This window comes from Marmota marmota, unplaced genomic scaffold, assembly GCF_001458135.2.
Source record: "Marmota marmota marmota unplaced genomic scaffold, marMar, whole genome shotgun sequence".
Lineage (NCBI taxonomy): Eukaryota > Metazoa > Chordata > Mammalia > Rodentia > Sciuridae > Marmota > Marmota marmota.
In genome coordinates, this window is record NW_026000005.1 from 45,990,509 (window position 1) to 46,061,834 (window position 71,326).

At 48.6% G+C, this 71,326-nt stretch overlaps 1 protein-coding gene and 1 long non-coding RNA gene across 4 annotated transcripts in view; both read right to left on the reverse strand.

Annotated features, from left to right (window-relative positions):
• Positions 1-16,050: 16,050 nt before the first annotated feature.
• Gpr55 (G protein-coupled receptor 55) lies at positions 16,051-39,434 on the reverse strand. 2 transcript variants are annotated; one of them, XM_015481531.2, is made up of 2 exons: positions 38,765-39,434; positions 16,051-19,745 (listed from the first exon to the last, which is right to left on the reverse strand). In XM_015481531.2, exons 1-2 carry the CDS (start codon positions 39,075-39,077, stop codon positions 18,778-18,780), a joined length of 1,281 nt encoding a protein of 426 aa, XP_015337017.2. In that variant the 5' UTR covers positions 39,078-39,434; the 3' UTR covers positions 16,051-18,777. The 2 variants fall into 2 exon arrangements, with proteins under 2 accessions (XP_015337017.2, XP_048664684.1); XM_048808727.1 differs by lacking the exon at positions 38,765-39,434 and adding an exon at positions 36,739-36,995.
• A 24,100-nt stretch (positions 39,435-63,534) lies between these two features.
• The window catches only part of LOC125618287, a 10,602-nt gene continuing 2,810 nt past the window's right edge, over positions 63,535-71,326 (reverse strand). For both annotated transcript variants that reach the window (XR_007349527.1, XR_007349528.1), the window contains exon 3: positions 63,535-64,357. This is a non-coding gene — a long non-coding RNA (uncharacterized LOC125618287). The remainder of the gene's footprint in view (positions 64,358-71,326) is intronic.

Below are 71,326 nucleotides of genomic sequence, written 5' to 3' on the forward strand. Positions count from 1 at the left end.
TGACCTTGACAGTGTCCCCATCTGTCTGCTAAAGACTTGACCACAGCTGGGGCTGGGGCTCAGTGGCAGAGCACTAGCCCAGCCTGTGTGAGGCACCGGGTTCAATTCTCAGCACCACATATAAATAAATAAATTAAATAAAGTCCATTGACAACTAAAAAAGTATTAAAAAAAAAAAAGACTTGACCACAGCCCTCAAGGCCAAGAGATGGATTGGAGCTCCTTGGACTGCACAGCCTCGAGGTTCCTGATGAGAGAGGAGGGCCGGGGACCCACCAAGCCCAGCAAGCCCAGCAGCCACCTGCACAGAGCAGGCTCAAGATCAAACGCTTCCTCTCTCAGGCTGGGGCTGGGGCTGGGGCTGGGGGGCTGGGGCTGGGGGGCCCCTGGCTGGTTCCTTTGTGTTGTTCTGCCCCCCATCTGTTTGCCAACCTCCAAGTGCTTTGATAAAATTTGGATCCTAGTTGTTAGCCTTTGAGTCCCACCCCTGCCACACCCAGATCTGCTGTTCCAGAACTTCTCTGCTACAGGCAAGAAAACCTGGTCCTGGAGTTTACTACTCCTGTTCAGCTTAATTAAATATTTGCTGAGCAACTTTTATAAGACCTTTCCAGATTCCACAGAGCAGGGGCTAAGGATGATCCGTTGATTCTCCCTAAAGACAGCTGACCCAATGACGGCTCCCCCACCCCACCCCCCGTTACACCTGGCCACCTGACAGTCTGTGCAGAGGCCAGTCAGCCTTGGTCCCAGTTGCAGTTAGAAGCAGAGGCCAGGTGTCCTGAGGAGGACAGTGACCTGTGTCTCAAGTTCCCTCTATCAGACACTTATTATGAATTACTTTGGACCCTTATTCTTGGGCCTTTGGGGGCACCTCTTACCATAGAGAGAGGACCCTGCTGAGGCCACCAACTCTGGGTAGACTCAGACCAGCCTCCCCTAGGCACACCCAGCAATAGCACCTGGCCCTCGGTGCAGGCATACACCTCTGCCTTGGGGCTTCCCTGGACGTTTGCACCTGAGATGCTGCACCCAACCACACACGGCCAGCAAGTCTGGGGAGCGGGCCCCCTAGGGGGGAACCAAAGCAAGATGGGAGACATGGGCAGATTTTTCTCCCTGTCTCCCCTGAAGAACTGTGCCAAGAAACATTTATACACCTTCTCAGAGGATGGTCCTGAGACTGAGCAACCAGTAATATTTGATTCCAAGCTGTGGCCAGCTCCATAACACACTCCCCTCCCCTCGCCCCTGCTTTGTCACCTCTCCTAACAAAGGAAGGGCAGGGGGCCTTTGCTTCACACTCTACTTTCTGAGGAACACAAACTAAGCCACCTTGAGTTCCTTCTGGATCTCCTCTCCCAGTGCGTAGTATCCTCTGGGTGCCACAATCAGCACCCCTTGGCCTCTCTGAGATGGACACAGGACCCAGGTTGCCCAGTCAAGCCTTATCTCCTGGCCACAGAACTTAGTTCAGAAATGACCTTGTGACCAATCTGAATGTCCCCTGGGGATTAACCTGTGGACACCGGGGCCTTGTGTACCAACAGTGTCACTGCCTACCTTCCTCTCTGCCTGCCATGGATATGTCCTCATCCAGCCAAGACCCAGTTGGACCCCAGCTCCCAAGGACACCTTTCTTTGTCATCCTGGTCCCACGAGATCTCAGCTGCTTCACTCATAACATCCAGGATCCCCAGCTGGACCCCTGCTGCTGCCAGCACTGCCTCGCTCTCCTACAATGTCTCCGTCATTCAGCCTGTTGTGTGTGTGTGTTTCCACTGGGCATACAGTTGTGCCTGGTAACCATGTGGGTTAATTGGCCAGATGGGGCAGGCAGGCGCTTCTGTATACAGAGGCCAGGGTCCAACATAAGGCGGCCACATGTTCCTTGTTTTCCTGGGGCTCTCCTGAGAAACCTCACCGTCCTGGACGGAGCAGGACAGTCGGCCACCTTGTTCAACAGGCAGAGCACGAGGAGGGTGCTGTGTGGGGAAGCTCCCTTCCATTGTGAGGGGCACGGACTCATCACAATGATGATGAGGTTCAGTCCAGACCCCATCCACTCCTCCACTTAACACTATTTAATGAGCTCCTACTATGTGTCAGCTCTGCAAAGTGTCTGGACCCCGGGGATGAATATGACCTAGTCTCATGCTCTAGAGCTTGCAGTTCAGAGCAGCGATGGATCAGGGAAATATCTTGAAAAGGGCCAGATCATAAATAGTTGAGGCTTTGCAAACCATAGACTATTATCACTACCCAACTCCACTGCGGCCTCCCGAAAGGAGCCATGACAGCATGAACGGGCGTGACTATGAGCCAGTAAGGCCTCCGGAGCAGCAGGCCCAAAGTAGAGGTGGAGACAGACACACTAAGCTTCAGATCATACATCAGGCTCCCGCTGATGGCAGTGGCTCTCCATGGCTCTGTAGACGACTGGGTGGTGTTTCACGAGGACCCGTTTCCCCTACATATGGCTGGCAGTTGACTGGACCCACAGTGAGCACCTGGCCCACACATAGGCAGCCCATGCTCAGGCTGCCGGCCACCAACATAGGTGGACAGGCCACCAGAGATGGTGGCAGTTAGGTGGAACAGGAGTGGCAGGAGGTAGAAACTGAAAGGTCAAAGGGTAGAGTAGAGCCAAGAGTCTTCCAGGGCCCTCCAACCCTGCACACCCTGAGTATGCTACAGGCCCCGTGAGGCCCAGCCTGGCTCTGAGTCTGGCTGTGGGCTCATCCTGGGGTCGCGGGCAGCCTTGCCATGTCGCTGCATGTCTTCTTTATTTCTAAGTAAGTTCTGCCCTCCGTATCCACAAGTTCCAGATCTGAGGATTCATCTGACCAGGGGCAGAAAACATTTAAGAAAAAAAAATATCCACTGAGCATATGTGGACATTTTCTCATCATTATTCTCTAAATAATACAGCATACAGCTGTTCACCTAGCACTGACATTGCATCGTGTATTATAAGGGATCTAGAGATGATTTAAAATCCACAGGGGGGATGGGGGTCCCGAAAATGATTCCGAGGGGCGACTTACATCCTTACACTACTAAAACAGCATTTTCCCCCGTTCTTGTTTAATTCAGTGATTTTTTGTAAACTTGAAAGTTTTGCAATCATCTTCATCACCAGTCTCTGTAATAAACCTGCTTTTCCTGAAGGGCCCTTGGTAAGTTTTCTGCCACCAAAAGACTCTCAGTCACTCCCATACCCTGTGAGAAGCCAGATGCTATGGGAACACAAAGGAGGGACCCTAAATGGGGCTTGGGGAAGGCTTCCCATGAGACCAGAGAATAAGACAAATGGGAACACCTTGAAGATGTGGGAGAGGGGGATTCCTTGACCTTTAAATGGCTGCTGCCAGATGTCACCTCGGGCCAGTGTCCCCTGTAGCAGACACAGTGTGGCAGTACCACTATATCCCACTCTGCCCATCAGCACCAGCAACACAGGTCTTCCCTCCAGAGCCTTGTGAGGCCGCGTTGGCAGCACCCCAGTGTCTGTGGCCAGGCCTGTGAGACCAGCCACAAGGACTCCCAAGTCCCCCCAGCAGGAAGGGGGAGAATCTGCACTTGTCCCCTGGGGCAGTCAGTGGCTGGCTTTGCGGCCTGCGCCACTCCAGTTTTCAGTCAAGAAAAGTCCTAAGACAGGGATTCTAAGGAATTGAGTGAGAGTGTCACCAAGGGCTGACAAGTCTCCTTGTGGGAGAGGTCTGGCCATACAACTGCCTTCTCCCTCTGCTTTGATTTCCTGCTAAGAGAGAATCTCTAAGTCTCTCCACACCACACCCCAGAGCCCCTGTGCTCCCCTCTCCCCATAGCTGGCCCTTCTCCTTCTGGCGCAGGAAACCTCATTTCGGTAACAGTAGGCTTCTTTGTTGCCTGCAAGAGAAACCAGCTCGAGCTAATCCAAGTAAATAAGGGGCTCCTTGCCGGGACCTGAGCAGCTTGCAAAGGAGTTGCTGGGCAACCGCTGCCTGGAGGTGACTCCGCCAGCCACGGGCCTCTCCTCTTCCATCCTGGCAGCCAGAACCTCACAGCAGAGTTTGGTGCCAGGGTCCCTAGACTTGAGCCTTGGAGCATTCAGTGTCAGGGATCAGTGACATTGGCCTTGACCCTGCCTCCGGAAGATGCCACCCCTATCTACCTCCATATCCCATTAAAAGAATCTGGATTCACTCCACTGGTCCAGACCTGAGTATTTCCAGGAACCAGGGCACATAGCAAATATTCCCAATTATAGGATGTCTCCACTTGGCCATTAAGAGGGTGCAAAAAAATTTTTTTTTCCCAAATGAGATGATCCAACTTGAATGTACACATGATTAGAAGTGTGCGTGTGCAATTGCTAAAATGTCTCATGGGGGAGTTAATATATCGCATTTTAAAGGCCTATTTTAACTTCACAGAAGGTAACTCATATTTAAATCTGGAAATGCTACTCCTTTCCACTTTCACATTTCATGGGACATTTTAATCTCAAACTGTCCCCTGTGACTTGGGTGTATGTCTCCTCATCACCCTGATACACAGTTTGAGTCACCAGCAACTTCCAGAGCAATCACATCCCTCCCAGCTCAGCTGCAGAGACTCAGCACTTTCTGAATCACTCTTACTGCAGAGGCTCCCTGCACATGGTCAGGAAGGAGAGGTTCAGGGGAAGGCCCCTACACCCTGCTGTCACAGCAAGTGCTGATGACAATTGCATCCTGTTGTAAAGCAAGCCTGGGGCCCAGGTATGACTGCAGCTGTCAATCACCAGGTATCCATCACTCTGCTCTGCAGCCAGCCTGTGCCAGGCACTAGGGTGGGGCGGAGAGGAATGTAAGCACTCTCTGGGACGGAGGATTAACACCACCCCACCGCCCTGTAGAGCAGGAGGGAAACCAAATGAGTGCCACAGACGCCAGAGAACCTCCACCAGGAGCAAAGGGCAGGGGAGACCAGCAGTTGGGTTGTGCTGGCCTCTATTGGGGTGCAAAGGAGTCACCCCTGATGGCTTAGGGCCTTTGAAGAGCCCCAAGAGGGTCTTGGAGTGAAGAGGGTGAGCCAGGGCACAGAGACCAAGTGGAGGTCAGGATGTTGTCATGCAAGGAGTGGGTGCATAGCGCACAGGGGGCAACCTCAAGTGTCTCCTGCACTCTCATCCCATGATCCATGCCGAAGACCTCTGTGACCAAATGTGGAGGGGACATGGGGGCAGGGGTTACCCACCAGCAAGCAAGCATGCCGCAGCCATGGACACCAGCTGGTTGTCCTCTGATCCATGTCAGCTCTGACACTCTGTACCTGGAGGTAGCTTCAGACCCCACAGCTCAGTCCCCAAGACGGCCCCCCACTTTAGATGCCAGTCACCGGCCCCAGCTTGTCTTCCCCGCGCCTCTGACCAGCAGCTGTAAATCAGGATTCCCAGGATCCCTCCTCAGGCTGGATTAATTTGGCTTTGCGGCCTGCGCCACTCCCCCGAGTCATAGGACTCGGGGAAGCACTTTGGTCAAGTTTACTGCTTATTCTAAGGGATATTACAAAGGGCACCAAAGAACACCCGCTGAAGAGGGGCACAGGGTAAGGTACCAGGGAAGGGGCACAGGGCACATGGGCTCTCGGGTGAGCCACCCCCAGGAGATAGTCCTCCATGTGTTGGACTATCTGGAAGCTCCCAAACTGACCTTTCAGGGTTTTGTGGAGGCTTCAGTACAAGGTGTGGCTGATTAAGTCACTGGCCACTGATGATGGACTCGACCTTCAGCCTCTCCCCTCCATGGAAGCGGGGGTGGGGTGGGGGGAGTCCCAAGTCCCAACTCTAGTTCTGTCTTCTTGGTTTTTCCAGGGATTAGCCCTCCTGCAGCTACCCAGTCGCCAGTCATCTCATTAGCATGCGAAAGACTCATCATCTGGAGAGTCCTTGGATTTTAGGAGGTGTACACCAGGAATTAGGAGGAAGGCCAACTCTATATTTTACACTATCACATTTAGGAATCAGAAAACTGGTGCTGGTCACACCTCCTCGGGCCTCAGTTTCCACATCTGTACTAGAGCTCGCTTCAAACCCAAGGTCTTGTTACATACCATTTCCAGCCCCAACTTTGGCTTATAGGGTCACCCTTTGTTTACTCTCCAAACACAAGGGCTTGTGGTCTCATCCCATGTTCAGCAAGAACTCTAGCATCCCCATGACAGTCCTGCCTCTCTACATCTGCTCCCTGTAGGGCAAAGGCAAATTTCCCCTCTGCCCTGCAAAGGTTTGCTGGGATAAGCCAATAAAGACATTAAGTAGAATAAAAGGCATACACATTTATTAACTTGCACAAGGGGAAAAACACAGTGGTTAGTAATGAGCGGTGACATGCAAATTAGTAACGTGGCAGGGTTGGGGTGGGGGAGGTGGTTCTTTGAATTCCTTTAACAACAATCAAGTACTGCTGGGATCCCAACAGGTGTCCTAACCCGAGAATAAACAGGTGGGAACAAAGGAGCCAATTAATATTGTCAAAAAGGAAAGACCAACAGGGCTAACTCCTGGCAGGGTCCACTGAGGTCATTGTAAAGTTAAAATTTATGGCCATCGGTTTCCCAGTGTATTTCAGAAGGGACATTTCATGGAGAGCGCAGGAGCAGTAAGATGAAGTCTGCCAGGTCCTTGACCCCAGCACCTGCACTAACACAGGAGTGACGGTAGATAAAGTCCCCCTGAATAGGATGGTCCTCATGTCACTTCCAGAGAGGACCACCAGGCTCAAAAGCTACCCACTCGGCCCAACATGAAGGAGGAACCAAGTATCTGATTGGCAAACCCTGCAGAAGGCGGCCCCAGCTCTCCAGCCAACATCAAACTGGGTACATTTGGAAGCAGCACCCTTTCCTCTGTGTTCTCTGCTGAGAGACGACCCACCCTCAGGAATGCTTTATGCTTGAACTGAACTTTACTTTCACTTATAATAAAATTCTCTTGCTTGACTTTTTGTGTCTGACTTTAAGTTTTCTTTCGTCAGGATGCAAGAACCAAGGTTTGGAGCTTCAGCTCCCCGCTGTCCTGTGACAAGGGCCCAGGGAATCACACAGTGTGTTCACCCAGCAGCTCAGCCTCCTTCAGAAACACACACCCCGTTTCTACAGGGCAGGGCAATGGCGATACGGATACTTTTGAGGGGAATCATGAACATTTAGGGGAGCCCCCGGGACTGGGGAGCATACAGTGACAAGGTCTGTTGGTCCTACAGAATGGAGAGTGATTTGTAAATGATTCTCTCTGAGTCCTAAACAGAGGACAGTGGTGTGGGACGGAAGTCTAAACAGGTGTGTTTCTCTTCCTGTGATGTGAGTTTCGTTAATGGAAACTCAGGGAAGGGACCAGAATGACTCATTTATTTCTTTTTTGAGCATCCTCACTTCAGGCAGATGAGTAAACTTTTCGGAAAGCCTGTCCCTGGGAGGGACAGGGAGGTCAGAAGGACCTGGATTCTGAGGTGTGTCTCAGGCCTCTCAGCATGTCACAGTGCCAGGTTTGGGGGTATCCTTTTCCAAGCCCCAGTACCCACAGGGAACATCCTCAATTCCTTTTTCAAATGAAGAACAACTGACCAGAACTTGCGGGAGACTTTCCTAAGGCAGGGGTGAGGAGATGGGTTAGGATGTGCCTGGCCCCTTGGTCCAGGGTTGCTCATTTCGGATGCAGCCTGGCTGGCAAGGGCACAGCACTTCCACCTGGTGCTGCCATTTCAGAGGCTCTGGGAATTTTACGACAACTGCTTCCCTCCTGGTTCCTTTGAAGGACAGCTGTGCTTCTGATTTAAAGGTAAAAGGGCCTGGGAAGAACCGCTGTGGCCAATTTGCACTAGGAGTGACCCACTGTTAAGAGTAGGTGACAAACAACAGGAAGAGACAGAAGGTTTGAGGTGGAAACTGGATTCACAACTGTGCCAAAGGTGGCTCTGCAGGGAGTGGTGGGTCTTGGAGGTGCTTTATGGGTGACAGTTAGAGACCCCCCTAGAACTTGCCTAGAAGGTCAGGGAAGGTCACCCACTGAGAGTGGGAGAAGACAGTAGTAATAAATACCGTGTGGAACGATGGCTGGAAATGTGACCGGCTGACCTTTGGTTTCTCCTGATTCCCTCCTTCGGGTCCTGCTGGCCTGCTGTGTCCCTGCTTTTGTCACCTGCTCTTAGGAGTAGGTCACCCTGGTGTTACATCTTGTGCACAGCTGTTCTCCCTAAAACTTACCACATTTCTTTCCGAGCCTCACTTCGTTGCTCCAGCCCTATGTGTCCAAGGAGGGATCCCCTGAGTCCCAAGAGCCCCAAGGGATGGTGGCCAGCCTTGCTTCCTGACCCCGGAAGAACCAGGGTTCCTTCACCCACCACACCGCCCCCCGCCCTGGCTGCTGCTTCTCCATGCTGTCACAAGGTGTCACTGTTGAAGTTTGGTCTCCCGCAGGAGGCTGCTGCTGCCCCCAGAGGCTGGGATGGCCTTGGGGGTCTGGGTTCAGGTTGACAGCTCTTTTTAGTTCACATTTCCCAAAGCATGGCCCCTGGCAGGTGGCTGGGCGTGAGGAGGTGTCTAGAAGCAGCCATATTCCACGCTGGCCTCAGCGCTCCCCACTCTGAGCTGAGAACAGGACGCCAGCCTGGATCTCCCTGTGACCACCCCCATCCCAGGTGATTTACCTCAGGGGTCTCGTTGTCCTTTCCTGCCACTGCTTCTGGAATAGTCCTGGCACAACTGGACGGTAACCCTGCCTTGGCATCTTAGGGGTTGGGGTTGGGATCTGGATGGTTTTGCTTTCAGAGAGTCCCAGGGATCTTTACCCCACAGTGTGGCATCCCAGCAGGTACTGGCCAGGCCCACAAACAAAAGTGCTGGGTCAGCCCAAACCCCAAGGAAAAGCCAATAGTCCCCCCACTTGTATGACCAAGAGGGCCCACAAATGATCCTCCTCCAGAGGTAGAAGGCCTGTCCCTGGGTTTCCCCTTATCTCTGTCCAACCAGGGATTATTTGTCTGTTTTGTTATGTCCTGCAGGGCGGGGAGGCACTACAGGGCCTGTGCATGCCAGGCAGCTGCTCCCCCGCTGAGCTGCACCCCCAGCCCTGAGCCTGGAACTCTTATCCCGGGGAGTGAAGTTGAGGCGACACGAAGCCATTGGAAAGAAAACTTCACTGTCACAGTCAGAGACAAGCAGGGGCTCCACTCTGCAGGAAGGCCTCATGCCACCGCACTAAGACGGTTCCTGGGAGGGTCGCCAATAGACACCACAGGTATTTCATATCACACTAGAGCTGCTGCAGATATTTCAAAATATCATCACTGATGATCACCGGTTCAGGATTATGGTAGTTATGACACCTGTCACTAGACCTTATCATCCAGTGCTTAATGAAGAAGCCTGAATTCCTATCCTGATGATTTATTTCAGTGCATTTCATTTCCCGTCTATTCCTTTGCATTTTACTTTATGCATATAAAACCATCATGCTGGGGAGGTCCACAGGCTTCAGCAGACTGCAGAAGGAACCCACGGCACAAATTGTTAAGCAACTGGCCTCTTCTTTGGTTTTGTTCTTGTTTTAAGTAGCTCTCCCCATTTCTAACATTTCTTTCTGAGCCCTTACCATGCGCCAGGCACTTTCTATGGGTATCACATTTGTAAGTAGCACTGTTATTTCTGTTTAAAGCTGAAGTACTGTGCAGAGAATGGTGTCACTTGGCTGTGATCACATGGGGTCAGAGCTGGAGCCAGGGTTGATCTTGTGACCCATTGCCTGAGATTTCACCATCCTCAGGCAGGCTGTCTCCAGGGCCCCAAGGAACTCCACTTAAATGTGGCACACCCACTCACCCCAGGGCCCTGGCCCCCTCAGGCCTGGGAAAGAGGTGGTCTTGGGGAGGCTAGCACTGATTCCACCAGGGGCGGCCTTGGCCGAGACAATGTGCCCTCTGCTGCCCTGATTTCTCAGGTACCGAGCAAGTTCATTCCCCAGGTTCACGCTGGCCCTGCCTCTACAAGGTCTGGACAACATGCCCAGAGGAGGGTGTCACAGCCTGTGGGGGTAGGGACAGAGCCCTTCCCTGTCAGCCACACGTTGGGGGCTGGCATCCTTCTTCATCTCCCTTCCCCAGGTGCTTCCTCTGGAAGCCTGACCCAGATGGCCCCAGACCCTAGAATCCAGTTTCTGCACCGGCACTGTAAGCTTCACATCATTTTCTAGCACCTTCCGGGTCACGGAGCCCTCTGCCATCCTTCTCGCTCCTTCCAGCTCTCTTGCCATCTCTGGTCGCCGTATCTCTCCTCTCCTCCTGAAATCATTCCTCTCTCTCTCTCTCTCTCTCTCTCTCTCTCTCTCTCTCTCTGCATTCCTTTCCCTAACCTCCCCGTCTCTAGTTCTTCCCATTACCACCCCCACCCAGGACTTCCCCAAACAATTTCCTTTTTTTTTTTCTTTTAGAGTTGTAGATGGACAGCATGACTTTATTTGTTTAGTTTTTTATGCGGTGCTAAGGATCAAACCCAGGCCTCACACATGGCAGGCAAGCGCTCTGCCACTGAGCCACAGCTCCAGCCCTGATTTCCTTTCTTAAGGAAGAAGTGTTTGGTGAGCAAACATTCCCAATCTCACTGACCACTCATTACTGAATTGGTTCCAAATACCCCAGCTGAGAGAGGAGGGAAGCCCTGGGTCCCTGGAGTCAGACATCCCTCACTCATCTCTCTGGTGCCTGGACCTTCTTGACTGGGGCTTCGTATACCCAGCCACCAGGCCACAGAGCACCAGCTGGGCGCTGAGAAAGCCCACAGCCAGCCCACCCCATCGGCTAGGCACAGCCTTCTTCCAGACAGGTCCCCTGCCCTAGCCCAGGGGGTCTCCTGGAAGCTGGGGACCTGGAGCTGTGATACAGGAGCCGACCCTGAACAGGCTCTCGCCCAAGACAGCCTCAGAGGTCCTTCAAGGATAAGACCCTGTCTGAATCTTCTGAAGACCGCAGAGCAGGGCCCCCAGGCCTCCAGCTGCCTCACGCGGCCCTGTGTGTCCATTGTGAATCCCCTGTGTATCCCACTCTGCCTCTGATGGACACCTTACTTCCTGGGGCTGGTCACACAGTGTCCCCAGTCACTCCTGCCAGGGCAGTGCTGAACCCCAAATAGATCTAGCTGAGTGGGTCTGCTGTCCCCACTGTGCGCCTGCCTGCCCCTGGGGCCGCTGTGAGGCTGTGAGGCTGGGCTTGGGCCCCTTCAGTGAGGATGCACTGCTCGGCTGTCCTCAGCCCCAGCCACAGGAACTGTCTGCCCAAGCTTATGTCCTTCCCAGGATGGGCCCAGTGAGGTCCAAGGGCCTGAATGCTTCGGTCAGCACAGGGTGGCGCTCTGGCTGGGAGTTCTCCCCTGGCCTGCTGCCTCTGTGCCCTCCCTCCCAAGGTAAGTCCTGAGGGCACTCGGGGCAGTCCTCCAGCCTCAGTCCCAGCTCAGCTGCAGCTCAGAAGCGGCTTTTCCAGCTTTTCAAGAGCTTCATGGATGCCTTCACTGGAGGGCAGCAGCAGCTCTGTGACTCCAGCCAGGGCCTTTCCAGAGGGAGGGGTGGATGGCAGGAGGGTTTGAGGGCTCCAGACTGAACCCCACAATCCTGACACTCACACTACAGGCCTCAGGATGCCCGTGGGGGCTTCTGCAGGGAAGCACGAGGTGGGGATGCAGCTTGAGACCCTCCCACCCTGGCTGCTCTTTATTTAATTAATTACTTTTTGGTACTGAGAATGGAACCCAGGGGTACTCTACCACCGAGCTACATCCCTGTCCTTTTTAATTTCTGTTTTGAGACAAGGTCTCCCTACATTGCTGAGACTAGATCTCCCTAAGTTGCTGAGACTGGCCTTGAGCTTGGGATCCTCCTGCCTCAGCCTCCTGAGTCACTGGGATGATAGGCATGTGCCACGGCACCCAATTATCCTCCCCTATCTTTTTATGCTTTTCATGGTCCAGACTGCCATGCCTTGCCTATATATGTATATATTTTATTTATTTCTATGTGGTGCTGAGGATCAAACCCAGTGCCTCACACCTGTTGGCGAGTCCTCTACCACTGAGCCCCAACCCGCCCCCATGCCTTGCCTTTTAAGCTGCTGAAGAATGGTTTTTTTTTTGTTTTGTTTTTGTGTTTTTTTTTTAAGTTTAGAAAATACTCAGGGGAGGGCAGCCTAGGACTGTGGCAGGTGTGGGTTTGTGACTACCCTGTTCTCCCCTTCCCAGGAAGTCACTAGTCTCTCGGAGGGCTGTAGGCCAACCCTGAGGAACTGGGGATGCCATTTTTGTCCCATGCAGGAGAGGACGCATGGCATTTTCCCAGGAAATACAATGCCAGTTGAGTTGAGCTGGAGATGCCAGGGCTGCCTCCACAGGCTGACACTAAAGCCATGGCTCTCCCTCCTCCTCTGCCCAGAGCAGAGGTCCTGCACGTGAGGACCATAAGTAATGGCACTGTGGGCAAGAAGGGTCTGGCTGGTCTCAGCACCTCTTTCCTCCCTCCTGCCCAGGAAGTAAGCGTGGTCTTTGAGTCCAGAAGGAGCCAGATGGAGAAAGCACTTTAGGATTCATGGGGAGAGAGTGGCCCTGGGCCAGGGAGATGGCGGACAGACTGAAAGGTGGGTTGGAGTGCTGGAGCACCCCGTGTGTGGGAAGGACAGGGATGGTGTGGTTCCCAGGGAGAGCCAAGGCAAGCACTCCACGAGGGGCTCAGGCTTAAAGGGAGACAGCACTGGCTCAGAGGGCTAAGGGGCCACAGGAGGCGCCTGGTCCAAGAGCATCATGGATGCCTTCATTGGAGGGCCTGGTCAGTGGGCACCCAGGTCTCTGGAATTTTCCCCACCAGGACTGGTGCAGGATCCTGGGAGTAAGAGAGCCCGTTCTGATGGAGCTGGAATAGCTTAGCAAAGCCACAGGAGCTCAGGGCAGATTACATTCCACTGAGGAAATTTTAAGAGTGACCTTTCTTCTACTCCAAGTCACAGAGTAAAGGTAAATATGCTATGTTCTGAGATGTGCCTAACAAAACCCATAGACCAACGCCCTAGGCCCCAAGGCTTTTAGCAAACAACTAAGGTAAAATGAGGTCATAAGAGTGGGGTCTGATCCCATTGGATTAGTCCCTTCTGAGAGACACCAGAGAGCTCATTTTTTTCTGCCATGTGAGGAGGCAGCTACCTGCAAGCCATGAAGAGAACCTTCACCAGAATCAGAACCATGCGAGACCTTGAATCTAGAACTCCAGTGCAAATTTTTAAACAATTGCTATTTAAACCAACCTGTCTGTAGTATTTGTTATGGCAACCCCACGCAGACTAAGCCACCACATCTGCTATACATGGGTTTTTTTTTTTGTAGTGTGAAATATTAACAGTTTCCAGCTCTATTAACTATTAAGTTTCATCCACATTCTGTCCAGGTGACTTAAACCTCCCAGACTCTGGAGTCAAAGCCTCTTTAATACTCAAGGAATGATGGTGACTTGCTGTCCGATCTCCATGCAGGAAGTCCGGTTTTCTGCTCAGTTCCCTTACCCAAGTATTCCTAGGTCCCCTGCCCAGGAGGTGCGGGCAAGTCCCTCAGGTGCCTCTGGTTCGGCATCTGCACCACGCACTACACTGCAGCGCACACCTGATTCCCTTTGGTGAGACCTGAGCCCCAGGTGCCACTTGAAGATTTAGGAAAAGGAGAGCAGAGCTTGTTTCGGTGTGGGAGATGGCCATGGCCAGAGTCCAGTGGCCCCAACTTCTGGCCCATGTTGGGGGTAGTCTCCCCACCTACCAGGTGCTACAGGAGTCACACCCCCCCCCACACACACACTCCCTACCCTAAGGCCAGTCCTCTGGAGCTATCCTTAACCATCTCAGGCCCACTGCCTTGAGGCCCCTCCACAGCCCTTCAGGAACCCCACCTTGGCCCTGGGCCTACTCCAGGGTCACTGGGTAGTCATTAGTTAATTAATTAATTTAAATTAATTAATTTATTTTTATTTGTCTATTTATTTATCTTTCAGTGCTGGGAATCAAACCCAGGGTCTCACGGATGCCAGGCAAACTCAATAGTTTCTCTGTGCCTGGGTCAGTGTGTCTGAAATGTTCTATGAGAATCAGCTCTTTGGGTCACTTGCATTTAGCCAGGTCCGGTCCAGCTCCTACATTTCTTTCCTAATTTTTTTTATCATTCTGATTTCAGTCTTTCACAAGACACCACCCAGATGGGAAACACGCCTGAGTATGTTCCTGCACCTCATCTGCACAGATGTAGGGTCCAATGCTGTCCTTAGAAAAGAGGGGCTTCCCGCAGATCACCCTAAATAACCTTTGCATGACTGCTATGCCCTGCAGAGACGTGGTTCCCCCCTGCAGGGGAGTTTGGGTTGCACTCACTCAGGTGACAGCCCCAGAACAAAGGCACTGCCTGAGACCTCAAAGACCAGCTCAGGGCTCCCTCCTCCTCCAAGGTGACTTTGAAGTGATGGTGCTTCTGATCTCTGAGACTTCAAAGTGCAAAAGACTCAGGTGAAGGCACTGTGCAGGCTCCTGGCTGGAGAGAACCTGGGCTGAACTAGAAACAGGGACAAGGGCCACGCTGTATCCCTGGGCTCCGGCTCCCAGGCCCCGCTCCTCTGCTCTAAAGTCTCCTCTCCCTCAAATGCCCATGATGGCTTGAACCAGGCTCATCAGAGTTCAGTGCTGGTGGGAAAGTGAGAAATGCTGTGGTGGCAATTTTAAGGGTGCAACCCCCTCCCCCCAAAAAACGTACCAACCTTTGCACATCTTTGAGTCCCCTCTTCTCAGAGTGAGGTTCTTCACAGTGGCCTCAGCCAGCCTCTCTGGGGCCCTGGAAGGCCACTGTCCACAACACAGCCAGCTCTCTGGGGTGAGGGGAGGACCATGCGGCAGGTGCAGTTGTCTCTGTCCCTGCCTGGTAATTTGTCACACCTGCATGTGCAGCTTGCCTGTTTAGTTCTCACTGATCCATTAATCAAAACTTTTTGATCCCTTTGAGTCTCTAGAGTTACCTGCCAGATCTCATTTTGAGCCTTTTTGCAATTACTTTCTTTCTTTCTTTTCTTTATTTGCTGGGCTGAGGATTAAACACAAGTTCTCACTCATACGAGGCAAGGGCTCCTCCACTGAGCTACACTCTCAGCCCCACAAATGCTGTTCCTTTGTGACAACTTGTTACCAGGGTGCTACCAAGGGAGACTCTCACATGTGGAGGCTCTTTGTATCCCAGACAAGCTGCATTCCATCAATATGGTGACTTTCAGCTTCATGGGGCCTCGAGAGGTGATTCAAGAGAGACACAGTTGACTAACTCAGCTTGTGGACTGGCTTTCTTCCCTGGGGCCAAGAGGAATCATTGCCCTAAGGACATGACACCCACATGAGGTGGCTCCCAGGCTAACGAGCAAGGATGTCCCTGGGTCAGTCCTCAGCACTCAGGCCAGGCTGGGCTGTGCTCGGGACTGTGGGGAACTCAGGAGAAAGAGGTGGCCCAGGCCAGAGCCCAGCAGGTCACTGGCCAGGAGTTCTCTGCAGGTGAGCTGTGTTTCCATGTGGATGACTAGAGAAGAGAGGGTCCCAGTGGAGGACACATGGAGACTGGCCCTGTGTCTGTTGCCCCACAGTGACCAGCAGGCCTCTTGTGCTGGGAGTCCCATGTATGCAGAAGTTCTGGGACCTGTGGAAGCAGCTTCGGTGTCATGGCAATGGTACAAGATGGGAGCAGGGTGGGGTGGGCGGTGGCCGGTGTGTGGGTCTGTGCAGGCCACTTGCTAACACAGAGAACCAGGTATCCGAATGGTTCCAGGGAGCTGCCACCAACCCCCACAGATTTGCGTTCCAGGCCACTTGGGACAGGCCTGGCTGTGCTGCTGAGGCAGGCCTGAGGGCCGGCTCCCTGCAGCGTCAGAGCTGGTGTCCAGTGGCCACTGAAGGGACCGAGATTGATGGGTCCCCTGGCAGGAGCTATCAAGGGCCAGCTCTTCCATGGAGCCAGAAAGTGTAGTCCAAGACAAGATCACACTGCATTGTACAAATCTATTTATTTGGCAAATCAGATTAATGAAATCATTTTTCCAATTAATTGTGCTGGTTTCACAAATGTACATATAGCAGGTATGTCTCAGGTGTTTCCAGGCGAGGAGTACTAACAAGGTCATGTTCACGGCCAAACACCACCCTTGAGCCCCACTGACTCTAGTAGCAGGAATCTCAGCCTTTCCCACAACGGAGTGCTGGGTTCTCCGACTCCCTGCTCCCCTGAGCCTAACCCTGACCCTAATGCTGTCCCATCACCCCTTCTGTGCTATTGGCCAGTGCTGATGTGGGCCAAGAGGACGGTGGCTACCTGCCCAGCAGGCAACCTCACACTGTAGCACTGGACCTGGGCCCAACCCACAGCCCCTTGGCCAGGATGAGTCCCCTCTGGGAGAGGGAGGAGGCCCTCTCTGCCCCCCACAGTTTGGGGATGGGTTAGCGGGTCTCAAGGCCTACCTACTGTCCAGGGTCATAACCACCTGAATCTGCCGGACCACTCCAAGGACCTGCCCCTACATCATTAGACCCTGCCATTTTGATGATTCTCCTTTCAGAGGTGGCCAGTCCCCCCTGTCATGGACAGAGCCATGCTACAACACAGGATTCTAGGTTTGAACTTCAATAGGGACTTTGGGGGGATGGTCAGGGACTTTTCTCCTGGGAAGCCAGTCTGGCTTTAAGCACAATGGTAGGCACGGTGCCCAAGAAAGCTACCACCAGCCCCACCTTGGGGTTCCCAGCTCCTGTGCAAATGCCCTGCTGTGCATGACAACCTGGCTCTCTCACTCTGTCCACAATGGCCATGCAGCCCTCAGGCAGGGAGAGGAAGGAGTGGCCAGGGCTTGGGCCAGCTGGGTGGGGCTCAGCCTCACCCCGGGTCTGCAGAGCCCTGGCTGTGGCTGCCGTTCCTCTGTCCCTGGGGACACTGCACCTCCACTCCTGGCTGCACCTTCCTGACACTCACTTCCTCACCTTTCTCTCCAGCCGCCCAGGAGGAGGCTCTGGGGAAAGCCACCAGAACACTGCCACAGTTGTTGCTGTGCGAGGCTCCTGCCCCTCGGTGGCTCTCAGTCGAGTGGGGGACACAGACTCTCAGGCAGGAAGTGGCTCTGCCCTCAACTCTTCCTGCCCCCCCAGCCCTGCCCACCCCTCTCCCCTCCATGGCTTCAAGTCTGGGCTAACCTTCAACTCCTGGCCTCCTCTGCCTCCTTCTCTTCCTCCTCGGCTTCCTCCTCCTCAGTAGGCAGGTCCCAGGTTTACCCAAGTCACCCTCATCTCCCATCCCCCTTCCATAGGGCCACCCTCTCCCAGGCCCTCCACCCCCTCTTGGCAGCCAAAGCCACCATCCTCCATCCTCCATGTTGGCCGTGGCTGCTTCTCTCCCTAAGACCGACTCCTTGTTCACACTAAGTCTCATGGATTTCTTCTCATCCCACTCCTTCCGTCTTGCAAAACCACCCCACAATTTATCCTTCTAATCATTTCACTCCCTGGAACAGCTGAGTCATCGGAAGGCGCTCAGCTGTCACTGTGTGCTCCTCCAGAGCCTTGGAGAAGCAGACAGAGGGATCTAGACGTGGTTCAGTTGTTTCCAGTCACCCCCAGGAACTGCCACCAGGGCCCTTGCTGTCCCTCTCCAGGCCTGGTCCTTGTGCCTGTGGGCGGAGATGGGTCCCCATCCCTGCCTCATTCACTTTGTTCCTTCCAGCCAACAGAGGGGACAGCTCTCTGGGCAGTCCTGCTGCCCAGCCAAGACCCAGGTGAGCAAGACAAATGCCTCCTCATTCTGCTGTGGCTGAACCGGCTGAGCCTGACCTTTCTCCCAGTCTAAGGAAACAAGGCCTGATGAACAACTCCCCATGTTTCCATCGGAGACAGAAAGCTTATTACGTTCATGGCTCTCTCCGTCTCTTCGCCCTAGAAGAGTGCTAACACTCCCTGTGGTGGACACCCCAGTGGCCATGGGAGAGGGGCTGTCTCCTCCCTTCCCCAAGTGTATTCTGTCCCCTCGGGGTTTTCAGGTCTCACTGATGCTTTTCCACTGTGTCCTCACTGTCTCCAGAGGTGCCCACCACCTCCTCCTGACCTGGCTCAGCAGCCCCTGGTCCTCTGCAGCCTTCTCCTGGGCACAGGGAGGTCTGGCTGGCCTCCTGTGCTCTCCTAAGGCCTGAGGAAGCAGTGCTATGCACCACACCTGCCCAGCCCAGTCTCCCCTGCTGTCATCATCCCTGTGGTCAGGGCCAGCAGTGTTCCCGAAGGGACTGGAAAGTGCGAGTACGCTCCACTGCGGGTCCTCCAACCGAAAAGGGCTTGATGCTCCCTACTACTCCCTCTCTGTTCAAGTCACCTTCCACCATCGCCCTTCATTGCCTCCCTAACTCCTCTTGCCTCTTCTTTCTTCCCTTCTAGAATCTTCTAGTTGAATAGAAGGATGAGAGAGTTGAGAAAAAGTTTTGTTTTTTTTTTTTTACAGATGCATTCTGTTCAATTCTTCTGCCTCATGCTATTTGATCGTAGAATGAAAAATTCACCTAGTGCTTAGGTTCTTCATCACATGGGGTGATGTCCATCAAGCCATCTGGACATTAGGGGGTATGAAAAGCAAATAAGGTATCCAATGAGCATCAAAGGGGAAGCACACCAATTGGAAAGGGATGTCCCTTACAAGAATTAGGCACTGGGATTTCTTTCCTTAGAGCTAGGTTGCCTTCCCTTAGCCCCTGGTAATCATGGTGTCCTGGCGGACCAGCTGGACCCTAGAAGGCCGGTGGGCCATGATGTTCGTGCGGAATTCTTTGATGACAAAATAGTAACAGAAAACGTCAAGGCAGCAGTTGACGTTGGAGAAACACATGGACAGTTGCAAGAACAAGCTGATCCTCTGCTTGGCTCTGCACTCCGTGATGAAGCCATTCCTCACCAGGAACTGCAGGAAGAAGCTCAGGTGGACTGGGAGGAAGGAGACCACAAAGACTGCCAGGCTGGCCGCGATGGTCCAGATGCAGGCCCTCTGCTGGACCCAGTCCTGGGTGTGGCCCCTGCGAGCGAGCAGAATGTGGATGCTCCTGGAGGAGCAGAAACACATGATGACCATGGGAAGGAGGAAGCCGAACACCTCGAGGGGAAAGAAGACCCTGGCACTCCAGGTACCGTCCGACATGTTGTGGAAACACGTGAACTTATCCACTTTCCCATGGAAGTTGTAGATGGGGATGCTCCCGGTCCACACCAGGACCCAGATGGTGCAGCAGATCCCAAACGTCTTCCTGGGGGACCGGAGGTGGCTGACCAGGAGCGGGTACTGGATGGCCAGGAACCTGTCCAGGCTGATGAAGCAGATGGTGAAGACGCTTCCGTACATGCTGACAAAGTAGAGGCATTCCACCAGCGTGCAGGAGGCCGAGGAGGGCAGGTGCACGTCCGACAGGACCAACTTGAAGGGGAGCGAGAGTACCAGCAGCAGGTCAAAGACGGCCAGGTTGATCATGTAGATGGAGGTGGCCCTGTAGTCTGGCCACCTCTTCTTCAGGAAGGTGCTGAAGCCGCGGATGGCCAGCAGGTTGAGGAGCAGGCCCAGGAGGAAGGTGGGGACGTGGACCACCAGCTGCAGGGTCTTCATCAGCTTGTCCACGTCATTGAAGGAGCAGTTCTCGCTTGCGTGCAGCCAGCTCATGTTCTTGCCTGCAACACCAAGGGCAGGTTAGATGGTGCTGTCACTCTCTTGAGTGAGGGACTCGAAGGACTTGGTGGAAAAGAATAAATGTTTCCTTTGGATCGTGCAGCAATCCATGTTCCTCGAGTCACAATCAGAAAACACTGAAGAGAAAGAGACTTCTAATCCCCCTGCCCCAGAAAAAGCCATGGTTACTTTTTCATTCAGATGGCATTAGATCGACTTAGAATGGAGTTACGTCCCAATAAACTCATCAGGAGGGTAAAATGCCTTTAAATGCCTGATCACCAAACACGGCAGTGCAGCCTATCCTGCCTTGAATGTGCTAAGAACACTTCCATTAGCCTGACATTGGCAAAAGTCATCTAACACCAAGCCTTTACTTTACAATAAATTGTTTAATATCTTATTCAATACAAACCCTGACCCAAAATGGTTTAAGCAGAGAGAAAATTTCACATAATGGAAAAACGCGAAAACTAGGGTAGGGTTATATTCAGGTACAGCTGGATCAAGGATTCGAATGCTGCCTCCAGGACTCAGCTCCTCTCTACACGTTGTCCCCCGTGCCCTTCCACTCACTGTGACTTCACCTCTGGCTGTAGGAATACTCTCAGTCAGCATATCACAGTCTTCCAGACACAGGAATTATTCTGTCACTGGTTCAGGGACAAATGTTTGACCCACTCAGAGGCAATGAAAAGCAATACAACTCTTGCTTGGGTTTCTTTCTGCAGGATTAGAAGTTGGGCAGATGCAAAGTCCAGAGCTGCCTCAGCCTCTTGCTACCCCAAAGAGAAAACCAGACAGAAAATGGAGAAACATGGAAGAAAGGATGTCCCCAGAGGGAATGAAGTGGGGGCCTGCAGTCTCTATGGGGCAAGGAAAGGCCTTTAGAGAGGTTGAAGATCAGGAGAAGGGAACCGAGGCTGTAGGGGTGGTGATACAGGGACGTGGTCTGAGGCAGGAGGAGGGCGAATAGCAGAGGGAGCATTCTCTTGCAGTTTCATAGTATCAATAACTGAGCAATAAATAAGCCTGGCCACTTTGGGAGAGCGTGGGGTGTGCCATTGTGGGTGTCAATACCAAGGCAGGTGGCCCTGGACCACATCACAACCTGATGTTCGACCCCAGCATCCAGAATCAGTGCTGCTGGGGAGAAAATTCAAATATGACCCCATCCTGCCATCACCACCTCCCTGCCACCTCTGCCCTCCTCCCTCCACCTCCCCCCAAGTAAAGCCAAGCCGCTGATGTGACATTGGACAGCCTGTGTTCGCTAGTGCCCAGTGTCCCTTGTAGAAAGTTGATCACACTGGGCCTCGTGCTTCAGTGTCTCGCAGCTCGGCCTGCTCCATGACCCTCACTTACGTACGTCCTCCACCCTCCATGACCTCCCGGCGGGCAGGGAAGAGCATCAACACAGCCTGTCACTGTAGGGCCCTGCACCAGTGACCCTCACCAGACAACTGTTTTAGCTTTTATTGTTATACTAGTTTTTTTTTTTAATTGAAAAAGAATTCCATGCACCCAATAAGATAGTCCAACAGTACAAAAGACCATGCTGAGGAAGGTCACCAGAACCCAGGGCCTCGGTTGTACCTTCTCGAGTCAGCCACGGTTAGCAGCTCCTTGCATGCTTTTCACAGAAATTTCCCAAGTCCAGGCATAAGTGAGGGGACAGCTTTAAAATTTCCAAAATATTATACTTGCAGCTCTGTCCCTTGCTTTTTTGCTTAACAGTGTTTCTGGGAATTGTTCCACATCAGTGTGTATAAGCCAACTTCTCTCCCTAGCAGCTCTGCTGCATCCCATTGTGTGAATAAACCACAATTCCTTTAGGAATTAGTAGCCTATCGACAAACACTTAGGTTTCCTAGTGCTTTATAGGGTAACAAGAATTCCATAATAAAATTCATGTGACTTATTTATTGCTCAGTTATTGATAACTATGAAACTGCAAGAGAATTCCCCCTCTCCTATTCTTTACCATAATTACAGTTCCTTGGGAGCCTTTGGAAGAAAGGATTTAGGTATTTTGAAGATCTTGTATGAAATATCATTCCCAAACCTCTTCATTCTCTTAATTAAAAGAAAAATATATAATATATAAATGTATATAAATATAATATAGAAATGTATCTAATATGTATTATATAATATATAATAATATATATTTATATATAATATATAGGCCTGTAGATATGTATTTATAGATATAAGGATACACCACCCATTGAGCACTGTGGGCTAAACATTTAGCATACATTACTTTATTTGGTGGCTTTCCAAAGAGTCTGTGCTTTCCTCTGTGTTAGCTTTTCTTATGGGCTTATGTCACAAGAGACCCAGGGAAACATCTCCTGGTGATTAAAGCTTTGGTCCCTTCAGTGCATGAGGATGGTGCGCCATGGGAGAGCAGGCGGAACCTCTGCAAAAACTGGTCCTGAACTCAGGCCCCGTGAAACCTCTGCTACTGGAGGAAGCGTGGACCAAATACAGGCCAGCAGGCTGCTTCCTCTTGACAAAACCTGCCAAAGAGCCACAGGACTATCTCAAAAAATAGCTAGCATATCTCGGGACCCACAGGATAAATGTTTAAATGATGAGAAAAGCAGGTCTAACTGAACTATGTCATAGAGAGCAAATCCCTTAGAGAAGTCATCTTCAAGATCAGAGACAGCAGAAAACCAAGAACCGCTAAAATTAAGCAAAACTTTATGCTTAAAGAAATCAAACAAAAGTTTAAAAAAAAAAGAGCATAGAGCATCTGTTTTGGGGTTAGGTCACACTCTGGGAAACTCCATAGATGAATCTACCATATTGGGGGTGGTTTGAAGACTAGAACTAAAGTCGTCAAGAAGAAAATCAGTGATGCTCAAAGATCAACTCAAACCCCAAATATGGCTAAATTAGGAAGAAAAGAAATGAATAACAGAGAGGGAAGATGGTTGGGTGGAAAGCATGCAACCCAGGCCTGTGTTTCCTGAGCTTACTGTGTTCACTGAAGCAGGTGTCCTGTGGGAGACAGACACCATTCCCCTCCGTGTTTTCCAGTAGGACTGTCCTAAAGGTCACATTTGAATTACTGACAGACTTCAAATGGAAAATTCTCAGATGGCAATCTTTGAAGCCAGAGAGAGCACTCACTCCGCAGACTGGCAAGAAGAAATTAGGTGGAAAAAAATCCTGCCAGCTAATAACAGAGTGAGCAGAGAATCTGAAATATTAATCCTCTGAATTCCCTCTGAAGGTCAAAGGAAGCCATCTTTTAAAGAATCTCTTAAAAAAAAAAATCAGGAGCTTCACTAGACTTAAGATAAAAAGGCACAAATGCACTCCGACTGCAGCAAGATGAAATAGACGAACTCTAGATAGGGCAGAGGGGCGGGAGGGGAGGGAGGGGGCAGGGGCTTATTAATGATGATGGACTGTGAGGATCATTATTATCCAAAGCACAGGTATGAAGACACGGATTGGTGTGAATATACTGTGTATACGACCAGAGATATGAAGAATTGTGCTCTATATGTGTAATAAGAATCATAATGCATTCCACTGTCCTATATGAATTAAAAAAATAAATTTAAAAGAAGAATTTGAAGATTAAAAGAAAGAAAGAAAGAGTCATCCTTCTCTAAGAAGAGACGTTAATAAAGACCCGCTCTCACTTGACCTGGGGACTGTGGCCATTGGCGACTCCTGTTCTGGCCAACCCAGGGTTTGGTACCAATCCATTCCTCACAGTGCAGGTGGCTGAGTCCCTTCAGGTCCTCTGAGAAGCAGGTGCTGAGACACCGTCGACATCTAGAAGCCTGATCGGGGAAGTGCTACAAAAGAGTGAAAGGGCGAGCAGGAGTGGAGAGGAACGCCCCAGACCCCCACAGTCTGACCCTGTGGCAGGCGACAGGAAGGAAGGACCCAGGAAGAAGAGCCTGAGACCACAGGCAGCTCTGAGAACATCTTGGCCAGGCTGTGGCATGTCCCTGAGCAATGGCTGCCTGTTGAAGGAGCCCCAGGCAGAACAGGAATCACGCAGGCCCAGTACCTCTGCTGGGCTCAGTCACTGTCTGGGAGCAGGAAGGTGTGGACTCTGTGTCAACACCACAGTGGACCTGAGCTGCCATGTCCGTCTCCAGGGCCCCCAGCAGCGGGGTTTCTGGAAGGGAGATCTGACCACTGTTGGTCACCAGCAGTGTGCAGCCTGAGACACGGGGCTGAACTGAACAGCAGAAAAGATGAGATGTGGTGGACACAAAAACCTAGGATGTTCAAAAAAAAATTAGAACAACCTATCAAAGTCTCTGGGACACTGTGAAGGCAGTACTAAGAGGAAAGTTTATTGCATTGAGTACATTCATTAAAAGAATAAAAAGTCAACAAATAAATGACCTAATACTACATCTCAAAGCCCTAGAAAAAGAAGAACAAATCAACAACAAAAGCAGTAGAAGACAGGAAATAATTAAAATCAGAGCTGAAATCAAAACAATTGAAAAAACTGACAAAACAAAAAGTTGGTTTTTTGAGAAATAAAATAAAATAGATAAACCCCTGGCCATGCTAATGAAGAGAAAAAGAGAGAAAACTCAAATTACTAAAATACAAGATGAAGAAGAAAATATTACAATGGATATGTCTGAAATACGGAAAATAATTAGAAACTATTTTGAAAATTTATACTCCAATAAAATAGAAAATATTGAAGACATCGACAAATTTCTAGAGACATATGACCTACCCAAACTGAATAAGGAGGTCATACATGCTTTAAACAGGTCAATTTCAAGTAATGAAATAGAAAATGCCATCAAAAGCCTACCAACCAAGAAAGGCCCAGGACCAGATGGAGTCTCAGCTGAGTTCTACAAGACTCTCAAAGAAGAATTAACACCAATACTCCTCAAAGTATTCCATGAAATAGAAATGGAAGGAACCCTTTCAAACTCATTCTATGAGGCTAATATCACCCTGATACCCAAACCAGACAAAGATACATCAAGGAAAGAAAACATCAGACCAATATCTCTGATGAACATAGATGCAAAAATTCTCAATAAAATTCTGGCAAATCGGATGCAAAGGCATATTAAAAAGACAGTGCACCACAATCAAGTGGGGTTCATCCAAAAGTGGGGTTCATCCAAGGGATGCAGGGTTGGTTTAACACATAGAAATCAATAAATGTAATTCATCATATTAATAGATTTAAAACAAGAACCATATGATCATCTCAATAGATGCACAAAAAGCATTTGACAAAATACAGCACACCTTCACGTTCAAAACACTAGAAAAACTAGGGATAGTAGGAACATACCTCAACATTGTAAAAGTTATATATGCTAAACCCAAGGCCAGCATCATTCTAAATGGAGAAAAATTGAAAGCATTCCCTTTAAAAACTGGAACAAGACAAGGATGTCCTCTTTCACCACTTCTAGTCAACATCATCCTTGAAACTCTAGCCAGATCAATTAGACAAAAGAAAGAAATTAAAGGGATACAAATAGGTAAAGAAGAACTCAAACTATCACTATTTGCTGATGACATGATTCCATACCTAGGAGATCCAAAAAATTCCACCAGAAAACTTCTAGAACTAATAAATGAATTCAGCCAAGTAGCAGGATATAAATTCAACACCCCAAAATCAAATGAATTCCTATACATCAGCAATGAATCCACTGAAAGAGAAATTAGAAAAACTACCCCATTCACAATAGCCTCAAAAACAAAACAAAACAAAAAAGAACAACCTGGGAATCAATCTAACAAAAGAGGTAAAATCCCTCTACAATGAAAACTACAGAACACTAAAGAAATAAATTGAAGAAAACTTCAGAAGATGGAAAGATCTCCCAAGTTCCTGGATAGGCAGAATTAATAATGTTAAAATGGCCATACTACCTAAGTGTTATACAGAATTAATACAATTCCTATTAAAATCCCAATGACATTCTTCATAGAAATAGAAAAAGCAATCATGAAATTTATTTGGAAAAATAAGAGACCCAGGATAGCAAAAACAATCCTTAGCAAGAAAAGTGAAGCAGGAGGCATCACAATACCAGACCTTAAACCTCACTACAGAGCAACAGTTACAAAAACAACATGGAATTTGCACCAAAATAGACTTGTAGACCAATAGTACAGAATAGAGGACACAGAGACAAACCCACATAAATATGGTTATCCTATACTAGATAAAGGTGCCAAAAACAGTCAACAAATAGTGCTAGCAAAACTGGAAATTCATATGTAGCAAAATGAAATTAAACCTCTATCACCCTGCACAAAAATTAACTCAAATTAGATAAAATACTTAGGCACTAGAACAGAGACCCTGCACCTAACAGAAGAAAAAGCAGGCCCAAATCTTCACCATGATGGCCTAGGATCTGACTTCCTTAACAAACTCTCTAAAGCATAAGAAGTAAAATTCAGGATCAATAAATGGAATGGATTCAAATTAAAAAGCTTCTTCTCAGCAAAGGAAACAATCAATAATGTGAGGAGAGAGCCTAAAGATTGGGAGAAAATTTTTACCACATGCATCTCCAATAAAGCATTAATCTCCAGGGTATATAAAGAACTCAAAAAACTTAACAGCAAAAGAACAAATAACCCAATCAATACAACAAATGGGTTTAGGAACTGAACAGACACTTCACAGAAGAAGAAATACAATCAATCAACAAATATATGAAAAAGTGTTCAACATCTCTAGCAATTAGAGAAATGCAAATCAAATCTACATTAAGATTTCATCTCATTCCAGTCAGAATAGCAATCATCAAGAATATAGGCAACAACAAATGTTGGCAAGGATGTGGGGAAAAAGGCACACTCATACATTGCTGGTGGGACTGCAAATTGGTACAATCACTATGGAAAGCAGTTTGGAGATTCCTCAGAAAACTTGGAATGGAACCACCATTTGACCCAGCTATCCCACTCCTTGCTTTATACCCAAAGGACTTAAAATTAGCATACTACAGTAATACAGTCATGTCAATGTTTATAGCAGCTCAATTCACAATAGCTAAACTATGGAGCCAACCTAGGTGTCCCTCAATAGATGAATGGATAAAGAAAATGTGGTATATATACTCAATGGAGCTTTAAAGAAGAATGAAATTATTGCATTTGCCAGTAAATGGGTGGAGTTGGAGAATATCATGCTAAGTGAAATAAGCCAATCCCACAAAACCAAAGGCTGAATGTTTTCTCTAATATGCAAATGCTAGTTCACAATAAGGCAGGGGGCACTAGAGAAGAATAGCATTACCTTAGATCAGGTAGAGAGAAGTGATGGGCGGGAGGGGAGGAGATGTGGGGACAGGAAAGACAGTAGAATGAAACAGACATTATTACTGTATGTGTATATGTGACTGCATGACCAATATGATTCTGCAACATGTACAACTCAGAAAAATGAGAAATTATATCCCATATATGTATGATATATCAAAGTGCATAAATGCATTCTGCTGTCATATATAACAAATTAAAACAAATTAAAAAAAAAATAAATAAAGTGAGCTGGGCTCGGTGGTCCATGCCTGCAATCCCAGCCACTGGGAGGCTGAGATAGGAGGATCATAGGCTTAAAGACAGCAAAATTTAGGGAAAGAGAGCTGTTCCCCGATGTCTGCTGCCGTCTCCAGGTGGCATCTTACAAACGTCCATGAGTGGACAGCGTTCCTTGGAAACCTCTCAGAATGTCACCAGAAGAGTTCTGAGAGAACATTTGGATGCAAGAATTTGATAACCAACCTAGTCATTGCTCAGGACTGAAGAGAATAGAAAACCACTTTCAGGTAGTTGTAGGCGCAAAGCTTTGGACTTGTAGGAGATAATGAGGATGGAGAAGGTGGATGAAAACATCAAGGTAGGACAGCCTGGGACACTTGGGAAAGAGGCTTCAGTTCGGAAGACTTCCTTCAGAAGGAAGAATGTTCTTGGGCTGAAGGAGGTGAGAATGGTGGGGAGTGACAGTACCGTGTAAAACAAGCAGCTCTATTGCTAATATTCCATAAAATGGATCAAAAGTCATTTTTTAATCCATTTGCGCTATTGCCATGGGATTTTTACACTGAACACATCTCTGTCATATAAATTTGCCCTTTACAAAGCAGGGGCAAATTGTATTTCTAACATGAATTGAGGCTGTTAGGAAAGAAAACTTGAATTTTAAATATTTATTGTTATAATTCTCTTTTAGTTGTTTTTATATTTATTTGCTCTTGTGCTATGTAGTCTGATGTTTGGTTTGTTTTTTTTTTTTTAATCTTCATGACATCCAGCTTTTAAAAACCTAATTTAATCTTGTTTCTGATTACCATGCAATGACTGTACATATTAATGAGGTGTAGTCTGATAGTTCAGCTGGAGCACACACTCGGGGTAACATGTCGGAGCCTGGGCGCTCCTTTCTTCCAGATCTCCATAACACAGTGCTACAGAATACCAGGACTTATTTGGCGGAGGGTGGGGGCGGTACCAGGGATTGAACTCAGGGGCACTCAACCACGAGCCACATCCCCAGCCCTAGTTTGTATTTGTTATTTAGAGACAGGGTCTCACTGAGTTGCTTAGCACCTCACCGTTGCTGAGGCTGGCTTTGAACTCACAATCCTCCTGTCTCAGCCTCTCAAGATGCTGGGATTACAGGTGTGCACCACAGCGCCCGTCACTTTGTTTTGGTTTTTATTCTGATAATTACAAAAATATAAGTGTAAGCATTTTTAAAAACCCTAAAGAAACCTCTGACATTTTTTTTTCCCAATTTTGAGACAAGGTCTCACTAAGTTTCCAGGTTGGTCTTGAACTTTGGATCCTCATGACTCAGCTTCCTGAGTAGCTAGGATTACTACCACGCGCACTGTACACAGCTAACATTGACTATTAAAAATAGGATGTCTAGGGGTTGCAGCTGTGGCTCGGGGGAGAGCGCTTGCCTAGCATGTGTGAGACCGAGTTTGAACCTCAGCACCACATAAATAAATAAAATAAAGGTATTGTGTCCATCTACAACTAAAAAAATATTTTTAAAAAATAGGATGTCTATCTTCAAAGTCGCCAAAGATAGAAAGTAACAAATAAAAACATCGGCCTATGCAACACAGAAGTAGATACAATTGAAAAAGAAACTAAGCATAGAAATCACAACAAACATTTAAAATTCAAGCTTTCAATTAAGAAGTACAGTTGAACTCCACCCTTATAAAGAGCACATATAATGTCACAGAAATGGTCACTGTAAAAATCCCATGACAACAGAGCCAACCAAAAGGAAGTCCGAGAGGCCATATGCGAAACTAGCACAGCAGGATTTAGGAATATATTCACTCACCAGATGAAGGTTATTTTCTATTAATAAAAGAAAAGCACAATTGTGAAGACCAATATTGGTAGTAAATTTATACACCAGATGTTACTGTATGAAAGTACATAAAATAAACCTGTTCGAATTCAAAGAACCACTGACAAAATAAATGGTAGTGGAAGCTTTTAATATTCTGTAGGGTAGAACAGATCAAGTAGGCAAAATACAAATTAAGACTTAGAGTTAGTTATATAAATGACATAATTAATATCATTTAGTTATAATTCTTGGGTTTGCTTTTTAAACAAATAGGTAATTCACTTTTCTCTGATGTATCCAAGAAACAGTTGCCAAAATCTCTCATTTTAAAAAAATGGCAGAAATTATGTTGGCCATATTCTCTGACCACAGACACAAAAACCTAGGATGTTAAAAAAATTAGAATTAGCTATTTAAAAATAAACAAAGTAAGCTGAGCTCAGTGGTCCATGCCTGTAATCCCAGCTAGCAGGAGGTTCATAGGTTCAAGGCCAGCTGCACAACTTAGCAAGACCCTGTCTCAAAAAGATCTGTGGGTGAGCCGGGCTCAGTGGCTTACACCTATAATCCTAAGGGTTTGGGAGGCTGAGGCAGGAGGATGGAGAGTCAAAGCCATCTTCTGTAACTTAGCAAGGCCATAGGCAGCTCAGTGAGATCGTCTTTAAATAAAATACAAAAAAGGGCTGGGGATGTGGCTCAGTGGTAAAGCGCCCCTGGGTTCAATCCCTGGTACCACCACCCCACCCCCTGAAAAAAAGTCTGGGGGTGAAACTCAGTGGTAGAGCTCCCCTAAGTTCAATCCCCAGTGCCACAAAAATAAATAAATAGATAAATATAAGGTGAGACCTAGAAAACAAACTGCATGAGATGTAATCAAGAACACAGAAGCTTTTGGATTGGTTGTTTAAAAAAAAAAAAAAAATTCTCAGGATGCAACCAAAACTATTCTCAGAGACATAGACACCTCTCTGTTTTGTTTGTTTTTTCCTCTTTGGAAAAAAAGAAAAACTATATAAATGAATTAAGCATTTCACTTGAGCATTTAGAAACGAAACATTGTAGGGAAATCAGGAAAAAAATTTACAGAGATAGAGGCAGAATAAATGAATTAGAAAACAGGAATATCAGAATCAATAAATTTAATAGGGGGTTCCATGGGGACATAAACAGTAAACTAGACCGTACATTTTTCTTCAACAGCTACGCCCAAGAAAAAAAAGACACAAACAATCACGAATTGAAATTTGTTGAAGAGGTTGAGCTTAGATGGAGAGAAGAGTAAAAATAGTAGGAAATACCATACCCTATGCTGGTGTGGCAGTCCACTTAGAGACCTTGATGTCGCTGGTGACTTGGAGCAAAACACAGTTTACTACAACTGATGCAAGAGTTTTGCTAAAAAGAAGTCTTATTAGCAAAACCATGAAAGATAGTGAGAATGTGATCAAAGAATTACTCTTAAAACAGGCTCTCCCTTGCTTTCTTTGTTTTGGTGCTGGGGATGGAACCCAGGGTCTCTTGCATGCTGATCACGTGGTCTACCCTGACTCCCCTTATTGAAAAATTTTAAGCAGTGGATAATTCCCTTACTCTCTGAACTATTTCAGAATATAAGATAGTATTAATGAATTTCTTCCATTAAACTAACTTATCCAAAGGCCAAAACACACGTAACACAGAAGAGAAAAACTCTTTGTCAAATGCATTTGTGAATATGCATGCAAACATCCTAATTAAAACATTGAACTTATAAGTCATCACGACTAAATCAGATTTACTATGGAAATGTAAGATAGTTTCAATATTAGGAAATCTATTAACAATGTATATCGGATCATTAAAGCAAAAGATGAAAAGCAATCTGGTTATATCAACAGAGTTTTTCACAGAGTTATTTAAATGAAGAACTAGAAAGGTACTTCTTACATGTGATAAAGAGTGAACTTGCTCACACCACATCAATTTTGTATTTAATGATAAAATAAGAAAGACATATTGGTTGCAATCAGACACTAACACAGACCCAGAAATCCCAAACAACTCATTATGGCATTTAGCAAAACAAGAAAAAAAAATGAGATAATCCCCAGAAAATCAATAAATTATGTTGAGACCTTCAATGAAGAATTCTGTAGTTGCTGGGCACAGTGGCACACACCTATAATCCCAGCATCTTGGGAGGCTGAGACAGGAGGATTTATGAGTTCAAGCCAGCCTCAGCAACTTAGTGAGGCCCTAAGCAACCCCATGAAACCGTGTCTCTAAATAAAATACAAAAAAGGGCTGGGGATGTGGCTCTGTGGTGGAGTGCCCCCGAATTCAATCCACTTACCAAAAAATAAAAAAATACAAGAAAATTCTGCGGTTAAAAACTATGATCCTAACCTCGCACCATATAGAAAAGAAATTCCAAATTCATTAAGGATTTACATTTCAAAAAGCAAAGCTTAAAAAAAAAACAGATGAAAATTCAATAGGCAACCTGTTTATAAAGTCAATGAAGGAAAAGCTCTTTGTCAGTCTAGGGATGATTGAAAGCAAAAGAAACCGACAGAGAATAGGGCAGGTCTGACTCCACAAAAATAGAAAATTTCATTTTGTTAAAAAAAATTAACATCAAATAATGTACTGGAGGAAATGAAATTCAACCAATATGTTAGATAAATGACGCTCTCTATGAACACACCCGCCCTTGAAAAGCTCGCCATGGACACAGTTCTCAGAAGAAGTTTTACCAACATACAACATTTTTGCTTACCAAATAAGAATATGGCCAGGTTTCCATGAAATTGTCACCAATAAACAGAGGAGGGAACCTGTTAGTACACAACTTTTGGAATTTGGTAGATTGCATCACAAACCATAAAATTGCGTGTTTTTCATCCAGTAATTCTCAAGACTTTAATTATGCAAAAGAGGGGAAACTGTCTACAGAAATATGTTCACTTTGGCATTTTTTTTTCAAATAGCAAAAAATACACACACACACATTTAAATGCCAACAAGAGGTAAATTTCACTAGGTTAAATCTACTCAATGGAAAATTTTTCTGTTATGCTTATGCTGACTAGGTTATGTAAAAAACCCACAAACTCTAGAATTATACATTCAAAATGATTTCAACTATGATTTTAAAAAACCCACGCAGAGGGGAAAAAAAAAAAACCTAGAAAAAATTTCCATATGCCAAAGGGTGTTGCATTCTCGCAGTGAGATGGGGTGGTTTTTCAGTCTTTTATCTCTATCTCTTAATTGTCTAGTGTATATTTCTAGTTACATCATAATTTGTGAGAATCTGAAATCAATTTAAGATTCTTTAAAAATTATATTAAATGCTGGGGGGGTGGATTAAGAGTCATTTTAGATTTTTCTCTTAAACATCAAAGAAACACAGCATCTACGTATAGGCTTGAGGCCCGGCGGGATGAGAGGTTTACTCAAAATTTAAAGAAATGCATTGAACTAACCCCTGCCCAGCGGATGCAGCCTAACTTTGCCAGTTCAAAGACAAACATCTTAAGATATAATAGCTTCAGAGGGATTTGGGAGCAAAGCATGAAGCGCAGAGGGAAGTGGATGTGTCAAATGAGAAGGCAGGTCCCACCCAGAGATGGAGAGCAGCAGCAGGAACCCACGCAGGTTTTAAAAAATAATGAAAAAATAAAGAGTTCCACCTGTGCGCAGGTCCATCCTGAGTAAAGAACAGCACAGAAGAGACTCCAAATGCCCGATGAACAGGGCGGCAGTGGGAGGAGGTAGAGGAAACTATCTAAAATCTACGTCCTCCACAGTTTGGCAAACCATTAATGGAAATAAACGTAGAAGTTCAATATTTTTCAAATTGGATATTTAGATTAAATTATATTATCCACTTTAAAGGGGCAAAAGGAAGAGAAAATGTATAACAGAAACTGAAAGCGAAAAAACCTACAATGTCTCAATATAGAAATCAGGAGAACAACCCTCCAGAGGCTCATACAAATATTATAATTCTTTATAATATTAGAGAACCCCTTAGAAATGATCATCCATTTTTAAAAATCCAAACATCCTTTGCCGATAAGAAACAGAAAAAAGGAAAAGGCACAGACCGAGTAAAATGATCAAATGATCTGTGGTTTATCAGGCACACAGCATGCTAGAAAAAGAAGAAAATAGAACAAGATGACTTTTTTAATATTGAGAGGGCAATGGAGACTACGATGGCAAAAATTACGAAAAATAAGGAAAGCATGAAACATTCAATTCATGTTCCAATGAGCATGACAAAGCAGCACTTGACAGAAACGTGCCAGAAATGCAAAAAGTAATAAGTAGAAATGGGAAAATAATCCTAGTTAGAGCTCTTAGTGCTGCTCTGTTGAAAGACCATCCATCAAACAGAAATTAGAGCTCTGGCCAGCCCAATTAATAAGGGGGGCCAGCAGCTTAGGGGGGAGGATTGCAGATCAAAGGGACGGACTCTCTGTATAGAAAGGTCTTTCACAGACTTCATCCCCTTCCTGAGCCCAGGCCAGTGGTCAATGGCGAAGGCGATTTTATACCCCCGATTCTCAGACCACAGAGAAACTGGCAACCCGATGGTCCTCACTGTGCAGCTGCAGCTCCTTGATGTCACCAACATGTCTTGGACCTCTCTAGGCATTGCTGCCACATATGCTCTTGAATAACATGTGAATCAGAAAATCAGAAGCTCATGGCTGAAATATTGGAAAGGAACAAATATTTATACACAAAACGTGAAGGCAGTTACAGCTGAAATAATAAATGTTCCTAAATGTTTTTTCCCGTGAACAGGAAAGTGAGAACTGAGGTGAACCAAGGTGACGCTGGAGGATTTAAAAGAGGAACAGGGGCTGCTGTGGCCTTATGTGACTCTCATCTCCCTGGGATCCAAGGCTGGCTGTTGGCAGGGGCTGCCTGTGAAGGGACCCAGGGAAAGATGCAGAAAGGACAAGGGTGCCTAATCTATGGAGGGAAAGGCACCATACATCCCCTACACCCAGGACGTGCTCCACAGGGAGACTTCATGGGATCATAAATAGTGGGTTCCGGGTGCTGCAGAAAGCTCTCTGTCACCAGAGGTATCACCGGCAAAGACAGGAGACCTGCTCATCTAGAATGTCCAGCAGGGCTTACTGGAAGGTGTTTCAAAATTTGCTTTTAACCCTGAAATGGAATCTTTTTTCAATATACTACTTTCTCTAATACTCGATGAAAAGGAGAGAAAGCATCCTATGTGTGAAAGGAACTGGGCCAGGAGTTCAGGGCTCCAGTCCCCGACCCCCACCCCCGATCCCTGAGGTGACAGAGCTCATCTCTACTCTCCCAGCCACAAGGCCCTGCTCAGCCCAGGACATCTAGAGCTTGCCTCCGTGTGCCAGCTGTGACCCTCGAACTCTGCCACATTCTGGACCACTGGTGTCCTGCAGCCCCTGTGCCCTATGGTGCGCCCATCTGCCCCCATCTTCCAGGATATGGTTTCCCACCTGGAGCCCTGAGCCTGGGGCTGAGCAGCTGGGGCACCGAAACTCAGCCATGTGACTCAACACAAGCTCGACTGTCCTTCCTCCAGGCCTGGATCTTCCACCAGTAGCAAGAGCAACCTTAAGATGAATGAAGATCAAGAGTGTCCCCCCTCTCCTGTGGAGCAAAGCCCTCATCTGTGCAGAGCATCTGTTCTGAGATGAGATGAGCTGGCGCTGCCTCGGGAATACAGCTTGAGGAGGCCCTGGGACATTCTCCCAGATGTCCTCATATCGCCCCATCCAGTTTCCTTGCCTGAAATCCTAGTGTCCGCAAGTTTGCAGTGTGGAATGCCACAGCTAGGACAACACACTAAGCTGGATGCAGTCATCGGCCACCATTGCCTTGGTGGGAATAATTCTTCTGCACAAGCTGGGCTTCAGAGTGGGGGCCACGATGCAAAAACAGACACCCAGACAGAATCTCTGTGGTGCCAGGACTTTTCTGGAGTTCACTGGGTTTGAAGTGGGGCTAGGAGAGTAGAGGGGTCCAGCTCTGTTCTTAGTGCTCCCCAGAAGGGACAGGGGACACTCCTGAAAGGGTGTTACAATCGTGTCCATTTTACAGAGATGAAGCTCGGAGATGTTCAAGAATCCACCCAAGGTCAAACAAACAGAGAGGGACCAGCTAGAACTCACATTCAAGTCTCTCATTCCTCGGCCCCCACGCTGGCCCCCCACCAACATCACCAGCAAGAGCGCCCTGTTTGTCCAGGAGCTCCGGGCAGCCTGGAGCATGCCTGGCTGCACCTCACCTACTCCTCGTTCCCTTGGACTCTCCTCCACTGCTAAAAATCCCACCCCTTCCTTCCAATGCCCACACTCTGATCCACCCACATCATCCCACGTGGTTTACCCACTGTGGCCAAGTGGGAACCACTGGGAGTCATCTGTGTACTACAGGGTGTGTCCCCGCTCTCCAGTAGCAACCCAGGACATGAACCATGCGTGGCTCCTTCCCCTTTATATCAAGTGTCTTGAAAATTGGTCCTTGGTAGGTCTTACTGGGTGAAAGAGAAAATGAATAAGGGAAGAAGGAAGGGAAGGGAAGGAGGGAGGGAGGGAGGGAGGGAGGGAGGGCCTGTTGGCTGCAGCTCCAGGGACAGACGCTTAGACCCTGAGCAGAGCTGAGCCTCCCATGGTGCTGTGGGGAGCACTTTGCACACCCCTGTTCCCCTCTGCACCAGCTTGAGCAGCACAAAGCCCAGCCTAGGATAGTCCAGGGTGATCTCATGCTCAGGGAAGAATCCAGAACTTTCATGGTTCTAAATGCTTCTATATTTCTTGCCTCCCAGCCTCTTCAAAATTAGGGTCTAAGAACAAGCCAGTTAAGGCTGGGAACGTAGCCCAGTGGTAGAGCACTTACCTAGTATGCCTGAGGCCCTGGGTTCAATCCCCAGCACAGTAAAAAATGATAATAATAATAATAATGATAATAATAAAACCCAGCTGTATGATAGTAGCCAGAGCTGACCAGGTGTTTATGGGGGACAAGCAGACCCAATCATTTACTTTGCTCAAGAGCCCTATGAGGAAGAAACTGGTATTGTCCCATTCCTTGAAAGGTAAACTGAGGCTAGAGAAATGACACAACTGGTATGTGGCAGGTGCTGGGCTCTCACATGGGTCCCTGGTATGCCACAAGCACCTTGCTCAGGGGTAGGAGGAGGATTCCTAAGAATACGAGAGCTCAGGCACTGGGTGATTTCCCAACAAGACACCAGGGAACTGGCAGCCGGCCCAGGGAGGGGCTGTCACGCAAGCCCTGCCTGTTGGGGAAGGCTCCTGGGCTGCCTGCATGGAGATGTCCTCACCTCAATGAGAGGCTGAAACCCTGACTCAGATCAGGAGGAAGTTGAGGGTTCGTAGGAAAATGTCACCCATTATCGGGGACAAACCAGGTTTGCCTACTGCTTCTGCTGTCGTGGAGTATGCCCGAGGGCTGCCATGGTCCTGCCACCTTGCCCACTGAGCCAGTGCAAGTATGGACCGAGCATCGGCCCCCAAAGCCCCACTGACCCCTGGAAAGTCTCCTATGGTCCACGAGAGCAAGGTCAGGTCAGAGGCGCCGTGCCTCAGTTTCCCCAGTGGCCCAGAGGCTGTTACCTGTGGGTGGTCCAGTGTATCTGAATGAGCTACGAGGTGTCATTTCTCCTCCAGGCCCCGCTACCTGTCTGCTCTGGGCAGAGCCACTTCCCCTCTCTGGGTCTGAACTTCCTCGGGGGCTGAGAGGAGGAGGTGGGGCCAAGGGCTCCAAGTGGCTCCAGCTCAGCCAGTCTGGCGGAGGGGCTTTTCCTCGGGGGCGGGGGGGGGCTAAAGAAGGGCTAGGTGGGGGTCCCTGCCCTGAGCCGGTCAAGAGTGTCGCTCATAGGGAGCATGCTTCCAGGAAGAGAGTCTACACTCCTGTGTTCTCATGGAGGGACTGCACACCCACCTAGCTTCCAAAAAAATAAAAGCCAAGAAGGAGTGTGTGTGTGTGTGTGTGTGTGTGTGTGTGTGTGTGTGTAGACCTGGGAAGTCTTTGGAAGAGGAAGCAGTCTCACAACACCTGTCATTCCAAGAGGGGGTCAGGCGGGGACCACCAGCAGCTGGGAAATGTTGCCATGATACCCAGCACTTCTGGGTTTAGGATGAGGAATTGCCACCCACAGAAAGGACAGTGGTGTCGGACACCTTCATATAGGACATTTGTGCTGGAAAGTCTAGGTGGCCCGGGCCAGGGCTGCCTCGGCCCCCACAGACGTGACTACAAGGAGATTTCCCTGGTGCCTCTGATCTTCAGGGTTGAGAAAACTGAGACTGGCCTGTGAACAGTGGGTGGCTCTCAACAGGGACCCCTAGAAGATTCCAGGCAGTTAGGAACGTCTGGGCTGAAACGCCGTCTGGCAGATAAAGCTCCCAAGTCCAGGAAGTGCCAGGAGTCGGCCTCAGAATACAGAGGCACAGGCTGTCTCACGAGCCTTGCACACTGTGACTCTCAGGTGTCTGCAGGAATAGAAACTGCCCGGGGTGGTCTGGGTGATTCATCCCAGCACACGGGTCTTCCCTGTAGAAGCAGCAATTCGTGTGTCGCTTCGGGAAGCTGCCTGACCCTCCAGAGCTCGAAATCCCCTTGTTCCGTGAAGAGGTTAGCAGAACTGTGACAGCCATGTTGGCCTTCCCTGTCTCAGATTCTGACCGCTGGTGTGATGGTCCCTGGGTGCCAAGACGGGCCACTGGACAGTCCAAGTAGGCTCCCAGTGTCCCTAGCCAAAGGCCAGCTACCAGGCAAGGGAGGGCAGACAGGTCTGAGTATCCTGGGGCGAGGAAACCAGAAGCCTGTCACGGTAGCAGCAGGGAGGTGACAAGATGTCAGATGCCACCTTGATACCCAGAGCCTGTGGTGTGGGGACTCCAGGAGGGGTCCACAGTGAATGGCCTGCAGAGAGGCATGTCCCAGCTCAGCCCCTTCAAAGAGGGCCTTGCTGACCTCCTGCTCTGGCCACCTTCTTTTTGTTTGTCCTGGAGATGGAACTCAAGGGCGCTTAACCACTGGGCCACACCCCCCAGCCCTTTTTGTTTATTTACTTATTTTTGAAACAAGGTCTTGCTAAGTTGCCCCAAATTTGTGATCCTCCTGCCTCAGCCTCCTGAGTCCCTGGGATTAGAGGCGTGTTGCCCACATGTCCAGCTACCTTCTTTTTTAGAATGAATATTTCTCTTGTCTTAATGGCGTTGCTTGTTGTTTAAATATTTGAATACATGCGCAGGATTCAAAGACATATGTAAAGTTTGGTAAAAGATCTCTGTCCCCGCTCCCTTCAGTCCAGCTCCCTGTGTGCTCCAGAGACAGAGGGTCGCACTCCTCGGGGGCAGCCAGACTCTTCACGGAACAGGGGAGTTCGAGCTCTGGGGCTCAGGCAGCCTCCCGAAGTTACACACCTGCTGTTTGTACAGCTCCCCGCCCCCCACCACAGCCCCAGGAGTCATAAGTAAGAAGTTTCTCAGAAGGTTTCTCTGAGCCTCCTGGAACTGACACCCTTGTTCTGCCTACTCCATTACCGTAGAGGACAAACTAGAGGCCTTGGGAGCATGGTGTGGTTCCCACCGCCTTCCAGACGGGGACCCTAGAAGGGTGACATCGAGCACATACCTCTGACTTCTCCAGGCAGGGCAGCGAGAGAGCTCCAGGTTCCCACTCCTTCTAGGGCAGGAAACAAGCCCTTCTGACTGTGCCGGCCCAAAAGCAGCTCCGCCATACCTGGGGACTCACCACATCCTCTCCTGACGCTGGTTCCATTCACCATCAAAGGGCCAGCCCTGCCCTCCTGGAGCACCCCCTCCAGAGAAGGAGATTTGCCCAGGAGGAACCGCAGGGGGAGAAGCTGGCCCAGGGCCCCCATTGACAGGCAGGTGATCAGCGGGCAAGGGCAGAGGCACAGAGAACAGCAGGAGGTGTTTGGCATCCTGGGGGCCCAAGGTCCCTCTGCGCAGCCCAAGGCCAAGATGCATAAGGAATGGCAAGAGGCCGGCCAGACAGGAAGAGAGGCTGCTCAGGGCCCCCAGGAACACGTGCACTGGACAGGAACGTTGCCCCAGAAGTAGTCCTGCAAAGGAGAAATCCTGACATTCTTCTCTCATCCAGGATCAGCTACAGTGCACGGGGGCAGCTCAGGATCGGGACTGGGTGCAGGAGGCAGCAGGGTGGGGTGAGGGCAACAGCCACAGCCAAAAGGGATCAGGACAGGAAGGGGTGTCTTGAGAAAAGGGCCTCTGGGTCATCTGAGGCAGCCTGACTCCAAAGACAGCCCAGCAGGCCTGGAGTGGCCACTCCCCCCTGTAACTGGGGAGGGTTGCCTAACTTCTCGGAGACCACTTCCTCATTTGCAAATTGGGGTCATGGGTTCAAGCAGTTGTTGATTATCTACCATGTGGCCAGCAGTGGTCAAGACAGACGGCAGTATCTATCTCAAAAGCACTGAGGAGTCATCAGGGTGACAGGGGTCAGGCACCCAGCAAGGGCCTGGTACCCAGCAGGGGAGTCGATCCCATCGACTGCCTGCCATTGTCTCCCTTAAAGATCTGTGTGACAAAGGAAAAGGAGCAATAATGGAACCCTCTTACATGAGGACAGCAGGGTCCCAACCACAAGAGGCGCCCTCAAAAGAGGGGAGGGCAAGGGAAACTGAGGAAGGGACGGCAAGGAGAAGAAGGTGGGCCGAGCAACTCAGATGCCCGCGTCAGCCTCTGCTCCAAACCTCCAGGCTCTGCCACACTTCTGTCCCCAAGCTCCACCTGAGGCTGAATGACTCCCTCGGCCAGTCAGTCATCCAGGAGCACAAGGCAGGCCTGTTCCTAGAGCCCTGGCAGAGTCCCCCACCCTACCCACTGGTCGCCCACAAAGACAGCTGGATCCCAAGAGCCACTGACAGCCCTCAAGATGTCCAGCCTTCCTGAAAGTGGACGCACGGGAACCCACCTACATCAAGGCCCAGACATGTTCAGGCAGGGGCCAGCAGCCATTTAGAACGTGCCCCCTCCACCCAGATTTTCCTGGAAATGCAACGTGAGGTCAGAGGAGGAAGTTGGAGGTGCTCAGGCTTCTCAGCTTGCCTCCTGCTCCTGTCGCGATTCTGGCTGAGTCTAGAGCCTCTCAGCTCCTCCCTGCAGCCATCCTGCTGTGGCTGCTCAGGTTCCTGATGGCACTGGAGCCCCCTGAACACGCAGACGTCTAACAAATGTGCTCTTTAAGCCCACTGGTTATCTTGACTCCAAAATCCACAGCATCCAGAGGGACCCTTCACCACGAATATTCTGGAAAAAATGGACATTTAGAAAAATGGACCCTGCCGAACTTGGGTAGGAAAGAATCCTGTTTTATGTGAGCAGGACTGCTGCTCAGAGGGAAGCCCCCATTTTCCTTGGCTTCCTCTACCGCACCCCATGTGTGGAGGCTCTGGACAGCCTGTGGACTCTAAGGAAGTGCTCCTGTGTGAACACCACTGGCTTCCTGATGTCCAGCTTCCCCCCGGGCCCTTTTGAGGTCTGACTCTCAGCGGGGCAGGGTCCTGAGATGAGCCGTCCTGGGGTCTCCTGGTCTTCCCTTCACTCCCACCTGCCAACCAGAGCTCTTGGGTCTCGTCAGCCAGGGGTCAAGGGACAAGGGCTTCTTCCCATCTCAGTGCCACCTCTGCCTTCTCCTTGACACCAGGTGAGGTCACAGCTACAGAGTTACTCTCCTTTATTTATTTCTTGGGGCTACGTGGGCGTGGAGTGAGCAGGTGGTGGACACTTTTGAAATGAGTATTTTCTCCTCATGTTTCCTGTTGCCTAAAACTGTACCATTTCCCTTGCCCACACACGGCCCGGGGCTCCATGCTCTTTTGCACTCCTGCTGTTAGATTTCTGTTCTTATTTATTGTGAGCATTTTCTCCCTCTCCATCCCTACCCACACTCCCCTACATCCCCTACATTCATACTTTGCCTCTTTGTTTTGCTCCATGGAAATTGTTAATTCTGATAAAATTCCTGTCCTTTTGTTCCCATGAATTATCTTGTAGCTCTTTAATAATGAGAATATTGTCAACCCTCCACACTTATTCTAACTATGGTATTTTTTCACTTCCTTCCTGAAAATCTTTTATATTATTATTATTATTATTATTATTATTATTATTATTATTGGTACTGGGTATTTAACCCAGGGATACTTTACCACTAAGTTATATTCCTAGCCTTTTGCTGCTGAGGTCTTCCCTAAGTCGCTGAGGGCCTTCCTAAATTGCTGAGGCTGGGCTCAAGCTTATGATCCTCCCAAGTCACTGGGATTACAGGCCTGCATGCAGATGACTTTTTTTAAAATCTTGAGGTACAGGATAAAAATTCTTCTTCAATAGCAAGAACCCAACAGTTCAGGGCTACAGGGGAGACCCTGCCAATGCCCCAGGAACACATTTCAGCACCCACTCCCTATCCCAGATATAGAGCCCCCTCCAACTCTGCCCATTAATGTCATCAAATATCTTCCCCACACTTGGCTCAGTCTTGGTGTCCACCCCTAGTCACCCCAGCTGTTCAAGGAGATGTCACTAAGCACCCTGCACCTGCTACGTTGTGTGTCCTAAGGGTTAGTCAGTGGGCTATGTTACAGATAAAATCAGTTCATCCCCCTCAGCTCCAAGGAGGTGCACACTCTACAGCCTTGTTTACAGAGAAGAGGCTGAGCACACCTGCTGGGTTTGTACCCAGAAGAAAGGAGTTGAGTGGCACAGGGACACCTGCACTCCCTGTCCATGACAGCACTGTTCCTAGTAGTCAGAACACAGAATCCATAAGCATCCAGAGCAGATGAGACAAGGGGAAAATTTTATGCTTAGGCACAGGGCCACACCATTCAACCTTCAGAATGAGATCCGGCTGTCTACCACAACCTGCGCGGAACTTGGGGGACCCTGCGCAGTGAGAAGACTGATGTCACACGCTCTCCATCCTGTGGCTAAGCCAACCGAGGAAGCAAAGAGTAGAGCATGGCCACCAGGGATAGGGAGGCCGGCAAGTTACGGTGGACAGGAGAAGTGAGTTCTGGGGTCCGGGGCACACTGGGGTGACCGCAGTCAGCACTCATGCTTGGAGCTTAATTGTTATTTTTTTAGTGCTGGGGATTGAATCCAGGGCTTTGAATTTGAGCATGCAAAGCCCCACCACTGAGCCACAGCCCAGCCTGCTGGGTACTTCAAAATAGCCACAGAGAGGATCTTTAAGTATTTCACCATGAAGAATCAATGGCCGTTGGAGGTGATGAATGTGATAATTATCCTGATTTGATCATTAACAAGGTACACATGTGTCAAAACTTCACATCACACCTCATAAATTTGCACAATTATTAGGTGTCATTTTTTTTTTTTAATCAAAGAAAGATTTGAGCAGCAACCCAAACCACATCTCCGTCATGCTAGGGGCTCGGGTGCCGACACACCCTTCCATGCCCCCGAGGACTCCCCTCCACCTTTCGCCTCACGTGCAACCTTCCACTCCCCCATCCTCCCCAGCTCATAGCAGAGTCCCTCTGTCCCCAGGGTCCCCTCTCCTCTCCTTCTAGCCTTCCCTCCACACTGTGAATGAGCTGCCCGCCCTCACAGTGCAGGCCACCCCCAGCCCCTCCAGTCCTCCTCCTTGCCAACCTCAGGCCGCTGAGCCCACGGACTGTGCTTCAGGGCAAAGACATCCACTGGAAGTGGTCTTAGGGCACCAGTGTCCTTTCCCTGGTGACAGACCAGCCTCACCCCAGCCTCAGTCCTACCCCGGGTGACTCCCCATCTCAAGGACCCTGCTCCAGCTCCCACCATCCAAAGACACCTTCACCTCCAGCCTCACGGAGAACCCCAGATTCCCAGCATCAGGCCCCATCTCTGTCCTAAAGTCCAGCCACTGTCTGAATCCAACCAGGACCTGGCAAGGGGCCCCTGCTGCGTGGAAACATCCTCCTCCTCTGTAGCCTGACCACCCATCACCAGGGGAACTGCTCCCTCAGGTTATCGCTGTCTTTACGGGGTGTCCCAAGGGCAGAGAAAATGTTAAAGGATGTCACAAAAATAAAAATGCTTTCACTTGAAAGTAGAAAACCTCTCCCAAATTAGATGGATATTGTTCTAAGGTGACCAGAAGTCTTGATTTATGTATTATATAATTTTAAAATTACAGAGAAGGTACATTAAATTCTGTTACATAATGCACATAATGTTACATGAAGGGAAAGCTATGATGGAAGGGAAAGTTTTCAGTGTTCATTAAAATCATTGGATCTACACTTCTAAATGAAGAGAACGTGGGTATGAATATTTATAAGATGAAACACGGAGGCGTCTTGATGAAACACCCCCAAGCTCCGAACCGAAGGTGGTGTGAATTACAAGACCGTCTCTGCTGCGGCCCCACGTGTCTGGCAGGTCCTGCCTTTGCCCGCTGCCCGGCTGCCTCTGCCGGAGGCCTCAACCGCACTTAGTTTCTGACCCGTGTCCCGACACAGGAACTCATCCCCAGGTCTCCTGCCACCAAGGACACCAGATGTGGCCCAAGCACAGCCTCCCTCAGCACCTCCGGCCTCCACACCTGTACGCTGGGCACAGCTGTGCTGCAGACCAGACTTCTCCTTGTCTCCCTGCCTGTCTGTCTGCCTGCCTGCGTCTCTGTCTCATTCTCTACTTGGTCACAAGGACAAATCCCAAGGGAACAGAAGCAGATGGACCTGGATGTTGGCGTCACCAGGTCCCACTCTTACTCTGGCCATTGGCAATGAGGAAGAAACAATGATCTGCTTTCATCCAGCTGCCCAGGGGCCCTGCCCCTCCTTCTCTTAGTCTTCACTCCTCCTTCTGCCCTTGACCTCTCTCTGGCCCTTCTCTGGCCTTCAACCCCTTGGGCAGACTCCCCAGCCCCCACTCCCCTCTGGCCTCCCCTGCCCTCTCCCCTCCCCAGGCTGGCTTCCTGCCAACCTGCCCTCTGGGAGCTGCAGGGCTCAGGAGCCTGCTGGGTGCAGGAGGCAGCACGTGGTGGGCAGTCACTGTGCAGCCTGGTGGCTTCTGGGTGCTCCAGGAAGCTGCCTCTCCACAACGAATCCTCACCATCTAGGGTGAATGACCCTCTTTGACACTGGTCCACGGTCCAGAAAATGGAGCAGTTTCCCTTTTGGTCCACTTTGTGCCATCTCTGGGCTCCCAGGGTCACCATCAGGGGGCTGAGCTCAGGAGTCTCAGGGCCTCTGTCCTTGCAATCCCCTTTCCTCCATCCAGAAGGAGCAGCAGCACCCCTGGTCTCCCTAACCCGTCTCCCAGGAGGTGGACTGGAGCCCCCTTGCAGGGCAAAGGCTGCCGGGGTAAAGCCTGCTATAAGGTGTTTGGGGTGGAGGCTGGGGCACTGGGTCCCCTCTGAGGCAGTCTGGGAATTCTCCTTACCCCGGAGAAGCCAGAGAGAGGGAGGCCTGGACTTCACCCACTCTCTGACTCTCCTTTGGGCTCATCTGGCATGGGGCAATCCCTGGGGGCAGTGCCAGGAGGCCAGGCTGAGGCAGTAGGTCACAGGCCTCACCCTCTGTCCTGTGCCTCCTTTCTCTGATCTCGTGGCAATCTTGAGGAGGGGGGTTGTCTACTGGCCCTGGAGTGTGGGCTAGTGGGGTGACCTCTCTGAAAAGAGCCCTGCCCTCCTGAGGCTCCTGGCAGTCCTTCCTGTCCCATCTGGTTGGTGGCCCATCTTTCACTTTGATCTCCAGGGTAAGGAGAATTCCCAGACTGCCTCAGAGGGGACCCAGTGCCCCAGCCTCTACCCCAAACACCTTATAGCAGGGCTTTATCCAGGCAGCCTTTGCCCTGCAAGAGGGCTCCAGTCCACCTCCTGGGATACGGGTTAGGGAGACCAGGGGTGCTGCTGCTCCTTCTGGATGGAGGAAAGGGGATTGCAAGGACAGAGGCCCTGAGACCCCTGAGCTCAGCCCCCTGATGATGACCTTGCTCAGGAAAGGAAAAACCCCAGAAGAGCCTGTCCAGAGAAGAGTAGCTCAGAGAGGCCATGCCTGGCCTTTGGTTCCCTGTTGTTGGGATCCCAGAATACCTTGGATCCCGGGCTGGAGACTGGCAGGCCATCTCTGGCGGATCGTTCAATAATTCATGTGAATGTTTGTTAAGCAGAGAAGATATGATCCCCTCGGGCTTGAAACATAGAGATGAAAATAGACATCGAACATAATCCTCAAAGTATTTAAAATCTTTTAAGATCACAACTTTTTAGGAAGATGGAGGCTTGACATGCCTGGTAACAGGGCCACCCTGACTGAGGCTGGGGTTCAGGGAGGCCTCCCCAGGGATGTGATATTCAACCTGAGACCTGAAGGTCAGGTGGGCGGCTGCATGTGACTCAGAGCCAGAGGGAGACTGCAACCACATTTGTCCCTAAGCTTCTCCCAGCCAAGGTTTGGTTCTGCTTAGTGAGACCTGCCCCACAGGGGGAATTCACAAGGCACGGGGATCCCAGTGGTCCCAGCGAGGGAAGGCTGAGACACTGTGTGTGGGAAGTGATGTCCACACCCGGCGGGGGAGTCCCAGCTGAGCCCTCTTGGGCCTGGGAGATCGGGCAGGACCACCATGATGCCACCCCTGGATTAGGTGTCAGAGGCTGTGCTCAGGCTGGGGGCTTCCTGGCACAAAGGACTCCGCTCCTGTGGCTCCTGGGCAGCTGTGTTTGGCCACAGCGTTCAGCCAGGTCAGGATGGGGCTTCTACAGTCTTCCTGGGGGTGGCTGCAGGCCCCTGGGGGAGCCAGGGCTGACTGGTGGGCCCTCTCTGATCCTGCAGACCCCAGGGCCTCGGCCCCCCACCCTCTCCTTCCTTTCTTTCTCTGCAGTCCTCACACAGCCAGAGCCTACAGTCCCAGGGCTCCCTGCAACCAAAGCAAGGGATGGCCGAACTGGCCAGAAATGGAGGCTTCCAGGTTCGACTCTTCCGGCTTCCCAGCAGGGCCAGACAGGAAGTGGGGTGGCATCAAGCTGCCGCTCGTCCTCCTGGGAAGGTGAGTCCCAGAGCTCCTGGCTCACCCCTCAGAACTCACCAGCAGGCCCAGGGCGCTGTCCCCTCCAGGTCACATCCTGGACGGGCCCACCCTGACCCCAGCCTGCTGTGTCTTGGGGTCCAGAACCATTGGCCCCTGTCGCCCTCTCAGTCTTGGTAAGCACCGGCTCTGGAGACAGAGCATGTCGGGTTCTTCTTCAGAATTCACAGCACTGCGGCCGGGGAAGCCCAGGTCCCTTCCCGCCGCCGAAGGATGCTGTCCGTCAGGAGACCCCAACCTTGAGCTCTGGATTTTAATGGAAGGGTGGAGTCCCAGAGGGCTGTGGGCAGACTGTCTTCTCCGAGTACTGCTTGGGGCCGAGTTTCAAGGGTGCTGCTGAAGTCCTGGCCCTCCTGGAGTTGTTGACTGGGACCCCAAAGAGATACAATAGGAATCAAAGCCCTCGGGAACGAATTATTGGACTGAGAGCTTCATTTCCTCCCATCCAAAACGACATCCTTCAAAGGCTCGAGAGGATGGAAAAGGAGCACCAGGCAAGGTCACAGAGCCCCGGAGGAACCACGGCTGCCCCAGTGCACAGCCGGTGGACGGGAGGCTCTGGGCTCCACAAACCTCCTGGGGGTTCCCAAGAGAGTCTTGTGTTTTCCAGAGCTTTCCAAATGGCCACCTGGAATCTTCATTTACTCTCAGAATCCAGCCTCCCTAGCACTAGCTGAGCTGCCCTTGCAGCTCCTTCAAGTGAAAAGCCATCGGGAAATAGCTATATTTCTCAGAGCAATATAAAACTTGTTAAAACTGTTTCACAGGAAAACGGAGAGAAAAAAACCAGGTTACGCATGGCTGGTCCCACAATTTCTTTTTTTTTTTTTTTTCTTTTTGATCATCTAGTTACAGACAGAGAACTTTGTACTTTTGCATATTTTAGAAGGAGTAAAAGGCATTACATGGTCTTTTAAAGAAAATTGTTTCCATACGAAGCCCACCCTGAAGGTTTTACTTCCTCAAGTGGCAAAGAGGTCCTTGCCCGCCCAGCTTCTTTTCATGTGACGTTTTGCATGACACTTAAGCATTAGCCTAAGAGTGAGTCCAACCAAAATTTAAAGGATCTAGATTCTATTATTCTCTAAATTTTTTCCATTCTATTTGGTGATTCTGAGGGCACCTGTTTTCGTAGTTCTAATTTCAAGAAATTAGAATTAACATCTCTTGGATGAGATGAGACCTTGGCAGTATGGTGTCTGTTTGAATGAGCTGGGAGAGGCTTTCCAGGGTTTATGTTTTTACCCAGAATCCACAAAGCAGATATAGCCATCACATTTTATCATATGATGCACTTTAATTTAATGTTTCTGCTCATAAGGTCCAACTTAAGATCAGGGCCTCTTATTCAAGGCGACCAACTGTGTTTTAAACTTTATTAGTAAACTTACAACTGAAAGGCAGGACGGAGAGTAGGCAAGCTGCTTGGCAAAGGAAATCGGCTCAGCTTCGACCAAAGCGTCACCTCCTATGTTCCTTTGCATACAAGCACAAGAAACAGCATATTTGCTAATTACTTTGTGCCCAGCTTCCAGCCTAACAGCTCCGTCAGCCTTTGATGATCTGAGTGGTGATTCAAATGAGATTCTAGTAATTCATTTTTGTATCACGGCAACCGTCAATAACTTATCTTTGGGGATCGTCCTGACTGGAGGGTTCTTATGGACAACTAACTTTCATGAGCTGAAATCCACGTGTTTGCTGCTCTCCTTGGTCCTCTTTGAACCACTCTTGAAGGAGATGGGCAGGGAGACCAGTTGGAAAACTGCGCATACTCATGAGCCCACACTCAGAAACACACCCAGCTACACCCCCCAAATAGGTGCACCCCTGAACCCACTGGGAGAGTCCACACAGCTCCTCACCTCATATCTGTCCCTCTCCACAGCCCCAGTCTTGACCTCCCAAGCACTCTCCAGACAGAGTGGCCCTCAGTGGTCTTCATTCCCTTCCCACCTCCAGGGCTGGCCCCTGGCTCACCATTGAGGATCCTTCTCGTGTTGAATCCAGGTCCTCATCTTGAATCTCCCTTGGGCTCTTGTGACTTGTGACTCTTCCACCTCTGACCCACCCCTTTCCATCTTCATGGGTCCCAGGTTCTCTGCCAACCCCTCTACTCTCTCTTTCCCAGAGAACATGGCTTGATTACGTCCCACAGTTTGTGTTTCCTACAAACTCGAAAGCCTTCTCCTTCCACAGAAGGCTTCCCAGTCTCTCTTTTCAGCCCACTGTGTGGGTAGGGCATCTTCTCCAGGGACCCCAGATCCTCTGATCCACAATGGAACCACTGTCCTCCCAGCTCACCTGCATGGAGTCCCAAGGCCAAGAGTCCAGGAGTTGCTACTGACTCCACAATATTCTTCTCTCAACCTGTTTAAGTAGGTTTCCCATGGATCCACCCCTAATCGATCCTAGAATCCACCTCTCCCCCTTTCCTTCTCCTCCACTCCCAGTTCAGGCAGCATCTCCTCCAAAAAGCTTAGACTGTGGAGAATGATTTATTCATCACCGTGTCCTAAATGTTGTGCACATAGTAGGTCTTCAATCGATTATTTTTTTATTACTTTTATTTTTTTCTGGTGCTGCAGATTCAATCCAGGGCCGTGTGAATGTCAAGCATGTCGTACCACCGAGCTACACCCCACCCTTTATTAGTTTTTATTAGAACTGAAACCTAATACCTAAAGTTGGCTTTTCTAAAATGGCAAATTAGCAAGAGCAGGTTTTTGATGTCAGATTCTGGCTCATTCTGCTTCTACAAAATCCCACTCTACTTCTAGGAAGAAAATATCAAACATTTGAGGTGGTAACTTTGTCCCCTGTGGCTAGGTAGATCTCTCCTGCAATGTATTTGCATGGTTATTACTTTTAATTTTTATTTGCCAGTTTTACAAAAATATTAGAAAAGAAAAATGTCAAAAATATTCTCACAATTTTATCTTCCTAGTTGTAACATAGCAAAAAATTCTACCCAACTTTATTTTCTCAAAATCATATTATAGCTTATGTATTATTCTACATTGCTAAAAATCTAATACAGGTCTTGCATACAGGATGCATCATAGTTAAGCAAATGTTTTACTTTTGTAAGCGTTATGTTTTTCATTCCCCGGGATTCACTTTTCAGTTATTTTTATCAGGTCTGGAGTTCCTTGAAAACCTTTAGGTTAATGACCCCCAGAATGTTGTCTGCAGGAATATTTTCAAATTCTTCTCCAACTGCATTGTGAAGCAGCCAACAGGTCTGGGGGTTTCACCATGGCCCTTGGGTTGCCATGAGTATGATTGTGCCACAAGGTAGCTCATTGGTCCTTGTCACTGGCTCAGGTCACTTTTGCCAGCACCCTGGCTCCTTGTCCCTTGGATGTCTCTGTGAACAACTTGCCTCCCCCTGTCCTATGGAGTGCCCTTGGTGAGGAGTGCTCGGGGGACCAGGACTGGGGCTGTGGAGAGGGATGCAGAGGTCATAAACCAGATGTGAGGTGAGGAGCTGTGTGGACTCTCCCGGTGGGTTCTGGGTGCCCCTGTCTGGGGTGAAACCTGATACCTAAGCTGGGTGTGTGCTCCTGAGTACATGCAGTTTTCCGAGTTGTCATCTCCTTGCTCTTTGGTGTGATCTGTCGTACAAGCCTGTATCATCGGGTCTAAGAGTGAATGTGCAGGGGTCTGTGGAGGCATTTGCATGTGTGTGCGTGCGTGAGCATGAGTATGCATTTGTGTACATGTCTCTGAATGTGTGTTTCAGGTTAAAGCACATCTCTAGGTGTGTATACCTGGGGGTCCACTGCACATGTGTGTGACCTTGTCTTTGGTTGCCTGTGTGCTGTGTCTTTGGGTGATGTGTATGTGAATGAATTTTTCATCCCAGCTGTGGTATGTCCCTGGGTGTGTACATGTGTGTGGGTAGCTGTGTATACGTGTGTCTCTGGGTGTGTTGACATCTGAGTGGGTGTGCACAATTCTGGCTGTAAGCCTGGGGAGGTCCCAAGGGAAGACACAACACACAGCACAACTGTGCTGGGACCTGGGGCTGAATTAATTGGGCAAAACCTCCTTTGCAGCCAGAGCAGGTCACCCCTAAGACCCCCTGGGAGTCAGCTGCCTAAGGTGACACTCCTCAGCAGCAAAGACCATGAGCAAGCCTCTGGGCTTTCCCTGGGCCCCTCATCAGGCAGGGGCTGAGCTGGGGCAGGACAGCTGCTGAGCCCTGGACCACACACTCTGGTTCCCAAGACAGGCCGGCCTCCGTGTAACTTGAGGTGGTTCTCTTATGTGTTCCAGACATTTCTGAGCAGTGGCAACAAGCCCAGCCTGAAGTCACACACAGCCCCTTTGTTCCAACCATGGTACCAGGGGTCTTGGATATACGGTCTTGGCGGGGCTGAAAGAGGGGTCCAGCCAGCCATCTCTGAGGCAGGGAGGAAAAGTACCCCCTGCCTTAGGTGCCAGAAACGCACGTGTCTCTGGTACAAAGGTGTGCCCTTCTGTCCAGCCAGCCATCTGTCTGGTTGGTGGGCCCTGTGAGCATCCTGGGAGCCAACAAGGATCCCAGCACTGTCAGCTGGGAGCGGGGATCCTGAGTTGGGGGGCCAAGAGCCCAATAGAACAATGTCCTAATCTGTGTGAAAAACCCTCAGACTGGAGGGAGGGGCTGTTGTCCCTCACTGTCCTGTGGTTTGTCAGCTCCCCTGGGCTTGCCAGGGACTCTCCTGGTCTAACATTGAGAGTCCAGCATCCTCCCACCAGGAGTGCCCTCAGTCCTGGACCACCAAAACAGACGGTCACCCTTACCCCATCTCGGGTGGCAAACGGAGGTCACACTGAGGAGCCCAGTGCTGAACCTTCCTGAGGGGAGGCACGCTCTGGCCTGGGAAACGGCTGCAGACCAGGGTGTTGAGGCATCTGGGTGGAGGTGGGGTGGGGCAGGGGCTGGGGATCTTGCTGGCCCACCTGGGCTGGGCAAGGCGGGCTTTCCCTGGCTCTTTGGGCTTGTGCCCAACTTTCCCTGGCACCGAGAGTGCAGAGTTGGGGCTTTCAGTGCAGAATCACGGTGCTCATCATCTCACATGGGGTCTTGGAACCGCCTCCCCGAGGGGCAGGAAAAGCAGAGTATGGGGGCGAGGGCTGCAGGAGTGGCTGGACCTGCCACATAGAATCCGAGCCCTTCCCACCAGCTTAGCTGAGATGGGAACAGAGCAGGTCTGGGCCCTGCACTCTGAGCTCAACTGTGATTTCAGAGCCAGGGTTGGGTTAGAAGCCACCACGTTGTCATCTGGGGAGGGAAGCAGTCAGCCTTTTGTGTTCCAGGGTGCAGGAAGAGAGACAGCACCATGGGGACCTCTCGGCCAGCCTGCAAGCCAAGGCTGAGGACAACGTCCAGTCGTTAGCACTGAAAGTGAGACCTTATAAGGTAGACAGGGCCAGCAGCCTGACCCCAGGTCGGAATGGGCAGGCAAGGCATGGTGGCCAGATGGGGCCACCAGAGCCTGACCAGCACTAATAGTGCAGCAGGAACTTGGGGATGGCAGTAGATGTGACCTCAGAAACCTGAGTCAGGGACTCTTGAGGCTGAGCTCTGGAGGAGACGGCCTGGCAATGCCTCCCTTAGAGAATCCAGGTGCCCGGTCTCCATGCCCCTCTCTCTACAGCCACAGCCCCTCTCCCAGGCAGCCTTTGCCCTGCATGGGAGCCCCAGTCTGTCTCCTGGGAGACGGGTTAGGGAGACCAGGGGTGCTGCTGCTCCTTCTGGATGGAGGAAAGGGGATTGCAAGGACAAAGGCCCTGAGACCCCCTGAGCTCAGCCCCCTGATGGTGACCCTGGGAGCCCAGAGATGGCACAAAATGGACCAAAAAGGAGACTGCTCCATTTTCTGGACCATGGACCAGTGTCAAAGAGGGTCATTCACCCTAGATGGTGAGGATTCGTTGTGGAGAGGCAGCTTCCTGGAGCACCCAGAAGCCACCAGGCTGCACAGTGACTGCCCACCACGTGCTGCCTCCTGCACCCAGCAGGCTCCTGAGCCCTGCAGCTCCCAGAGGGCAGGTTGGCAGGAAGCCAGCCTGCGGAGGGGAGAGGGCAGGGGAGGCAAGTGGCCAGAGGGGAGTGGGGGCTGAGAAATCTGCCCAAGGGGTTGAAGGCCAGAGAAGGACCAGAGAGAGGCCAAGGGCAGAGGGAGGAGTGAAGAGGAGGGGGGAGGCCAGGAGGGAGGGCAGGAGAGGGGGCACCACAGTGGGGGCTGTGGTACCTAGTAAGAGCGGGATCCTGCAGCTCTGACACCTGAGTCCATCCTGCTTCTGTTCCCTTAGGATTTGTCCTTGCAACTTCACAAGAAGATAATGAGAGCAGGGAGGGGGCGGAAGTCATGTCTGCAGCGCAGCTCTGCCCAGTCTAGAGATATGGAACTGAGTCCCTGGTGGAGCTCTCAGAGGGAGTGCTTGGGCCAAACAGAGCCATGCCAGGGCCACCTGGTCCATGGGACAGTGTCCTGGCTCCCTCCCCAGAGGTTGCCCAAGAACTCAACAGACCACTGCCTCCAGGGTGGACCCTCCTTCATGGACACCCCTCCCCTACCAATCATTCGTTCCCCATGGAGTGCAGACCATCCATAAGGCTCAGCTACCCCTTGCCGGGAGACCGGAGAGCTGTCTGGGCTCAGCAATTTCCTGGAGTAGAGAAGGGTCGCCATGTTTGACAGTGGGCATCCTTACAATGACGAGGGGCTGGTGGGTGCAGGTTGGTGTTGGTCAAGGAACAAGAGTGTGGAGAGCTAGGAGCTGGCTGCTCAGTCTCTGCTAGGAAGGAGCGGGCCCTGTTCTCTCTGGCCCTAGCCCTGAAGTGGGATGAGCAAGAACCAGCAGGTGAGCCCGAGAAGGTGCCTCTGCCATGGGCAACCTCTGCTGCCTGGATCCCAGGAAGGAAGGGCCAGAAAGAGCCGTTGGGAATCCCCTGCACGGGATGTGGACGGGGCAACCCATGGTGGGGAAGGAGAGACCCACGTCCTTCACACAAGTGACCAAATGCTTTTCCTTGGGACTTCCGGGAGCTTAATGACCTAGAAAAAATAAACAAGCCCTGTTCCTCCAAATGTCAGTCTACAAACTGAGCTGTGTATGCCTCATCGGTGCCAAGACGCAGATCCCTGGGAAACCCCAGCAGTGTGGGGGTGTCGGGGAGAGGGCCTGCAAAAGGGACCTGGAGGGGACGTGCGTTCCAGTAACCATCATCGTTAGTACCGAGGGAAATGTCCACGGCAGAGATGAGTGTGGCAAGCACGAGAGGCAGTTCTCAGAGTGAGAACGAGAAGGCAGGGTATGGGGAGCCCCTGAGGATGACTCAGAGCCTCACGCAGGTCTGGCATGAGCCAGGGGCTGGAGAGTCTTTCAGGAGTGGCCAGAGTGTCACTGAACACAGAGCTTGTTCAGGTCTCTTCAGGCCTGGGTGTCCCAAAGACCCCAAAGGCGGCCCACTGCCTATCCTCTGACAACCAGGAGTCCATCTTGATGGCCTTCAAGTGACCTTGCTTCCACGTGGAATGTAAAGAAATCAAATTCGTAGAAATACTTCAGAATGGTGGTTGCCAGGGCCCAGGGTGGTGTGGAATGGGGACATGGTGTTCGAAAGGTATAAAGTTTCAGTTAGACAAGGTTAATCCTGGAGATGTGTCGACAGCATTGTTACTATCATCAATACCTTCTGTAGACTTAAAATTTGCTAAGAGAGTAAATCACAAATGTTTTTGTATCACAAAAAGAATAAATATGTGAGGTGACGAGTATGCTAACGAGCTTGATTTAATCACTTCACAGTTGCATGCATGTATTGAAGCATCCCACTGAGCACCAGGAAGATACTCGATTTTCCTCAATTATACCTTAATAAGCAGAGGTGGCGGCGGAGGAAAAGGAAGCATCCTTATCAGAAGGGATGTGCCCTGAGCGTCAGGGGACCACACTAGTCTAAGAGTGAGTGGGCGTGCGACAGAAATCAGTGAGACAGGCTGGCTGAGCTGAGAGCTGTGGGGGCGGAGCGGGCGTCCCAACAGAGCAGGACAAGTTCCTGCTGTGGTCCGAGACAGAAGCCAGAAGGACGCGTCTCTCAGACCCCAGGGGACATCTGGGCCTCTCAAGGCAGAGCCAGGCGGCCGTGGTAGTTGGGCACTTGGTATGGTTCTTTGGGACACTTCTGGTATTCTTTGGAACAATTCAACAAACTGAAAGGCAGAACACATAGTCATAACTATCTTAAGGAACCCCAAAAGTAAGAACGTTCATAGGTTCTGCTGGACTTTGGTGGGCCCGACCCTGTGGTCAGCTTTCCCAAGCGTGTTCAGCCTTCCAACAGCCCCTGATTTCAGCCCGATCAAAGGCCAACACTGTCCACCCAGTCTAGAGAGACCCGCCAGCTCTCACAGACCTCTTCAGAGATCACCTCCTGTCCACCTGTGACTCGCTTGTGTGGCCGCCTCCTCTAGGTCTGTACCATCACAGTTCTGCTGGCTCTGGTCTCTTTTGCCAAGGTGAGTCCTTGTTGCTTTATGCATGTGACTAACAAATGGGGGAAAAAATGAGAATATTGATTTCAATGACAGCAAATGACCTTAGCAGAGGTGTGCTGCAGCCACAGAGCTGGGCCTCAAATCAGCTGCACCGCAGACCGAAGCCTGCCAACCCCGTGATCCTGGGTGAAGGACAAGAACATAATTAAAGGGCACTTTCGCAGTCTAGAAGATTGCATCTAAGTCACAGTGTCATTAGAGATTGGGGTATATTTTTAGCTCAGGGGGAATAAAAACCATTCCAGACTCCCTAACCTTTCCTCAATAAAACTGAGTCTGTCGCTCAACTTTCTGACCAATTTAGTGCTAAGTGTCCTTGTGTTCAACATTAAAGGCAACGGCGGCCGGGCAGGTGTATACAGGGATTCACTGTAGTCCCCTCAGCAGTGCAGGGGCCTGAGGCCCTGAAGAACTGTCACCATGCCCCCAGGCTCTGTACCCTCTGCACCTGGAACCCCCCAGTACCAGCCACTGTCCCAGCATCTCACCAGCTCTCTGAGGCACGGTGTGGCCCCTGACCTCTGTTCTCTTTAAGAGGCCTTGGGCTCTGCAGGTGCCCTCCCCGGCCTCTTTCCCTTTGAGAAGTGAAACCACCCTCCACCCCAATCATCTGTCATCTCCCGCCAGCCTCACAACAGCTGCTTGGCAAAGATTCCTCATATCACAACCGGAAGAGAATCAGAGAGAGTCAGGACATCAACCCACCCGTCCCTGACCAGTCCCCTCATTCATTACCTGCCCCCACTTCCCAGGCCCCGACAACTCCCAGCTTCTCCTCCCGTGGCCACGCTGCCTGAGGCGAGAACCACTAGAGAGCTCTTATTTTTGTTTTTAATTCTTACAAAAGAAAAACAACCTTAAAAAATAAGACATTAACAATAAATCAAAAAGAAAGAAAAATTGTTCCACAGTCCCTGGTCCCACATAACACACAGAACCGACCTTCCCTCACTACCTTTGGGTTTTGTCTCCATTATACGAAGTTTGAGGCCGGCAGGCGTGTGAAGAGTCAGTTTATTCTGCAGCTCCTGCTGAAGGCTGTATGTTCCTTCCATGCTAGTCCACAGTCTCCATAATTATCTTTTTAAACCTCATAATAGTCTATTAAGCAGACACATCAGCATTTATTTAACCATTCCCCAATTATAGATCATTTAGCAGTTTTTTATTGCTTTGGGATTATTGGTTTAAAACATGACCCTTCAAAGGGAATTGCTCTGTCAGTGTTATTGTTTGGGGTCTTTGTTGTGTATTGTTCCATTTTCTTTTTAGGAGGAAAAAGAGAATTTTTTCATTTCCCTCTAGATCCATTATTGGTTTTCAAAGTGTGACTCAGGCACCTCTGAGGGGTTCCTGGGACACTTTTAAAGGACCCACTAGATCAAAATTATCCTCATAATAATACTAAGACATTGTTAGCTTTACCTGCTCTCTTCCTCTTATGAGTATAATTTTTCAAAGGCTACATGACCTAAGAAATCACAGCAGAATAAATGCACACACCCTAGGCTGGCCATATTTAATAACGCCGGACATCAAAGAGACTTGCAAAAATGTAAAAATAATGCCTCTTCTCATTCATCTCTTGTTTTGACAAAACATATTTTTCATTAAAAAGTCATTTAAATATTTTAAGGTCTTCTGTTTTGTTTTCTAATGTAGAAATATACATAGATAATCTATATAATGAAAAGCTGGGGAGGTAGGTCCTTAACAAGTTTTAGTAGTATAAAGGGGTTCCCATGGTCACACAGTTTGGGAACCACTGGCCTGGCCATGATGTGGCCAAACGTGGAGTCCTGCAGCACAGCCTACATGCCTGTCTCCCATGTGTGGCCCTGGACAGGACACAGGGTTGGTACTTTATTTCCCCTCTCCTCTTCTTCTGTGTATTCTCCTCTTTCCCCTCTTCCCACTTTTTCTCTTGTTTTTCTTTCCCCTCCCCCATCTTCAATTCTCAACAAAAGTCAGACAGATAACAAAACCTTCCCTTCTTCCTATGAATTGAAATTTTTCTCACATCTAGAGATTTAATGACATTTGATGTAGGTTTTTCATTATTACTAATCCCATTCAAAATAAATAATGCGCATTTTTTTAAAAACATATCTCAGATGTAATCAAAGAACTGAAAATGAAAATGAAGTCATCAGAGAGGTATTAAGTGGCATTGCTCAATGCTGGCTGACATCCGCAGGTGGTTTCTAGAAGGTGATTTGGCAACACCATACCAAGAGCCTTAAAAATAGACCCCCCTGGGCTGGGGCTGTAGCTCAGTGGCAGAGCACTTGTCTAGCACACATGAGGCCCTGGGTTCCATCCTCAGCACTACATAAAAATAAATAAATAAAATAAAGATATTGTGTCCATCTACAAGTAAAAATAAAGGTTTAAAAATAGACCACCCTTTGACCCAGAGGAGTGTAAAATGCACCCATTGTACCTTGGAGTTGTCTGAGACCCTGAGAATTGGGAATAAGGGGATTTTCCTCCCCCTTCCGCAGGCCCAGAGGGAGTTACACTCAAGGACAGAGAGGGTAAGAAAGCTCCAAGTAGAAACAATCTGGTCAAAGGAACTCTCAAGGGGAGCTGGAGGCAAACCCTGCAGCAGGCACAGGCCAGGGCCCCAGGGGGCCATGTGTCTGGTAACCACTATCAGGGGTTCTCTCTGCGTGCAAGTGCTCTGCTGTTATCACCAAGCCATCAGAAACACAAAGTTAAAAGGCACAGCCTGTCCTCGCCCAGCGCCCAGCGATTGAGCAGTCAGCTGGAGTCTGGCCAGGCCTCCAACTCTAGGTGAGACCAGTTCATCTAGAACTCAAGGGACCAGGGAAGGGATGTCCTGTTCTGTGGTCTGGGGATGGCCACAGCTCTCCCACGTTTTCTGCAAGTTCCTGGGGCAGGGCTGCTGACACTCCACACCCCCTGTCCCTGTTGCCCATGGTCCCTCTGGCTGCTCTGCTTGTCCACCTCTCCCCAGGGTCCCGCCAAGACCCCTGTTGATGGGCAAAGTGAGCGTGCGGGCATTTCTGAAGTTGGGAACCAGAGCAAGAGTGAGATTTCACATCACAGAAGCTCAGCTACGTTGTCGGTCCAGCATCTCCACAGCCAGAATGGTGCACAGCCACCGGTCTCTGGGGAGCACCCTCAGGGCTGCCCCACAGGAGCCCAGGCTCCTGCAGGCAGCCTCATTCCCCTGCCCCACCTTCTTCCCCAACAGTGGCCCAGGGGTCTCCCCAGATAGCAGGACTCACTGTGCCCTTTGTCACAGTGATCATTTTCACTCTGTCACCCAGGCCTCAGGGGATTGGGTGCACACACAGGGCGCAGTGGCTCATGGAGAATGTGCACCCCAGAAAAGCTTATTCCCTGGTGACCAGAGGTAAGGAAGAGAGAGATGTCCAACCAAAGTGACCAGCAGCAAATAAGGAGGTTTTATGTGGATCCTAGAGCATCCCTCAGAGATTCTGGGGTGGGCAGAATAAGGACCCCCACCCTAAATACATCCTTGCACTAATCCCCAGAACCTGTGAACATGTTAAATGATGTGGCAGATGGGAATCGAAGCCACTGACCTAACAATTGGGAGATTATTCTGGATTGCGTGGGCAGGCCCAGTGTAACCACAAGATCTCTCAAAGGCAGAGGGGGAGGGAGTCCCAAAGACAGCATGTGCCCAGGGCTTAAGCACTGTCCTGGCTTTGGAGGTGGGGGGGGCGCAATCAGAGAATACGTGGAATGCAGGCAGAGCCCTCTGCCTCCCCTAGGCCTCCAGGAGGACTGTGGCCCTGTGCATGTCTTGATCATAGCCCAGTAAGCATTGTGTTGGACTCTAACTTACTGAACTATAAGATAATAAATCTGTGTCACTTTAGGCCACTAAAAATGTGGTAATTTGTTATAGAAGCAACAGGAAACAAAGAGAGCTTCCCAGACACTGTCAGGGGAGGAGAACAGGCTGAGAGTCTGCACACCCCATGATTCCCGGGATGGGGCCTCAGCTGATTGTCACGAGGGTGGGTGTTAAAGGGCAAGACCCACCAGGAAGCTGTGAAGGCTGGAAGCACCCAGGATACACACCTGCCCAGCACGGACCTTGTTAAAGACTTTAAGCCTGAGCGTGAGTTTGCATGCGAACAGGGAGAAAGGGCTGGCAGTCCCCCGGGGCTCCTGGAACTTCCTTCCCCAGGGGGGGATTCCCAGGGCAGGGCCTCAGCCCCGCAGGCCCTGTGGTCTGACGTATGGGCCCTGGAGAACAAGTCATATTAGCTGAGCTCCTTCTGAGAACCACAGCTTCCAAGACTGCCAGATCACCTGCTTCTGATCAACAGGACCAAGATGCTCAGGGAGCCTGATCACAGCCAGACCCTCCTGAGCAAATTCCATGACTCGAGTATTTCACAGCCTCTGCCACCCAAACCCCTCACCAGGCCACATAGCCACTCCTGGCACCGGGAGGTCGTGAGCATCCTTGGGCCCAGTCCCTGCAACCCCCTCCCCTGACAGGGTGTAGAGGGCACTACCAAGACCCTTTTCTACTCCCTTTCCAGTGTTCCCACCACCCAGCCTTTGCTCCAACCTGGAGCCACTCTGTCATCTGAAAGGGACTTGACTCAAGCCTCTTAAGATCCATTTCCTGTTGGTGCTAAGGCTTAGCTTTCAGGCCACAGTGGAACCTCCCCTTTCCCCCTCACTGTTAGAAGCTTCCCTAGAGTTTCTGGGTGCTGACAACATCTCCCAACAGGTTTGTTCCTGAGCCAAAAACCCCTGGGAGGTCGAGGGTTAGCCGCAGCTAGACGGAGCTTCAGATGGTCTGGGTGCTTCTCTGGGAGGCAGGCTTTGGGTCTTTGTCACCATCCCACCAGGCTGCAATTACCTACCTCATCTCTTAGCAATGGGAGCCCAACAATGTTGACACCTAGCACCTCATAACACCTGGACCCCACTTTGCCAGTCTGGAAGCTTCCCTGACTCCCTTCCCATTTTACCCTCAAAAATCTATAAAGATAACTATGAGATCCCATGCCTCTTGTCACCACAACATAGCTGCCCGACCTTTGGTAAGGCGCTGAAGTACTCCAAGCCTCATTCTTTCATTCCTCGTGTATTTATTGAGCAACTACTGTATGCCAAACAGTGATTCAGGAAAGCTGCTGAAGATACGGCAGTAAGGAATGTAAACAAATGCCTGCCCTCGAATGCTTAAATCCTAGTGGGAGGAGACAGACAATGAAGGTCAGCGGGCAGCAGGTGCCAAGGTCAAAATTAAACCAGGGAAAAAGGGTTGCCAAGTGACAGAGGCAGTCAGGGAAGACCATACTGCAAAAGTGGCCGCCCACCCTCAGGAGATGGCTCCCTTCCTTATTGGTAACTCAGTGACGGCGAAAACAGAACTCACTTCATCAGGCTGACGTGAGGACTAAATGAGTCAGTGCCTGCCGGGTACACAGAACCCTGTCTGTGCTGTAAGTACTTAATAAATACAAGCTATCCTTATGATCATTGCCTTGATCATGCCTTTCTGGGGATTTCAATGTTTTTCAAACATCCAAATTAGTTTGTGTCAGGAGTTTAAAGATGGAAAATATGATCTGTAATATGATATGTATAGGACGCCAAAAACTCATAACAGACATCACTGATCAATTCCCGCATCCCTGAGCCTGAAATGCCCCAGAAATCCTTCTTCACATAGTCCTTTAGGCAGTCCCCATCCAACGATGGGAATTGGCAGGTGAAAAGAAACAAATGTGGCCAGGGACAGCTTCGTCTTTTGAATTTCTCCTATTATTTTCATCCCCTCACTATGTGACAGTAATTTCCTCCGTCACCAAGAGCTGATATTCACTTCATCCATCCTTCCTGTGAAATGATAATCACTATCTGCTTTGAGTTCAAAGAAAAGAAAACTGCACAGTGCCTATGGGGCTTATGTAAGATAAGGCAAAACTTATGCTATTAGTTGTCCAGCGATTTTGTGTTATTTCCTTGGGAAAATAAAAAGTCTTGACTTCCTGCGTTCCTCCTTTTCTTAATATGACAACAAGTCTTCATGGACAGGTGTGACAGTGGATCAGCTGTCCTTAGGGAAGAAAGAGGCTTTCACACAAAGTCCTTGCGCCCCCTGTATAATGGTAAAATCCCCTCAACCCAACAGCGGCTCCTTCTCACCCCACATTCTCTTCTGCTTGTTTAGACAGTTCAAGCCTAAAATTAAGTAGCACATTAGAGTACTGATACTCAGGAGCCTATCAAACACCAGACCCATAGAATTTTCTTAGAACAAAACCAATACAACTCATGTGTAGAGAATGATTATACTCATCCATGCAGACCATGTGTCTGAAAGGGAGATTCCCACAGGAAAACACAGCCAGAGGAGACCATGCTAGTGTCTTTAAACTAGAGTCTTCCTGGTTCTCCTAGGCGCTAGGAGGGGTTCCCCCCAAGGGCAAGTCCAGTGAGGACTCTGGTTCTCACTGAAAGCAGGATTTTACCCCCAATTTTTGTTTTTTAAATATCAAACTTGCAGAAAGGTTGAAAAACAATTGAACAAACTCCCATTTACCCTTCACCAATTGTGTGGGGATGGGGAACAGCTATTTTTGCTAAGCCATTTGGATTAAGTTGCAAACAAAGGTCACCTCACCCCTAAAATACTTCACCTGCATCTCTTAAAAGAAGGATATTCTCTTCACCACAATATCATCATCAGAGCTAAGAAATTTAACATGAAGATAATGTTTCTTAATAGACAATTCCTATTCAAATTTCCCCAATTATCTCTCAAATGTCTTTTACATCCTTTTACAAAAAAATAATTATCCTGCATTCAATTAAAGTTCACACATTGTATTTGACTGTTTAACATATTTTTAATCTAGAGCTGTCTCCCTACCTTTTTTTTTTTTTTGTCTTTCATGACATTGACATTTTGGAAGAGTCCCATGGACTATCCCCTAATCTCTATTCGCCTACTGGCTCCTCGTGAGGCAATCTGAATTAGCCACTTTGGGCAAGAATACCACATAGGTTTCATGTTCTTTCTAATCCAGCACAGAATGTCAGTTTGTCCCACTATTTTGTAAATCTAATTTTGATCACTCAGCGAAGGTGACATCTGACAGCTCGTGTCTCTACAACTAAGATGTGATCTATGAGGCGAAACTCTAACATCCAGTACCCAACAGCCCTCATCCATTGACATTATCACCCTGCGGTCATGTGTTCTTTAGAAAGCCTGATTCTCTAATTCTATCACTCCTTCTTCAATGATTAGCTGGCATTCTTCTGTGAAGACAAGCTGAAATCTGGGTTTTCAACTGTTATAAGTCACATTTAAAACAGCAAATGTCTTCCACTACAAATGTAATAGTGCGCACAATGCACCGTGGAAGCACCAAAGCATTTCCAAAAGTGGAAAATGCCACATTGGTGGTCCCCAATGTCTTCCTCTCCTCCCTCTTCTTCCCTCCAACTGTTCCTCTTACTGAGCCCTTGGTTGCCGGTGTGAGTGGAACAGCTTCATGTACATCCGTGTGTCCAGTTGCTCCCAGCCACCCTGTAGGTAGCTGTATCAGTCCCGTGGTGCAGATGAGGAAACTGAATCACAGAAAGCAACTGGCCCAAGGACATCCGGTGAGTGACAGACCTGGGATTTGGACTCAGACCCATTCAATGTGAAAGGTCATGTTCCTGCCCAACTACATTCCTAAACTATTGAATCCTCATTTTCATAGACAGATGCAACAGCCGCAGCAGCCCTTGATAGTTATTGATTGCTAAAGAATTCATCCTTCCTCCCAAGTATCAGCAACGCAAACTTAAAAGGTCAAAAGAATCGCAATGAAATAGTGACTGTGGTGAATCATTTTGTACCTTCCTCTTTATACAACAACATTTCCCAAATTATCTAGAGCTGTCTCCCTCTTTGATAATTTGGGAAATGTGCATTTCCCAATGAGCATGCATTGTTTTTGTAATAGATATAAATAGTGCTTTAAAAGAGAAAAAAAATGTGATTGGACAAATTTCTAGATGTCAGATTGAGAAACACTCCTCCTGGGGGCTGTCTGTCCCTATCAGAGCCAGGATCCACAGGGCGGACCCATGGGCACCTACCTGGCCTTATGTGCTAGCAGGTGACAATTTAGCAACGTACGTGACTCATCATCCACCAAACCAATTGGGGGAAAAAAATCCACTTCACTACGGTCCCATGTTTCCAGAGCCCTAATCCCAGCCCACTTTGTGCCACGTTCCAGGCAGCTCTCAAGGTCAGAGAAGCCTGCGCCCCTGACCTCAAATTGTTAACAAAGTAAGAGCAAGACAAGGAAACACACAGGAAACCAACTCGAGAAGGACGAGATAAGACTGCTCAGTGGCAGAAGAGCGTGACCATCAGCTGGGAAGGTGAAATACAGAAGAGTCAAGAAATTTCTAGAAAGAATCAGACCACATGGTCATTACTCAGAGATTTTATAAATTCTGGGTCTTTGAAACTTTCCCATAATTCTTATTTTTGTTACTCCCTATCTGTTGCCCTATAGCCTTCAGGAGAGAGAGAGAGAGAGAGAGAGAGAGAGAGAGAGAGAGAGGAATTAGTAGGGAGGTTGAATTCCATTACAAACCCATATATAATTCTGAATGACAAAAAGCCACCATAAGACAAGTCCCACCGTGAAGAGCCTAGAAGTCATGACTTCTACCCTCAGAACCAGAAAAAAACGGAACAAACTGAAAATCAACCACTTTCCTTAGATCCCTTGGAGAACTGAAGTGGGGGGGGGTGTAAATCACCCACCTGAGAACAGGAGACAGGAATTGTGACTTACCTGGAACAGAAGCCACCCCTGGAGGCAGTAGGAGATGGTAGGAACATTCGAATGGCAAGTGACAAATTGCTGGAGGCTAACGTGGACTAGTTTGGGTTAAAAACTCCTAGGGTCCAGTCTTAGGGGTCCCCGCTGTCTCTCTGGGTTTTACTGCAGGAGCAACCCACCAGGTTCTCACTCTGAAGATGAGAGAAAATCCCCAGGCTTCAGACCCAGAGAGGAGGAAAGTAACCGTTTCACAATACGCCCAAGGAAAAGTAACTATTTTGAAAGCCCAGAACATTCTGTTCCCTCACCAAGGCCTAGCGTGAAGGGGCACGGCTCCACCAGGACCTTATCTTCTGTAGGAAGGGTAGTGGGACAGCCTGGCCCTCCAGTCTCTCGTCGGGGCAGAGAAAGAAGGACCAAGAACCACTTCTGAAGGCCACAGCCCAAGGACTCAGGCCCAGTAGTACTTTTCACAAGATTGTAGAGCACTCTCCTTCCCCAACAGCTGGTGGTATTAGTTTCCTTGGGCTGCCATCGCAGACACGACCCACCAGGTGACATAAACAACAGAAATTTATTCTCTCACAGGTCTGGAAGCTGGAAGTCCAAAATGAGGACCTTGTCAGGGCCACCCCCTCTCTTTCCCTGAAGGTGCGAGGGAAGAATCCTTCTTGGTCTCTTCCTGGTTTCTGAGGTTGGTAGCCATCCACAGGATTCCTTGGTTTGCGGCTGTATCATCCAATCTCTGTCTCTATTGTCACATGGCCTCTCCTATGCAGGGGAGACAAAATTTTATCTCTACATCCTTAAGATTTTAATCTAAGCCTAAGAATTAAAGTAACCTAGATTTTAATCTAAGCCTGAGAATTAAAGTAGGACAGGAGAAAAGCATGCAAATGTACTCAGTAAAAACTTTATGTGACCCAGGAGCCCTCAGGAGGAGATTGTTTTGGACCCTTTTGCGTTGCTGTAATAGTTAATAGCATGCCATGGACGGGCAATCTTAAAAAAAAAAAAAAAGTCATTTCTCAGAGTTGTGGAGGCTGGGGAGTTTAAGATCAAAGTGTCACTTACAAGTTCATTGTCCAGCAAGGGTCCAGTGTCTACTCCAAAATGTGCTGTGTCCTCACATGGCAGAAGAGCCCTGCCTCATTCCTTCTTAGCAGCTTTAATCCATTCATGAAGGTGCAGCCCTGGTGACACCTCCCCCTAGGCCCCACCTCCCAACACTTGGAGGATTCAGTTGCACTGGGGACTAAGTTTCCAGCACATGAATTTGGAGGGACATTCATACCAAAGCAGAAATGAAGACCTGAAGGAGTAGTCAGAGTCAAACACTTAATATACTGAATTGGGCAAAAAAAAAAAAAAAAGGTAAGATGTGAAAATGTGATTAGGCAAAGGGGTGTGAGCTGGGGTTGTTATAGGAAGGGAAGGTTAGTTTAACCAGGTTCATTTGTACAGATTTCTCTCGGCTATGAATTTTGTCTTTAATGATAAGAATGTTACTTTCCTATCCATGTTCATAGCAGCACAATTCACAATAGCCTAACTATGGAACCAGCCTAGGTGTCGTCCATCAATGGATGAATGAATGAAGAAAATGTGGTACATGTGCACACAGTCAGCCACAGAGAAGAATGAAATCGCATCATTTGCAGGAAAATGGATGGAACTTGAGAACATTATGAGTTAAAGGCACTCAGGTGGTCAAGGGACATATGTTTTCTCTCATAGGTGGAAGCTAGAGAGTGGAAAAGGAATGGGGAATGTTTGTTGGAGGGGTGTCTCATTAAAGCCAAAGGGAGATCAGTAGAATAAAGGAAAAGGATGAGAAGGAAGAAGGGGGAAGGGAAGGGGGAGACACTGGGGAATGATATTGGCCAAATTATATTGCTCTAATGTGTGCATGTACAAATACGTAACAACGAATCCCACTTACGTTCAACCATAATGTACCAATAAGATATAAAAAAAAAAAAATGCCTTTTTCTTCCTGGTATAGGGAGCACATCATCCATTCGGGGAAGGCGGATATTATCTGCCACCTTCAGGAAGAAAATGGGGAAGACTGGAGTATCCTTCTTATTTTACTTTTTTGGTTTGTTTTTGGTTTTTTTGCAGTACCAGGTATTGAATCCTGGGGTGCTATGCCACTGAGCCACATCCCCGTATTCCCAGCCCTTTTTATTTTTTGAGACAGGATCTAACTTGTAGAGGCTATTCTCAAACTTGCAATTCTCCTCTCTCAGCCTCCTGAGTAACTGGTCTCATGAGGCTGCCCAGGCAGGCCTTGAACTTTCAATCCTCCTGCCGCAACTTTTCCAGTAGCTGAGATTACTGGTGTTCTCCACCACATCCAGATGTACATGCTATTTTTTTTTAAGTTAACTTTAACTTAAATAATCCTTATACAAAGTGGGCCATTTGGGAGTGGGGAGATGTACTGAATTCCTTCACTCTGTGTCCATGTGTATCTTTGTCTCTTCTTTTAAAGATGTCATTTGATTTAGGACCTCCCCTAACCCAGTATGACCTCACCTTAACTAATTACATAGGCAAAGACCCTACTTCCAAATAAGCCCACATTCTGAAGTTCCAGGTAAACATGTATTTGGGGAAGACACTCAACGACAGGCTCCAGTGTAATGAAGTAGATGACAGCTGAGAGAGCTGTGCGACACTGTGACACAGGTTCCATTTAAGAGGATGTGCTTAGGGAAGCCAAAATCAACAGAGAAGAACTGTCCCCAACATCGAAGAAAGAGAACTGAAGTCACTGGCCCCTGTGCATACAGCAAACCTTACACAAACCTCAGTCCCTGGTCAGATCAGAAAGCCTCACCCTGAAGGCCTGATCACCTCCGGTCCTATTAGCACAATCATGTGTCCAGAGTTCAACAAAAAATTACAAGACATGTTAAAGGCGATTAAAAACTCAGTCTGTAGAGACGAAGCAAGCATCAAAACCAAACCCAGATCTGACCCAGATTTTGGAATTATCATCTAGGAAATCAAATAACTATGATTAATATGTTAAGGATTCTAGTAGAAAAAAATAAGAGATTGTGCAGGAATGCACACTGTTATTTTTGTTACACATAACAAAAGCAGAGAGATGGAAACTCAAAGAACCAAAAGGAAACACTAGAAATCACATCTGAAATGAAGGGAAGAAAATAGGACAGAACATCCAAGAACCAAAGGATGATTTTTTATTTATTTTAATTCTTATTTTTATTTTTTATTTTATTTATTTTATTTTATTTATTTATTTATTTTTTGGTGCTGGGGATTGAGCCTAGGGCTTTGTGCATGCAAAGCAAGCATTCTACCAACTGAGTTGTATCCCCAGCCCCAAGGACAATTTTAAAAGGTATAATATATGTAATGGAAATGTCTGAATGAGAAGAAAGTAAGAAAAGAGCAAAAGTATTTGAAGTAATAATGACTGAGGGTTTTCCAGAGTTAGTGGGAGACATGAAACCACAGATACAAAGAGCTCAGAGAATAATAAACAGAATTTTAAAAATGTATTCAAACTGCAGACAACCACAGACATAGAGAAAATCTTGGAGAGAAAAAAGTCAGGGGAGAAAGCCTTACCTGTAAGGAACAAGAACAAGAGTACATTGGATTCTTTATCTGAAACCTTGCAAGAAATTGAAATATTTGAAATGTGTAAGAGAGCTTTCCTCTACCCCTCCCAGGTTCAAAACTAAGACTTTTTTTTTTTAAAACAAAAAACAGATTAACAAGAGAAAACCATGCACATTTATTTTACATGACATGGGAGCCGTCATAATAAAACGAGACTAGAAGAAAATGATTAAACTTGTGATTTATCTTTTTATGCTAGGTTTGATGAAGAGTGAACAATCATGGGGAAATATGGTTGGACAGAGTATGATACAGTGGTAAACTGGGGGAAATTTAGCAAGTCCTCTTTGTTCAGATCCTTGACTCCTTTCATCTTCAAAGATCAGGACAGTCCTTTCCTCTGTGAATAGGAACAGCCTCTCACATGATGTTTTATGACCTACTTCAGGGGAAAATTGAAGGAGGAGGGGCAAAGGGGTCTTCTCCCTTCTGCTGTTCAAATATCAGGGTGGTCTGAATGAGTCCCTCCAAACTCATGTTGAATCTAATCCCCACTCTCGTGGCATTAAGCCATGGGGCTTTAAGCCAGCCTCAGCAACTTAGTGAGGTGCCAAGCTACTCAGTGAGACCCTGTCTCTAAATGAAATATGAAAATGGGCTGGGGTTGTGGCTCAGTGGTGAAGCACCCCCTGGGTTTAATCCCTGGTACAAAAAGGGGGGAGAAAGAGGTGGGGCTTGGAGGAAGGTAATAAAATATTAGTTGGATTCAAGCCCTGATAAAGGAGGGTAAATAGAGAATGTAACCCCCACCACCAGGTAAGTACATTGGTATTTGCCCGTCTGCCATGTGAGGAAGCAACCAGGTGCCATCTTGGAAACAGGAGCTGCCCTCACCCAAACACCATATCTTCCAGCTCCTTGGTCTTGGAGTTTCAGCTCCAGAACTACAAGAAATAAGTTTCTGTTGTTTATAAAATGACACAGCCTCAGGGACTTTGCTGTAGGAGTCTGAACAGTGAGTGCCGTATGGTGGGGTAACGTGTCCTGAACCCTATCAGTTAAAAACAGACAAAAACCAAACCCACCAACCTAGAACTCTGTACCCAGTGAAAAAAGTGAAGGATAAATGAATACTTCCTTGGACAAATCAAAACTGAGGCAGTTGGTTTCTGGAAGCCCGGTGTTATAGGAAGTGTCAAAAGTTCAGAGAGAAGGAAAATGACAGAGGTCACAAGCTCAAAATTACTTACAGAAAGGAAGAGAGAGAAGGAATAAATTAAGGCAAAATAAATCCTTCCCCTTTTCTTGTTCTTAATTGAGCTAATAGATAATTGTTCAAAGCAGTAATAGCAACAATGTATTGGGTGGGTATAGCTTATGGACAGTCAAATGAATGGCAGTATGTTATAAGGCCTAGGACAGAGGAATCCACAATACCTTGAGTATGTTACCTGCACTCCCAGGAAAGCTATGTAGCAGTGTTTGATGGTAGACTTAGATTCGTTGTAAATGTCCACCTGCAAACTCCAGGTCGACAGATCACTAAAAGATGTCTCACCGATATACTAAGAGGGGAGAGAAAGTGGAGCCATATGAGAAGCTCAGTTAAAACCAGAGAAGGTGCAAAAGGAACAGAGGTTTGGAAAAATAAAGAACAAGTGCAACCAATAGAGAGCAATTACAGACCAATCATTATCTTTAAGTGAATGGTCTAAGGCCGATTTAAAAAAAACAGACTGGATAAAAAGACAAGACCCAATTATAGGTTGTCTACTAAGAACCCACTTTAAATATAAAAACAGAGAGAGAGTAAGAGTAAAGGAATAAGCTGGGCACGGCGGTGCACACCTGTAATCCCAGCAACTTGGGAGACGTGGCAGAAGGATCGCAAGTTCAAGGGCAGCCTCAGGAACTTAACAAGACTCTGTCCCAAATTTTTAAAAAATTACATATATGAAAGGCTGGGGGTGTAGCTCAATCCCCAGCATCAAAAAATAAAAATAAATAAATAAAAGTAAAGGAAAAAAGCCTTTAAGAGGAAAGAAATTTTCCTGGGCACAGTGGTGCACGCCTGTGATCACAGCTACTTAGAAGACTGAGGCAGGAGGGTCCCAAGTTCAAGCCTTAAGACAGAAAACTGAACATCTAGGAGACTTTGTCTCTAAACCAAAAGGGCTGGGGGTGCAGTTCAGTGGTAGAGTGCTTGCCTAGCATGTGTGAGGCCCTACATTCCATCCCCAGTACCGCAAAAAAAAAAAAAAAAAAAAAAAAAAAAAAAAAAAANAACAATTTAATGAGATCCTGCCTCAAAAAAAAAAAAAAAAAAAAAGAAAGAAAAGAAAAAGAAGGAAGGAAATTGTGACACATGCTTCAACATGGATGAGTTTGAGCATGTCATCCTAGGTTAAATAAGCATAATGCAAAGGGACAAATAGTGTATGGTTCCATTTAGGTGAGACACTGGGAGTGGGCACATTCACAGAGAGAGAAAGCAGGATGGGGTCCCCAGGGGCCGGGGCCGAGGAATGCCTTGGAGGTCTTGTTTAGTGGGTATAGAGTTTCGGCTTTGCGAGATGACGAGAGTTCTGAGCCACTCCCATGCCAACCAGACTCTACCGTTAGTCTGCCTGGGGATGAACAGCGCTGGGGTCTGCACAACCACCTGAAGGTCAATGAACCGCACACTTGAACACAGTGCAGGTGACAAGTTTTACATTATTTTTATTTTGCCACAATAAAAACTAGTTTGTTTGTTTGTTTTCAAATAAAGGATTGGGGGAAAGTAAAGGAATGCATTCAAAGAAAGAAAGCTGAGGTAAATATACGTATGTCAGACAAAGCAGACTTCAGAACAAGGAAAATGGAAAGCAGGAAAGAAGAAGGGCATTACATTATAGTAATAGGGTCTGTCGCCAAGGAAGTATAAAAATCCTTCATGTGCATGTGCCTAACAGTGCCAAATTAAGAGGGGAAAACCGATAGAAAGGCAAGGGAAAGTAGAAAATTGTGCAGCTGTTGGAGATTTCAATACCCCTCTGTCAATAGTTGGCAGATCTAACAAACAGAAAACCAATAAGGATACAGCTGAATTGAACAGCACCTGCAGGGAATGGGATCCAGCAGGCATTTATAAATATTTCATCCCAAAACAGCAGAATTCACATTCTTTTTTATAATTTTTTATTTGTTTTAATTAGTTACACATGTCAGTACAATGACCTTGAGATATCATACATTTGAATCAGATGGGATATAATTTCTCATTTTTTTGAGTGTACAGGTTGCAGAATCACATTGGTCATGCAGTCACATATATACACACAGCAATAATAATGTCTATTTTATTCTGCTGTCCTTCCTTCCCCCCTTCCCCTCCCCTCCAGGGGGGAAGGAAGGACAGCAGAATAAAATAGAATTCTCATTCTTATCAAGCTCACATAGACCATTTGCCGAGAGACCACATTGTAGGTCATGCTAAATAAGTTTAAAAGGACAGAAATCATACAATGTGTGTCCTCTGCCACAATGGAATTAACAATAGAAAAGAAGAAAGGGGCTGGGGATGTGGCTCAAGCGGTAGCGTGCTCGCCTGGCATATGCGGGGCGCTGGGTTCAATCCTCAGCACCACATAAAAATAAAATAAAGATGTTGTGTCCATCGAAAACTAAAAAAACAAATATAAAAAAATTCTCTCTTTCTCTCTCTCTCTCTCTTTAAAAAAAAAAGAAGAGAAGAGAAACTAGAAATCAATATCAGAAAGATAGCTACAGAATTCCAAGATATTTGGAGATTTAGCACCACACTTCTAAATAACACCTGGGTCAAAAAAAAATCTTAAAAGAGCTTTAACATATTTTGAACTAAACCAAAATGAAAATATAATCTATGAAGGCAGTGATACGGCAGGCATCTAAGTCTCAGCTACGTGGGAGGATGAGACAGGAAGATCTTTGGAGCCCAGGAGCTCCCGGCCAGACTGGGCAATGCAGTAACTTGTCTCTTAAAGGAAAATCAGAAAGGCTGTGGGTGTAACTCAGTGGTATAGTGTTTGCCTAGCATAGGCAAGGCTCTGGTTTCCGTCCCCAGCACGACACAGAAAAGGAAGGAAGGAAGGAAGGAAGGAAGGAAGGAAGGAAGGA

Bases quoted from the DNA above. Each gene is read 5' to 3' on its own strand.
- Gpr55 (XM_015481531.2), bottom strand. From the start codon at position 39,077: ATGCCAAACACCTCCTGCTGTTCTCTGTGCCTCTGCCCTTGCCCGCTG. The intron at 19,746-38,764 runs GTATGTGCTCGA...TTGGTGTTGCAG, and splicing joins CCTGCCTGGAGAAGTCAGAG to GCAAGAACATGAGCTGGCTG.